At 30.8% G+C, this 72,089-nt stretch overlaps 1 protein-coding gene across 1 annotated transcript; it reads left to right on the forward strand.

Moving 5' to 3' along the window:
• Nucleotides 1-2,231: 2,231 nt before the first annotated feature.
• Nucleotides 2,232-40,080, forward strand: LOC116766913 (lachesin-like). The gene is made up of 10 exons (XM_032657057.2): nt 2,232-2,445; nt 26,316-26,413; nt 26,917-27,121; nt 28,832-28,990; nt 31,006-31,134; nt 32,049-32,186; nt 33,764-33,913; nt 34,234-34,323; nt 38,009-38,107; nt 38,886-40,080. Exons 1-10 carry the CDS (start codon nt 2,376-2,378, stop codon nt 38,903-38,905), a joined length of 1,158 nt encoding a protein of 385 aa, XP_032512948.2. The 5' UTR covers nt 2,232-2,375; the 3' UTR covers nt 38,906-40,080.
• The last annotated feature ends 32,009 nt before the right edge of the window (nt 40,081-72,089 follow it).

Below are 72,089 nucleotides of genomic sequence, written 5' to 3' on the forward strand. Positions count from 1 at the left end.
AAAAAGTCACATCATATCGAGAATAATAAATTTTCCAAATGAATGATATTAGCTCGATGGATATTGTATGAATAAAAGGTTAAATTAAAAAAGTTTTAATTTACCCTTTAATTTTAAATGAGATTTATAATGGTTTATTAATTTCCTATGTGGAAAGAAGGAAGAAGTCTATTTATACTCTATGAGCTTATTTTTTTTATAACTTTACGATGTTTAATTGAGAAACTTTTATAACTGCTTTTTCTATGATATCATAAAATATTAAGTTATAAAGTTGCATGGAAATGTGCTTTAAATTTAAATAAATTATTAATTTAAATGTTATAATGAAACAAAACTTCATTTTGAAATGGAAAATGAAATTTGATTTCGTCAATGTCTATTCATTCAGCAACTTTATTACTCAAACTGCTTCAGTATAAGTGATTTTTTTATCAAAACTTAACTTACCTATTTTTAAGGATAATTTATTATTTTCCCCACATGCAAAATCAATATTTCAATTGGTCCACAAGATACCGAAAGGAATCAACCGCGACTGTTCTATTACAAAAAGATTTATAAACTAATTACCTTAGTATTTCTAATTTACCTTCTTCTCTAACTAATATAGACTAAAATAAACACCGAAACGGACTGATAATTACTGTTGCCCGGCTACAAGATAGATATAGCTTTCAGTAAATACAGCAACTCTCATCCCATACCGTACAATTTTTATTTAATATAATCAACACTTAAAGACAAATATGTTGTTTCACAAAATTGTTATCTCAAAAAAAAAAAATGGAAAGACACTTAAAATAAAAAATAGACCCGAGAATAAGAACTTATATTGACATTTACAATTATAAGATAAAGGTGTTGTCTCTGTAGGACACGTGTGCGTAGATAGAGATTAAACTATAACATTAACTTCGTCAGCAAGCAAAACACCATCAATCACATCGTGTGCAGTGAACCATAATTTAATAACCTCGTCTCTAGTGTCACCTTTATTGCTATACACATAGGAGTTATTTTAAAAGTCAGAAACAAATCTAGGTGTGCCAGGGTACGGTAAACAGCGATCAGTTCCCGAGGAAGACTGTAGTACGGTCGAGTTGGCAATCGTTAAGCTAATGCGTGCAAGTAACTTGACGATTCATTACTTTTGACTGAAACGAAATGGTTTTGATATTTACAGCTTCTAAGTTATTTCAGATGATACAGATTAATATCGTTGTCAGGTAAATATTTTTACATTTCCACATTACGATAGATTAAAATCTATTGGTATTAAGAATATTTTATATTTACATATGACCTTATGCTCTACCTTAAATTGTTTCGCAGACCTGTCAGGACACATAATTTCAGATTTCTATAAGCGGCATACACTGGTGGCAAGACTATGATTTTCATTTTTATAACATTTTTTTGTTGCAGTACCTTTTGAGATTATTGCGACCATATAAATGTGTCCGAGGATTTTATTTTATAATATGTAGTAATAATAATCAATAAAAAAATATACATACAGAAAAAATTTAACATATTATCAAAGAATGCTATTACGTATCTTATGTTGTCTTCCGATTTAAAAATTTAAGATCAGCTCCGATGATAATGTCTGCTCGCTTGCATACATAAATAATGTTTCAATAATATTTTGGCGGCGTAATGTTTTAGAAAATAAAATAAAACTAAAAAATTGTTTAGAAGTAAAAAAAAAACACTATAAATGATAGAATATACTAAATTTTCACACAGCAAAAGAAATATATCAACAATATATACGTACTTTACAAGGATCTTCTGTGCGGGGAGTGTTTTCCTTGAAGCTATTCCTAATATCAGTACAATTCCTTATCTACACGCTAGTTCCCATAAGTTTCCAGTGGACTTCAGCAGTAATCTAGCCCGCTGTCGTGGGACCAATTTGATTTAAACGCAGACGATTTTCCTCTACGTATACACATTACCTGTAAGTTGATGTAACCATTTTCAAAAGCAAACATAATTGTATAATTTATTTTTTTCAATTTAGGGAAATTAAATTGTAATGAAAAATGTTGATTTTATATTATTATAAAAATAATCTCATTTATTTTAATAATCACCAAAGAAAATCTTTGAAGTAAATTCCGTCGCATATTATATTACAAGATCCTAAGCACGCATGCGCGTAGGACTCGCTCCTTGTGCTAAAACTTACCCCAACAGTTGCGAATGAAACGCTCGCGGAGGATATTACTCTGCCATTTTGAATTTTCTGATCGCTAAATGTCGTGAATTACGAAAGTGTATTATAGGGATATTAAGTTTTTATTATGTTAATGATTATTTTGGTGATTTGCACGTTTAGTGAGGAGTGATTTTTTTTTTTTGTGAACATGTTGTCACATTTGTTTATATTGTTACTTTTGGGAATTACAGTGCTGTTTCGTTGTACGGATTCTGTCGGTAAGTTTTTTAGAAAACTTAAGTAAGATTTAGGATGTAATATTATTAATATGTATTTTTCTATTATTATAAAAAAAAACTCTTTTATAAAATAATTAAATATGTAAGGCACTTTTATGAATTTTTGTTGAATTCATTATTAACAAAATTTAAATAATTAGTTATGTTATTTAGTATTATTACTATTTTGTAAATATTTTAAACATTTTGATTTTTTTTAAATGAAATATGTTATATAAATTAAAAATGAAATATGTTATATACAACCGAAAAATATCAAAAATGCAAAGAGCACGACCGACGTCCGTTTGTAAAATTATGTAACAATCATATTACAAGGGCCCTCCAGAGATGACTGTTTGGGACGAGTCACGGGATCCATTCCAAAGGAGTTGAGGATAAAGTTTTTCTTGCAGCTTTTATATGTAATTGAATCAGTTTAAGAAAACTTGAAAATCACTTAACCCAACGCAACATTTTGATCTGTAACATATTATTTTATTATATATTTATTATAAAAATATTATTTTTTAGAAAAAGGTTATTCGAATTTTTATTAAAATTTCTTCCCGTTTATAAAACTTATTGAGTGGTCGATTTAACTTCACTTTTTTGTTTAGTGCTTGTTTCAATTAATCCCTTTAATAGGCAACTGTCACTACTTCACATTAGACCGTCTGCTTAATGTTTCATTAAAAAAATAATATTGCTAACGGAAGCCGTCAGAGATCATTCGGAATATGCTTTTATATTTTAAACCTTCATGTTTTATTGTTGCTGTTGAAATTTTTTTACTTTTGTTATACATAAAGAACAAGAAATATTTATTCTAAAACTTAATATTGCTTTAAATGTTTATTATCAGTTCTTTAAAAATGACTGTTGCCTTTATCCATATTAATCTCAAAGTTCGAAAATTAAACTTAAATTTTTATTTCAATTAACAGCAGTAAAAACAATATTTTATTGAATAAGTAATTATTCTCCCTATTAACTCGTCGACAATTCACTCCATTTTATAGACGGACTTGATATATTTTAGAGAGATGAGTAATTAAAGTTTGAATTGTTCTTCTCCCGAAAGTCTCATTATCAGGATCGTAAAAGAGTTCCCGAGACGGCGACAAACCTTCCTCGTAAAATCAAACTTAAGGGCAGTTTGAAGTGGTCGTCAGAACTCATCCTTATTTCTCACGTCATTCTCGTTATGAAACTTATTTTTGGTGAAATCAGAACTTTTTTGTTTAGTAAACTCATAATTGATAAATAAAATCTAAAACGTTAAAAATTCGGTAAACATCTATAAAATTAGAATGATTCCTTGAAAACCAATGTTACAAAAAAAACAGAATTATTTTTTTGTACCTACCAGTTATGAGGGATTTACATTCCTATATTTAGAAATTTCATTTCTAGTAAGACATATCGATTAGTTCGATGTTGCCATTTTCATTAGACAATGAGATCAGAAACTATTCAGGGTTTGGATGCTAAGATTAAAATTAGAAAGGATAAAATTAAATCCGGATCTACCTATGTTAAAACTATTTTAATATTCAACAATTTTAACAATAGACTGATAAGTCTTTTAAATTTATTTCCGAATATTGACAAAACTAACGGCTAAACAAAAAAGATACAACAAAAGGTAATAGGTATTGAAATAAAGAAAAGGTGGTTTTCATGGCTACGGATTTCTTTTCCGCAATTTGTAGAGAGCTTTATATATGCACGTACTATCATACTGCGGCGCTTATCGAAGTGTAAGTGTACATATTAATATATATGTATAAATTTGTTACAAATAGATTTTTAATATTAGTTTCCACTATTTGACGAATTTCAAATTATATTCCGAATCAAATTAAGACAAATGTCATTTCATACCAGTATAATTTAAATGTTCCGTTGAATAAAAACAAATTTTACGCGATAATCTTAATAATTCATTTATTAAAACTATGTATTATGTTTACTACTTAAATAACGAACAGTTGAATTTAAAGTCAGCCATAATATTTTATTTTTCTTTTATGTTAAATTAATTATAACTAAACTAAACTATTTCTTTCCAAATTAAAAAAGACTACAACAAAAACTTCTCAGCATTACATGAATTCACCGTGAGGGTGCGGGTCTATCACTTTGCAGGGAGAGGAGCTTTACCAGAGCCTGGGACCTGCAACTCAAGTGCAGGTTTAAGGGGGCCCTATTTAACGCACGTTAAACGCTCAACTAAACCTTTCAAACTCCTCTCCCTATCAAATAAAATTTAAAACGAAACTACTAAGGCTGCCTGGAATTGATGTAAGTTCTGGACAGGCCCAAGATTTTAGTAGGTTTTAGAGAGATTTAGCTGTTACACATATTCTTAGTGAAATCATTTGTGAGGTGGTGATAATTGTTGGCCTCGATGGCATGGTCTTTGGGGATGTTGGTTTCCCAAGGAACCAAAAATTCTCTTTACACAACTTGCTTTAAAATTCGTAACTACATAAATATGTCTGGTCTGGACGTCGACGCACAGATATATTATCAAAAAATATTAGTTTTATGAAAGAATATAATTTATAATAGTTTATTGATTAGTATTTTTTTCGACTATTATAAAATTCAAGTATCTTGTGTGAATATTTGTTTAAATAAAACCTTTCACATTTGAAATAATGAAATAAGTTTCTACTTAGAAAAGAAGAAAGGTTACATAATATAGGAAAACTGCAATAAATTGTTTACTATCAGAACTGATGTTATTGATACCGAGTGACATTTCTCAAACTATCACATCGTTAATCCGTCTTCTAATTTAATGGAATATCTGAAATGCCTCTATGCAATATCCCGACTGAACCAGATCTTGTCTAATATGCATAATTAAGCGCCTACCGTTAACTATTCCTCGATTAATATCCGTTCCGGATGCAAGCAGAGCTTTATTGGCTATCATAAGACATACGCTTGGGAAATAAAAATATGATGTAAACTTAGGACATTCTAAGAAATAATAATTTTACGACTTTATGTGGACTGAAATGAAGACGATATTCCAATTATTTTTTGTTAATTGAAATAACTTTGTAATATTCCTATTTTAGTGGTCTATTATATTAATATATATGCTTATAATAAAAATATATTAAACTTTCATGATAATAGCCGCTATGTTTAGTTGATAAAAAATTTTATATTCATGAAATTTTGTTTAAATTTCGAAGTAGATTTATATTATGTAGTGTAAAATAATTTTCACATTGGACTAAATTTGAGAAACTATACTGAAGTAACAAGTCAGTGGTTGGAGATATCGTTAGGGAACTCTATTGATGCGTTATTGTAACTAACCGTTTGTTCTTCCAATTACCTTATAATGTTGACTCAAATGGATAACATACCAGAAGATTCTGTTATATTCTAAAAGTTAAAAATATTAAATATAGGGATCGTAAATTATTATATGCAGCTTTTTATTGATTTATTGAGAGCGATGATACAACATATTACAACTTTATTAAAAGGCGGCCACGTAGACAAATAATTTATAAGTTTTCTAAATCAAGAAATAAAATATATTTTGCATATTCATAATATTTAAAGTATAAAAAAAATAAAATATGTCATCTCATGATTCGCTAAACCGGCAAGCATTTCTGCACCAAATGTCCTAATAATTTAGTTGAGTATATTATATAATGGCCAAATCAAAAATTGGTAGTCAATAATCTTTGGTTGAAACAATATCTTACAAGGCCCGAAATAACGGGCAATTTAACTACAAAGTTTATTTGCGAGATACCAGCTAAAATAGAAGGCAAAGTTAAAAATAATAAACCAGATAGGATATATGTTACGAGATAAAGAAAAGCGTACATAAGAGAACGTTTATTTTTTATTATTACAACTTTTCATTAAAAAAAGTTACAAGACTGTGAACATTTACCAACAGAACTAATATTGACAGTAGTTACAAGCACAAAAAATAAACTGATGCAAATACAACTTAGATGCCAATATTTAAGGTCCGTAATGTACATTATATAGTAGAAATACTTACTAAACGAATAGGGAGATATTAATTGCAAGTAAGTATCCTGCTGCTGCCTCTTGATGATTTCAGAGGGTCAGTATATGAGAATAATCTAATTCTAGTCCAGTAAAAAGAATATATCGAAAGAAAAGTGGTTTACATTTTATGAGAAGACTTCGAAGATATTCGATCAATCTTGTTTTCGCAAAATTAAGATAAATATTAAAGTCGGGGGATTTTTTAATTCATTTTATCCACACGCACAAAACAGAAGTCCAAAGTATGTTATTATTAAGTCTAAAAACTTTTAACTCTAACTTAATGAGTTTGTGTAACTTTGTAAATATTTTCCTAACTACTGAACAGATTTCTTCCTGACGTAGAACGGTTGTATATCTGCATAATATACAGGATTTTTTTTATAATTTTATTTTTTTGAAACTAAAGCAGGTGAATCTCTATTACTCCGCTTATATTTTTACTAATTAAAACCGCATCCACCAATAAAGGCATGAAATTCCTATTTAAATTCCAATAGATAAATTTAATTTTTCCATCATTTAAAATAAATTAGCATAAGTCAGATATATGAAGTGATTTTGTAAGCACTTTTATCTTATAATTGCGTTAAGATAGCAAAAAGAACTTGCATTCAGATAAGAAAGTATTGAAACAACATTTACCTTAATAGATATCTAACTTAACCCAAAAAACGGATTTTAATTTTTAATAGATGATACGATTTGGTGTGGTCTAAATGATTGAAACATAATTATTCAAGAAAAATTGGTCTCATAAAAAATAATGTGAATTGTCAAACAAAATTTTAAAATTTTTCCACTCGGTCCGAGAGAAAAAGTCATTTAGTCTAACTTGTTATATATCATATTAGGACTTGTGAAACTTGAACTATTGACAAATTTTTGTTGTTGTTGTAAAAAAAAAAATTAAATATAAAAAAGCTTAAAAAGTTATGAGAGATTAGTTCAAGAATTAAAAAGTTTAAAAGATTTTAGATGCAATATCACGTGTATCAGAGTTTCATTATCTACAATATAATTTAGATAAGTGCCCAGAAAATATTAAGGAAAACGTTTAGTCAGAATTTAAAAATTATCCACATATCAAACTTGTTACTATGAACATTACTATTGCAGTATTACATGACAATGCTTTAAGGATCCTTATTTTTACACAAATATAATACAAGCTGTGAAACTTGGCAACATAAATGTCCCATCAACAAAAAAAAAAATGTTTAAATGTTGAACATATGACTAAATATCATAAAAAGCAGTATCTAATTCAGTGACATAAATTAAACACTCAAATAGGAATAATAAAATTATATTAACCCATAAAGAAATCATGTCAGTTCAAAAGAAATAAAACTTAACTGTTCTTGATAAAAGTCACGTGTAACGAAATCACTGCCAATTATTATAATAACCATAACAGCTTACAAATAAAAGAAACGGCAGTAATAAAGGCAGATCTGAATGAAGGGTCCGTGATGTAATCATACCGTCGCGTGACCGAAGTTATAGAAAACATGGACAATGGACCAAATTGTACCTTCTCTTTGACCCAAAAGGAAATTCAAAATCTTATTTGTGTAAACGTTGCTTATACAAAAATAGATAAGGTTTTTGGGTACGTCTGTAAATAATTGGAGATACTGAGCCTTGTATTAAAGTAATAAAGTAGCCGAATTTATTGAAACTTCACAATTTTCCTTTTATTTAACGAAAAATAAAAATAAAACAGAAATGATGTAAAAGTACCTATTGTTCCGTACAAAGTATTAATCTCGTTTAATTAAATAAAAAACAAGGATACACAAAGTAATTATTAAATTCATGCTTTAAATTTTCATTAAAATTAACAGAAATATTATATATATATTAATTATTAATATAATTCAATTCAAATACGCGTTAACACATAAAAACCGCACAAAATAATTAAATTAATTTTGTTAATTTACAAATGAAAATTACATAATATATTGTCATAGAAAATCGTTGTACTGTAATCGAACATACTTGTATCCAATATCCTGTCCAAATAACCACATCAATTGTTCACTTTGGCGCTTCGTTAAACAAATTATACCTAATTGCTCGTTCATACATCCTCTATTTGAATCTCCAATTTGTTAGTCAACTATATGAGTCTTACCCACTCTCTGGTCTATTTCACGGAAATAGTACGTTCGTTAATTAAACTCATGGCCAATATTTGTTATGCTTATGGAGCCTCAGGTCCATTAAACACAACAAGGTTAATAGGAGCAAAAGATTGATTAAATAATGCTTTATATGAAACGTACACGTATTAGATTAAAATGTTGATAGAAAATTGTTATTTTAAGACTCTACATTTACATCTCCATATATTTTGTCCCATTTACTTCTTTGACTCAATTTTGATTTATATTTATTATGTTAATAAAAACACCGACATTAAATATTAAGGCAAAACCATAATCAGAATAATAGGTAGATAAGAGCCATTATCATCGGTTTCCAAAGGAGTCAGGATGAAGCGACATCAAAGGAACGCGTTCAATGATCTGTAACATGTAAGACGTTCTGATATCTTCGCTTTCGTTCCCCAAAAAATAAAGAAACACTTACACAGTGAACATCTTACTCGGATATCTTAAGAGTATTCCTAAAATATTTGAGTACATGTGACCGCTAAAAAGTTTGTGAAAGTATGGAATACCATATTCAATTTTAGTTACACCATTTCGAAACATTTGAAGACCATAAATACCTTTATCACATAAATCCCCTATAGTAAACAAAATGTACGCTCACTATAGTCCAAATTAATTTTTATGCGTTACGATAGGCATGAGAATGAAGAAATCGTATTGCTTTGTCAGAATGCAAGGAGGTTCTACAATTAAAAGTTGAAGGCTCGTCACTCGCGTGGTGGTACGATGGTAACACTCACAAAAGTGTATTTCGGTGTATAAATTACTGAGAAGTTGGCGACTTGACACCTGGCCTGATGCCTGATTAGACAAGTTCAATCCAAATATGCGGACGCAAATAAGACTTAAGCATGAAAAGAAATGAAAATAAAACCTTGTAATTTACTTCTGCAATGTGCCGACTCTTGTTATCTTGTAAAACAGCTCTTAAATATTTGGCTTACAAATTTAGCATCAGCACTACATCTGTTTCCATCGCTAGTTACTATCTATAGAAATAACTATTGTATTCAAACTCGAAAGTTAAATGCTAACAATAGTACAATACAAAATTGGTGGCGAAATTATTATAAAGCTTACTCTGCTGTCTATTTTAGCAGGAAAACGTTTGTAGTCATTTTAAATATCTTTTCTATTATTCAATGAGATCAAGGAATCCAATTCTACTTATATTCTGAAAATAAAAGGTAGGTAAAGAGTGAAACTATATTATTTCATGTCATTATTGAACGTCAACTCAACAGCCTAAGCCTAACTAATGCTTGTATTATTAAGCCATGAAAACTAAACTTCTTGCTTTTATCATAAGATAAACGACAGTGAAACCCACTAGGAAATGGATGACGGAACGGGAGAAATATATTTTTTCCAGAATAAAAAAGTACACTCGAGGTATTTTGAAGAAACGGGAGGCCACTTCGTATATTTCTACCTCATTAACATTCTACTAATATTATAATTATGAAACTTACATTTGTGGTTTATTGGTAAATCACACAAAGAAATCAATAAAATATTAATATAAGTAGATAGTAAAAAGCTGCAGAAAATTTTATGAAGTTCTCTAAAAGATGTTCATGCATAAACGTAAATAGTGTGTATGACTCTCATACATCTGTATGTAGTTTTAGTTCTTATTGCTGACAACAATTGTTTTAGTGGCAATAATTATCGTTCAAAAAGGAACAACTAATTTACAATAATATAATACGTAATACAATAATAAATGTAATGACGGAATATTTGATTTATGAAGTTAGAATATTCAAAGCTACCAATCAATACATTATCATTATTTCCAGGGCTGTCTGGATGTAAATTACTAATGCGATAATATAATACTCTTTATTATAATAACCATTATTTAAATAAGAGTAATTATTTCTAACAACATTTTCGAATACACCAACTATAATGAGAATAATTAATGAAAAAGTTCCCATTGAAGATCCACTAAGCGGGACGTCGTTGACAATGAGAGCTTTTTTACCGGCCTATTGTTACTAGATTCTATTATTGTGTTCATCGAAGCTAACAATGACACTGTTTAAACCAATAATTACATTAATGTAGCGCCATCTACGAGTTTCAAACTAAAATATATTTATTGCATTTAGAAGTAATTGTAAATTATGGAGGAATGGATGATCCATAAGTGGATGGATAAATAGTCGGATATCTACATAAGATTCTAAAGACTTTCGGTAAGGAATAAATCTTTTCAGTGTGGGAATTTAGCTTAAAATCATTTTTTTGAAAAGTGAAATCAGAATTATATTATTTACAAATATAATTACGTACTCATGCTAACAATTTAATCGACACTATAGCGATATTATAACATATTAAAATTAAATGTTAGTATCTATAGTTAAGCTGTTGGTTTAAGAGTTATTATTAATTTTAATTAAGCTTTAATCTCGTCGTGGCCACGCATCTGTAAATCAAGAGAGCATTAGCGTCCTGGACTGTTATATAGGCATCCTAGTTTTTTAGGTCAATAATTTTTGGTCTTACAGAAGAAGGGGTTACTGAGCAAATATCTCTTTTCATATTTTTTTTTAAACTTTCAAAACAAATTGTGTATTGATGAGAGAAAAGAGAAGATAGTTTATTAATAATTTGTTGGGATATCATCGAATAGAAAGCAAAAATCTAACTCCTAATCCTTATAGGGAAGTAGAAGATGATAACTTTGGATTGATAATGAACATATCAGTAAACAAGGGAAATATTGTCTAATTTATTAACGTTTCCTGACGTTTTTCATCAAGTACATTTATTTATTCTATACTCGCCACTTTCTCTACCTCCTATAGTATAATTTTTACTGATTCAGTAGTATATGATAATGTTGGAAATTAAATTAAAATCTAACAGTCTAGGTGTAAAATTCTTAGTTGGCCATAATTTCTTCTTCTGTAAGGTTATTGCATCTCTCGTGAAAAGACGATCGTCTGAATGTCTATAAAGGTAAAATAATAATTTTCGTATTTTTAACAAATTAGGCGAACTTACTAAAATTTACTACAAATCAAAGTTAGATATTTATTATTTTTTTATTAATAGAGATATGTTATTTATCAATTAAAATAACATAACTTGTCAGCTTACTCAGTATTTAATATAAAAAACTTTTCTCTCAGGTTCATTTCCAAATGGGCTTAAATAATAAGAAATCTGTTTTAATAGCTGATCTATTTGGAACAGTTTTGGAAAAGCTTATAAGCTTTTAATTATATATAATTCGCGTAGTATTTACATCATGTATGTGAACATTTTTACAAAAAACAAACGATATCGAGAACTGTCCTGGTCTGCTTTCAGACGCTACATTCACATTTTTCAAACCCTTGGTCCATAGTGCTCCAGGACTCCTGTACTATGTTTACCTTAAAGAGTCTTCCACTCGAATACATTTCGGCTCCGTCGATCGTTTGTTGTCTGGATATGTAAAAGGTCTATATCCGGTTCGGTATATTAATTCTGGAACTTGATCTGGTAAAGAAGCTCCGAGCACTGAACTCTCCATAGCTCACTCAGTGATCTAAAATTTGGGGACCAGTCATTTGGAAACATAGGTGAAGACTTCTAGGACTCAGTGGCTAAAAGGCCTGTAAATTAGTGGAAATGTCGACTGAAAAATATGAATTTGCTGCCGGAACGCTGCTAGGCTGAACGTATTCTGAAGACTTCCTATTCAAAGTTTTGCCGTCATAACTGAATTATGTCATCTAGATAGATGATTGCTTACACAAATTTAACAGAAGCGGCTTTCACGTCCACTGGTTTCGAGAATATTTAACGACCACTATACCGTATTGAATATAGATATACCAAATAGATCAGCTATTAAAACAGATTCTTTATTATTTAAACCCATTTGGAAATGAACCTGAGAGAAAAGTTTTTTATATTAAATACTGAGTAAGCTGACAAGTTATGTAATTTTTAATTGATAAATTGCATATCTCTATTATTAAAAACAACGTATTAAATATCTAACATTGATTTGAAGTCCATTTTAGTTAGTTCGCCTATTTTGTTAAAAAATACGAAAATTATTATTCTTATTTCGATATATATATCGAAATTTAAGAATGTACACAAATTTCCTTACAAGGGTAATCTCTACATAGCAGTGCCAAAATTTATAAGAAAACATTTCCTAACATAAAGAACGTAAATCGTGTAAATCTGGTAAGAACGTTGACCGTAAAGTTCCGTAAATACCACATTTTTAAGTAGGGTGTTTTATATTTTGCCGTTGTAGGTTAATAATTATGACGCTAGGTAAAAATATTAATAATTCCAACCAAGGGTAAATTCGATTGCCGCATGTGTTTAATTGATTTTATGTTATTGCTTATATCATTATTACATTTTTCTCTTGGAAGATATATTAAGATAGTGGCAATTTTTATTAAATATAAAATATTAGTTTAATTAAGTAATAATAACAATAAATTGAAATTAATAATTTAAATGGTTTTGGTACAAATTGTACTTTTATATTGTACATGTTTAAATCACATAAATTATCGAAATTAGTTATTAAACAAATAACTAGCATGAATTTTATTTGTATTTTTAAAAAAGTTTCGCATATTTTTCAACATAAATTATTAACATATTTTGTATACGAAATACAATATCTCATTAAATCGCACATTTAAAAATAATGCAGCTTAGACAAAATAACCTTCACACTGACCTTACTTAAAATATATCGAGATAATAAATAAACTTCATACATGATATAAAATTATGCTGAAATTAAATAAATATTCATTTATTTATTAAGAAAGTTGAGATTCAAAGCTAATTAATCTGTAAAACAAACTGTGTGGTTTCAACTGAAACTGAAGATGATAAAGATCACAGTTTTGTTCGGTATCTTATTAAATAGTGAATGAAATTTTATTAATTAATAAAATTCAATTAATATTAAATATCAAATATGAACTTTCAAAAGAAAAGTTTATTTGCATCCATTAATTAATCCCGAGGATAAATTTTCAATTTTTGTAACTAATATGTGTATCTTCATTAAAATTTATATATTTTTTTTCATTAACATCTATCAGGACTTTTTGTTGTTATTATAATGAAACGACTTTACAATATACGATGTTACAATAACATATCAAACAAATTCCATACAAACAAATAAATCTATTCATATTTTAAAAAATGTTTTTTTTTAGTCTTACTAGGATGTTTTTGAAAATTCATAATTAATGTAACAACTTCCAGTTTTAATTATAAATTTAGAAATAGCCTAGGAATAGTTTAGACGTTGGTTTTGATTGTACTTGGAATCTGTCGACAGACTGGACTTAAATGATTTGTCTAATTCAGAAAAACAAATTATATTTATGTGTTAAGTGAATGTACCATTCACTCAAAAGCGAATTAGCAATCGGGCCAGGGAATGAGAGTGATTGCCTGTCGTAGGACCAGCTAACGGTCGTTTCGGTCTAAGCGAATTGATTGCTGCCATTTTGCAATTGATGCCCGCTTGGTGTACCACTGCTTTATAATTCCTTCGGTTCAGGAATATATTTCGCGATTCAGGTTGTTCTAATATTGATGATATTGATAGAAAATGATTTGCTTGAAATCAAATAAATGTAAATAGTTTGATGATTGTTAGTTAAAGACCGTTACTACATTTCACTATATCAATATTTATTGAGTACGACTTTACTATTTGTATAATATCCATAATAGTTCATTTTCTATATTATACAATAATAGCATTTATTTATCATCAAACATATATCAGACAATGGTTTGTGTTTGTAAAATAATTGCTCTATAAAAACAAAATGTAAATATTAAAAACAAACCATTACATCCGAGTTATTCAGCCAGTCAAATAAAATAATAAATTTGGGGAACTGTATTGCTAAATGTACTTATGTAAATAGCGTATGAGATAATTTTTCTCACAAATGCTTCCATTTTTGAACGTCACAGCGAAAGATGAAGTCAGTGGCCAAATAAACAGGATGATATTTATCAAATAAATCCCGTCGTTATTGTGACTTGTGGAATGACGTGGGTCAGTGTCAAAGTGTTGGTACCGTATGTTATTAAAAGACATTGTTCTATGAATATCATATTAAAATTATTATAACGTCGAGTTTTAATATAAAAACAATAAATTTAAGAAAGAAATTAAATTAATAAAAAAAGTATTATTGAAATTCTTAAAATATAAGTATGTTTAAAGCTCAAAACTTCTCATGTTAATTTAAGCCCTATATTGAAGTGACACAAGTTATAATTGAAATAATTTGTGCTATTTAGAAATAGTTGAATTTTAATTTGCTTTTCTAAACACAATGACTTAGGACGGCATAGAGCTACAAATCCTGATTGTACCCACTCAGCTTATCCTTTTCAAAGTGTCTTACATTTTAAATCACCTGACATTTAGAAAGAGAATGCTCTTTGAGGATGACCCCTTTATTTCGGAGCACCAAATTGTAATGTCTTGTATTTTCCTGGTTAACCCTCAAATGCCTCTATCAAACAGTCGTGACCCTTTCTGTTCGCTAAATCGCAAGTCGTTCCGACGGTTTATGGAAAATTCTCCGTCTTTCGAATGCTGAATAGTTCGGGACGTGACAATCGAACTATTACATTGGCAGAACAATGGCAGAATGCCTACTGGGATTTGAATTTTTACATGAACGTATTGTGTTAACGTATGTATATCTTTATAGTTTTGTTTGGTTTTTACGTTCAAATTGAAAAACTGCCAACGTACACTAACTGGCGGCTAAGGGAATCAATACTGTCAAATAAAAACATAGTTTCATTGTTCAATATGTATCAATGAAGAGTAAATAAAACAATTGTGATCAATTTCATATAAAAGATTTTACGTTTTTGTTAAATGTTAACCACTCAATTAAAATTTAAAAAATATAATAATAATAAAAATGGACGAGATTTAAGATTCGCTTAGGATTTTCAACGTAAATATCAGCTACAAAAGGCTATACGTAGGTTGTATATTTTTATTCTTTAGCTAAAAAAAACCTAAAATAGCGAAGGTAATAAACAAAAAACGTATTCAGTGGAAGGCCATTCAAATTGGCGAAACGGCTTCAAAAACCAGCCGGCTTTTTTCAGATTCTGTAGGTAAATTTTATTTCGTCTGGGTTTCAATTAATGCTTTAATTAAAATGGCCTTGAAAAGAATGTTTTATACGAATTCATTGAACTTGATGTTTATATGTATGTACACAAGAGTACTTGTGCGATTGGCATTACTTTCTGAACCGTTATTTAATTTATAACGTCCCACTTTGTTAAACGAAATAAATTTATAGCCTTACCTTTTTATTTCATAAAACAAAATGAACAGAAAATATTTCAAAAGCTTCAAATAAACATATAACAGAGTTTCTAATAGGTCAAACTAGAGATGCACATAGTAAAAGTATTTTTAGTAAAACAAAGGTATTATTTAAAATAAGAAACTCAATAACAACCAATGCACACCACAACATTTATACAATAGAACTTTACCGTGTCTCGATACAATGAGTAAGAATTCCATTAGGAAGTTCACCCGTAAATTCATTCGTTCGTTCAGACGTTCACGCGTTCAATGATTCGTGAACGCTATTGCTGTTCTACGTCAACTTAAAAGATTAAAGATATTTGACCAATAATTCAATTAATTAATTACTATATAAAAAGTATAATAATGCATATTAATAATTATAGAACAATATTGTTTATTGCAGTGGACGTCTTACGAATTGGCATATAATTTATCAAATTAAACTTGTAAGTACCTTTCTAAACTTTAAATATGAATGCCAGTCAGGAATCGAGATGCAATTGCTTCTGGGTTTCAATTGAAATTGCGTTGTCTGGGATTCGAATAGCATCTTTTGAGACTCTGCAATCAAACAGACCAAGTATCTTCTGATTAAAGGAAAGAAACCGAGTTTTGTTTCAAATTAGTTCACAGACGAATTTACCGCTTTGAAAGCCGCAATTTTCCAACCATTATAAATTTTAAACTGAAATGTTATAAGTTTAACACTCAAGGAGTTTTAATATTTGATATTCCAATGTCTGAGGCTTTACTTTATAGAAAAGGAATAGTTTTTATGACAAAATATAAGTGATAAGTTTTCTGAAATGATTTTTATCATTCCGCTCTGCTCTGTTTCCCCTGAGGTAAGTACGTGCTTATTTATATAAATTTGTTGAAGTCCTGTACTTTTAGAAAGTTTTATCATTAGGGAGCATAGTTAACACTTATGCCAATATCTGGGGACCGAAACTTTATTTGATCTAAACAATAAGTCGAGTTATCAGTTTTTATTGTAAGAAATTTGTTATTATAAGAACAATCTGGATTTCCCTTACACTTTTATATAAATGTTATGGCATGAGTAAAAATAATTTTATATAATATTATTATTCTAGATTCATTTTGTGTAAAATCAAATTTAGATTATTATCGGTGTAGTAAAACGTCCTGGAGTATAATGCAATCTTCCTTTGTAGGCGATGTAACGGGAAATAATAAACTTAGTAAGCCTTTGTAATAAAAGCAACAAAGTACCGAAAATATAACAAAAGGCGTATTATTAAGACGGCTCTGAAGTGCCTAAGCTTATGATGGTGACTTTAGAATGTAGACCACGGGTCTTCATAAATTTTGAATTTATACAGAATAATTCAGATGTGATGCATTTTAATTATTAATGGCAGATAATTAGTTTTGTACTACCTATACTGTGGTTTGTTGAAGTGTTTAATTGTAAAATATATTATCAAAATATTAATTTTTGAATGCCAATACAGCTTATACAGTTTACATGCAAACGATAATTATTCTAACAATCCAACACTTTAATATAATCCTTAACAAAAAAGATAATAAATGTAAATTCATAATTTTCGTGTTAACCGTAAAATGTAATGGCAACAATTGGATATTAATAATATATTTCATGGTTTGATTTATTTTCAAACAAGGAGATCTGACAGACGTTGTCCTGTCATGTCAAAGATATCACTTAGACCATGGAGTTAGGTTAGAGATATAGTTTCTTTTTAATACCATAGACCGTGGATTGTAATAATATAGTCTTTACTTCCGACTAAAATAACTCTAATTAAAGCAAAAAAATATATACAATGTTACCTACAAATTACGATATGTTCGTAAACGGTATTGAAGGTGTTCATTCTGTTTGAACACCTGTCAAACATCTGACAGTTACGTATTTAAAATATACCTGCCAAGAATTATATTATAAAAAGTTTATCTTAAAAAACGACGAACCAAAGTGTTACGTTAGGTTTTGAAATTCCTCTTTTCGGCTTAAAACTGAACATGTATTATTTAAAATTTTTAATTTCTTACAAATTACCTAACGTTGTATAAGAAAGAACACTAATTTGATATCTAAAACTCAGCAATTATTTGTATGCAATGCAATAAGCAAGCAAAACCTTTGTAACTTTTCTTGTTTTGTCCGTCAATCGCATGTCGCAGTACATCCTGTCTACAGTAGGAACTGAGTGAGTAAAGGTTGACAGAACTCAGCTGACTCTTTACAATTAATATTCTACTGTTTAAATAAACATTATCTCTGGTTTTTGACATGTCTTCATAATTATAATGATTGGATGTTAAAATTCGGAACTCTAATACGCAGATGGAAATTATTATTTATTTTGTCCAATTTTTGTTTCCCCTCATAAGTACAACTTTTCAAATACGTAGTTCAATTAAAAAAGCGATTTTAATACAATTAATTCTTTGCGGCTTTACTACGCTCATTCATTCTCATCCCGTCTTCCCGTGATCACGGTTGCTACAAAGAAACCGAAACGTCGTGAGTAGGTAAGTAGTTTAAATAATTAAAATTGCGTAGTAAATCCTGAAAATATTATTTTAATTTCAATGAATACTCGCGAAAGTCTTAGATCTCAGTATGATTTTAATAATTTTAATTAGTTAACTACCTAATCACATTAATCATTTAATATCATAAAAAGAGAATTTAAGAGGTATATTTCTTTTTATGTTGTCTCGGACTTGATTATACTACCTCTTGCAAACCGTTGGGGAAGGGTGGTATTACATGTGTGCCTAATTAAAAAAATAATAGTCCTGAAAACCCTCATACCCCTTTCCTTTGTGTCCATATCGGATAGTTTTTGTAGTTATAAGTACAATAACAAAACAATCCTTTTAATGTGGCTATGTGGCTATGTGGTAACCCGGGATGGAGTGGTCTTGGCCGTGTTGCTCGACATCGCCAACGTTTTTAACACTTTGCCCTGGAGTACCATACGAGAGGCGCTGCGGTATCACGCGGTGCCGCGCTACCTACAACGCATTGTCGAGGCCTATTTGTTAGAAAGGTCTGTGGTGTACCCGGGTGGAGAAGAATGGGGTCTGCGAGAGACGTCGTGCGGCGTTCCGCAGGGTTCGGTGTTGGGGCCGCTACTGTGAAATGTAGGGTACGACTGGGCTCTATGCGGTGCCTTTCTCCACGGTGTCAGAGTCGTTTGTTATGCCAACGATGCACTAGTTACAGCGCGTGGAAAGTCGTACTGTGAAGCGGCCATACGCGCGACTGCTGATGTCGCGCATGTCGTGGGTAGAATACGGCGGCTGGACTTAGAGGTGGCATTGCACAAGTCTGAGGCCCTGTGTTTTCATGGGCCAAGGATGAAGCCGCCTTCGAGGTCCAGTATCACAGTAGGAGGGGTCTTCATCACTGTCGAGTCGACGATGACGTACCTTGGACTAATCCTCGACAGTCGGTGAAACTTCGGGCCGCACTTTACACGGCTTGCCCCCAGGTTGTTGGTCACCGCTTCTACACTCTCACGCTTGCTGCCCAACCTGGGGGGGCCCGACTACTCTTGCCGGAGACTCTACATGGGAGTCTTACGGTCGATGGCGCTATACGCCGCACCAGTATAGACAGAGGCGAAGGTCGCAGCGCGTGATGTTTATTAGGGTCATAAGAGGGTACCGTACAACCTCCTATGAGGCAGCGAGCCTCCTAGCCGGATCCTCTCCCTGGGACCTCGAAGCAAAGCTCCTCGCGTCGCTCTATTGGTGGCGGTTGAGCGAGGCGAACGCCTGATGCCTCGACAGATTGAAGCACGGAGGGCGGAGCTCCGCCAGGTCCTAGTGGCGGAGAGGCAGACGCGCTTAGCGCAACCCACGGTGGGACACGCCATTGTAGCGGCGGTAAGACACGTTCTAGAGGAGTGGCTCAATAGGAGCCACGGCACCCTCAGATTCCAGCTAACGCAGCTACCGGACACGGATCTTTCGGAAGTACCATTGTCACATAGGCCGGGAGCAGACGTCCCATTGCCACCATTGTGGTGACGGCCGCAACGATACGGCGCTGCATACGTCGGCGGAGTGCCCAGCTTGGGCCGAGCAGCGCCGTGACTTGGTCATGGCCGTAGGTGATGCGGGAAATCTCTCGCTTCCGGCTGTAGTGTGTGCTATGGTAGCGAGCGAGTCAGGGTGGTGTGCCGTCGCCACCTTTTGCGAGGCTGTGATGCTCGCAAAGGAGTTGGCGGAAAGGGAGAGAGAGGCTGCCTTATATCTTCCCTCCCGCAGCATACGCATTGGGCGCCGAAGGGTGGCCGAATTCCGGCCACCGTAGAGCGCGGCCTGTGGACGGCAGATTCGGGGCATCATATCGTCCAAAAACAGCTGTAGGCTTCGAGGCGGCGGCGTGTGTTCCACCTGACCCTCGGTGGGTCAATACCTGTCGGGGGTAGCCACGAATGCTTCGGCGATACCGGCCCCTCTGACACATGGGTACATGAGGAACACGGGTTGGTTTTTAGTCAGTAAGAGTCTGACAGTCTCCTTCGCCCTTCCTCCATGGCGGTGGGGCTTCATGAGGATTTTACAACCCGACAACAAAAAAAAAATAACAATAAAAATTTAAAATCAAACGCCTTTATACAAATTGTCAATTAAATACCAAGCAAAAACATCCTTTGTTGTTTGAATGAAATCTTTAATAAATATGCTCTCCCAGTTTATTTAAATTAGATATACTCTAGTTAACTGATGCGTCATTTAGAAATAAGCCTTAATTTTAATTTAAAAACAATTATGAACTTCACTGACGCATTTAAATTTCAATCTACTTTAAATTCTCGGGTAATTTTACAAATTAAACTGAATGGTTTTTGAAAACTCTGTGTGTAATTGGTAAATCAAACCAACCTAAGCTTTTGCTCAAACTGTCAAAGGACTGATGAATTCGAAGGTAAATTAATGGGTCGAGCGGTTTCAAAATCATAGTGATTCGGTCACGTTAGGATTAGGATGTACCCAAGAGTTGATATTGAAAACTTAAATTAAATTTTACTTAATGAAATGGTTTGATATTTTCTTACTTGTGAAGAAAAGAAGAAATGTACTAGATATTTACAACCTTCCTTTAATTTTTTTTATTTTTTCATTAAAATTTTATATACGTTTTACAAATGAAAACTTTTATATAATATGTAAATTTTCTAGATAAAGAACTATCTTAAGTCGTATTTTATCTTTTAAAGTTGTAGTAAAATTTCATCATTTTAAAGCAATGTATTTTGAGAAAGGAAATTTAATAATGATATTTTTGCTTTGATAAAACCACCACAAAGGAGGCAAAGTTCCAAGAATTTATTAAAAGTCACTGATACTGGATAAGAAACCTTACACAATGACATACAATACTATATTCTATATTGAGATTATGAAGAATAAAGAGACTTATAGTTGTGTTAAAATAATGTTGGAGGAAAATTTGTTAATTTAATTTTACAAAAATTTATATGTTTCTTTTTAAATGAAAAAGGGACAGTTATGAAATTCTTAACGAGATAATTATTAATTCTAGTAGCGTTAAAATCATGCATAATATAAGAGATTTCATTATTTTGATTAAAATGAATATTAATTAGACGAGTCAAACTATTTTATTATAATATATTGAGAAAAACAGAAAGGAAACCATTAAAGTTAGTTTTTGGGTTTCATGGATTATTAATGTTCACAAAAATCTCCGCTTTGTAATATATTAAACAATAGAAGTAAATTTGCAGTAGACTCTGGCATCACAAATAAATAAAATTTCGTTGTATTCAGAGCGAAGGGCTCTAAACAAATTAATTACGATCTCCTTTAATAAAAATCCTACTGTAATTTTGAACTGTGTGCAAAATGATACTAATTAATTTTCATCAAAGATTCTAACTGTATGTGGTAAAACATCGGGGTGCAGTTAGTTTATTATAACAAGAAGCAATTTAAACAAGATAATTTAATATACAAAAAAAAATTATACATTATTGAAGGATAATTACATACACTATATTACAATAGATTTGAATCGAAATATGTCACAATATAGTGATAATGTTACTTACTTTACGCCCCAAAGGGAAAGTCCAACCGTTGTCAAATTATTTAAGCTAAATCCTTTTTGATTACGCGTTTTGGTGTACATTACATATTTAGTGCGACAGGTGAATAATGTTGGACGTAAACCTTTGTATTCTATTTTAACACGGTATAGACCGCAGAATGAATAAAGAGTCCGTAATGAGAATAAGTTTTGACAGATACAAGTAGATAACAATCTTTTCGTTACGAGCAAGGTTATTGCAATCATCGAGAAGAAGAAGTTCTTATAATCACAGGATAAATCATACTGTTATTTTATGTCGAGTTGTTGTAATCGTTAGGACAGCACTCGCGACCCGCGACCAAAGTTTTAAATTTGATTTCATTTGAATTGTCTTAACAAAAACAATTAATAGTGAAACCTATTTTGATCTAATTATTACCCCAGAATAAAACAAAAGGCCTTCCTTTATGAAATAGTTAGAGCATAATTAGTTTTTGGTTTCTTATATGTACAACATTTTAAATTCATATTACAATAAAAATTGCTTGTGTAATAAGAAACTTTATAGCTGACGATATATTCGGAACTTGTATCTCGTCCGTCACGAAATGGGACGTAAAAGTTTTGTCTCCAATAAAAATATTTTACGAGCTGATTGTTTTGCAACGTTGTGGGAATGTGCCACGGGACAACACTGAATAACATATTTTAGTGTTTGTCATAAAACAAAAAAAAATGAAATTAATATTAGGATATACTCAGATATATTATATAAGTAGTTCAAATATTTTTTACTTTTCATAACATTTTACAATGTAATATATCAACAGTTTACTATTGGTAATATAAATAAGTGTATCATATCTTGAATGTGGAACTTTCTTTTGTTCAATCAAATTATGTGTTTGTATAAAAAAAATATTTTTGTTTTAAAATATTTAATAATATCATGATTAGTGTTACATGCCTGCGAAAATTATTCTTTATATTTGAAAATAAATGTAATAAGTTGATAATACTATCATTAAAACATAAAATTAAAAAATTTGTTTATTTTTAGATTATTGAATCAACAAATCTAAATAATTTTTCAAATCATTGAGAAATATTTAAGGTACTTTCAAATTTAATGAAATCAGAATTATATTAATTTGAAAATTTCTTGACGGAAGTCACGTTTTGCGACCTCTAAATCCTTACATATACAAAGAACCTATACGTAGATATACATACATACCTACACTTTGTATAAGCGTCACAAAATCCCGTGCATTCTGTGTTATCGCGGCCCAATAATCTAAACACTATAATCATCCTACTGAGATGGAGGATAAGAACAATATGAAATAAAATGAAGCACTTTAACTCTGAAGAAATAAATATTTACAAACTCGTTCAACAGAGTGACAGCTTAAATGATAAAGTGACTGGAGATCGATACTCAGGAAAGCGAGAGCTTAAAATCTATTCGTGATGCTATTTGTTCCATGATTTATAATTTATTGATAGAAATTATAGAAATATGGAACTTCATTAGCATTATCATATCATAACTATTACATATTTGTCAACTTCTCCAAAAGTTATTGCAAAATAAAGTTTTGCTAAAATCGATCATGATACAAATTTAGTTTTCTTTTAAAACTCCAACATATATCAACGCTTCTTTATATTTCAATCAATATAATTCAACGCTGAATGTTATAAATAAAGGCTTCAGTAATCCTGACACTAATTGCATGCTGTTATAATTTACGTCAAATAATACGAGTTCTCCAGTTTGTAATGTGGTTTCCATTGAATCGTTTTAACTGAGATAAATTATTTAAACGTATCTAACTTGTTAAAGTTGATTGGCAAACACAAATTGAAGCATATCAAAGAGCTTATCGAATGGAACAGTTTTAATGAAGATTGTTTATACAATTTGTTCAAGATTTACATTTGTGTTAATATATTCCACATTTTGTAAGGCACAAAACGTAAAGCTTCAAGACTATTTTTTTTATTTCGAATAACATCCACTTACCGCTGTTTACATATTAAAATATATAAAGGGAGTTGAAAAAAATACTGAAAAAAAAAATTAACATTGTATTTTTTTCTATTTATAGCTATAACTGTAATAAAAACATTAAAATCTTATTATTAACTACAAAATTGCGAAACCTACAGAGAATAATAATTTATTCGTTCGGGCTTTAAATGATAACTCATCGGTCTCTCATGACTGAAAAATAATTATTTCCAATAATCTGCAGAATCACTACTCATTATATTGTTGCTTACTGAGTTAATTTCATTATTGTGTACGTCAGGTTCGTGGAGCTTGTTGCTTATAAATCATTCACACTAATATATCGGAAACTATTTCACCCACTAATTGTACATAACATCTGAAACTATGGAATCTTCGGTTTTGTTAAGAGTTCATCTCTTCCATTCCATTGGTAATAATTGCTATATAAAAATACTTTAAGATGTAACAAAAACGTAGGACAGGAGTTTTATATTCTTAAACAAGTGCTACTAAATACTCGCAAAAAGCTGTCAAATTCGCTAAAATTATATTACAAATAAACTGTAAAATGTAGGCTATAGAGTCGAATATTTACATTATACTTCCTCAAGATTCTCGTTTATCGAGGGAGCGATTGTCGTTTCGGCCTCCTCACAAAGTATCTGTTCCCAGAAAATATTGTTTGCCATCTCTTGGGAATTTTTTTGGCAAGTAAAGAATGGTATATCATTGTAAGGGAAAACTCTGAGGTCTATTTAGGTAAATTATTGTGTGGGTTCGGTCAGGTAAGGTTTTAGTACCTTAGCGTTACTGGAATTTTCAGCAAAATTAGTTAACTATTAGTTTTTCTAATATGTCGTAATATTTAACTGAGAGGGAAAATAATAATCGGAATTAACAAATTATTCTTGAATAATTTAAATTCAGCTTTACATTAAATTTTCTTACTTGTAAGAAAAATTCTTAGTTTTTCCATACAATGCAATGTGATCTTAATCATCTTTCGATATATATATTATAAAAACATCCGAAACTTTTCAATTAAATTATTTTTAGTATTAAACTTAATATTGCTTAAACATAGCATAACATGGACATGAATTCATAATCACTGACACGGGAATAATAAATCTCTACTTTTGAAAGTCTTCCTAATAATTTATATATACGTCACAATTTAGAACAAAACTTTTTCTATATTTTATGCGCAGGCACGTGTCCTCGTTATTTATGTACGTTTTTAATGAAATATTTGAAAATTATTTGGATTTTTATTTCAATGAACTTATAAAAACTTAAGAGCATTAAACTCTTAAGGGATTTGTGTCAGGCAATACGAGAATAGATATGGTACATATGATATGCTTAATATAATATGTTCATTGATATCATAAAAGTGCTGTCATCAATCAATATATCCATTTCATATTGACATTTCGTTATTGACATAACCAAGAAAATATATAGTTTTACATATTATTATGACACATTATACTTAAGTAATGGAAGGAGGCTATTCATGTTTGTATGTTTACTATTAAACCTATTATTAGAATGAACGGAAACTTAACTTACGAAACCTGCTTTTTCATTTAGATGTGTGAAAAATTTTACAAATTTTAACATACAAGTTGGTAACGAAAATATTATTTATGATATTATGTAATACACACATACATACATACACAATATAAGAATTAATACCATTGTTCTTCTATGATGATTGACTTTAGGTTAGATATTTTTTTTATACTTTTAAACAAATTAGTTATAAAATATATTTTTATTTTTTTTTAAACCTTCCAAAGTAACTGGACATAATAAAATTATATCTATCGTCAAAAATATTTTATAATATTTAAATTTTTTATAATGACATTATTTTCAAAATAAAACAATTCATAATCTTATGTAAATATTATATCTATCACGATATATATTTTAGTTCATTTTCTAAGTAAATTGTCATTACATTAAATGAATTGGGTTTTAGAATTCAAATTATGAAAATAGATGTCAACAAAATTAATATTTTTTTAGAAATATTGTGAAATGTTTACAATTTAGTTTTTCCCGCACTGATTATTTGACAGGAATAATCTAAAGCTATTAATTAAGAAAATAATACCAAACTATGAGTTGAATTAAAATTATATATTTTCGTTGTTCCAGATCTTCCACGTTTTGTTGGACCAGGGTCTAATGTCACTGTGGCTGTCGGCAGAGATGCTGCACTTACTTGCAGAGTTGATAACTTACAATCGTTTAAGGTGATTTAAACAAAATTTTAACGATTTCATTGTCTGTCACTGCCTGTGTTTAATAATAGTATAAAATAAAATTGACATTTGTAAGAGAACAACAAAAGACTTCGCGACCCTAACAAAAATCTTGAAACACAACATTTATCAAAAGCGACTGAATAAACATGATCGTTGAGAAATTAAAAAAACGTCCCTTAATAACTTGTCCATTAATCAACAGACGAACAATCGTACATAATTTATAAGGAAAATTGACCTTTGTGGAATATGAAGTGTTATTTAACTTTGTTAAGGCATGTTTTATGGCTAACGATATTTTGGTTGTCAGTTATGACGGAATATTTTTTCGTGGGTTGTATTAGCTAGAACTCAAACCAAAGATTATAAATAAGTAATGATCACTTTTTCATAATATCTTCAGATTATCATTTAGTTATAGTATTGTGGTATCAAAATTTTCTATTTTTTTTCTTGAGAATCATTACAAAAAATTTATTATTTTTCACTAGGTGGCATGGTTACGAGTGGATACGCAGACGATTCTAACGATAGCTGGTCACGTAATTACTAAGAATCACCGCATAAGTGTCCAGCATGGAGACGGAGCCTGGACCTTGGGGTTGAGAGACGTCAGCCCGACGGACGGAGGGCGGTATATGTGTCAAGTGAACACTGAGCCTATGATGAGTCAGACTCATTTACTACAGGTTGTGGGTTAGTAAATCTCACTTTACCTGAAGGTGTCTACACTACGCTCAAGCCTTAATATTAATAAATTTTAAGATATTTTCAACTTTCTTTCAAAGAAATGGATACAATATATGATTTGTTTTGTTTTTTGGAAATAAGCATTTATTTAATAAATATACTTGCAAATAGAAAAAAAGTAAAAATGAATAATGAAAAGAATTTCAAAATTTATCTTGAATACTTTGCAAGTCAAATACAGCTGAACGGGCTAAAAAAGCCGATTTAAACTTTAAAAAGATAAAAAGCTTTTATGTAATCGAAATTCATGGCAATAGAAGAGAAAAGCTTTCCTGAACTTTCAGTTCAAACTTATGATGTCGATGATAAACATTTTGGAAACTATCCTCAAGAAACTACTAAGAGCGGGTCGAGTCAACGGAAATAAACTTAGCGAAACTCTTCCGAACTACTCGTTCCAGTTTATTTGATTAAATACCAAAAGTCCTTTACTCGTTCAGACTACATAAGTGTAGAAATTCAATATAGATACCGAAGTCATTACCAAAAAAAATACTTTTCCATGTTGTTACCAGCGAGTAAATGATCAAACAAAATTCTATAAATGTTTTGAATTCTTGTTTGATTAAGTGAAAACAAATTTTTCATTTAATTGTATTTTAGAAAATTAAGACAAATAAATAATATTGTAACTACTCGTCATCATGAGTATTTGATATTAAATATTTACTTAAAATGTTTTATTATTTCTTAGCATCATTGATTGACGCCACTTATTAATAAACGCAGAAACTGTTATTTCACATCAAAGACTAGGAAATTGAAAGGAATTATATGACAAAAGATATCAAATTTTGACTGTTGACTAAGTAGAAAAATCAAGACAGGTTACTTATTGACTTTATTAGTTCATAACAATTACGTTTAACTAACTGACGAAACCTTAATTAGAAAGCAATGAGAAGAATTCTGTTCGATCTTTTTTTTTGTTACTAGTTTTCACCTTTGCACTGGTTAAAATTGTTTAAAATAGATAAAAAATGCTGACGATTCTGATTTCAATCTCATGATAAGTTAAGTCACGAAGGAAGTAATGTTTTTCTTTAAACACATATCATAATAATTTAATACATTGTCATCATAAAACACTCGAGTTTCATTTAATGCGCTGCTTATGACCCATACTGTTTAGAAAAGCTAGTTTTATTAGTTTCACTTACTACTGTTGAGCCGACCGAGAAAAGCATATTTTGTCCATTTAACTTTCTCAATTTCTTATTATTTCGGCGACGAACTAACTTGAGTGTGAAGTCAAGCATGATCAGAGACCAAAGAAAAAATCACAGAACACAATATAAAAATCGGGAAATCATTTGCAAACAGTATTCAATGTTTCTCACAAAGGACATTTTTCAAACGGCAGTCCCTATCATTTTGTTACACGCCCATCGATTCTTCTCAATTGCTGTCAATTTATACGATTCACTCAGCCTTTGTAAGCACTCGAGTTTTTATGTTGAAATATGTATATAAAAGGTGTAATCTGATAGAATATTTTTCATAATTGACTGAGTGTATTGGAATATAATTTACATCATATAGTGAGATCTACTGCCTATCTTTAGCGTAAGAAGTTAGACTTTTATATTAAACGGTTTTAATGAATTAAAATTAAATTTGGATCATAACCAGTTCAATTTGAATTACTTGTTGCAGTACCGCCTGATATTGACGATGACGTCAGTAGCAGCGAGGTTATAGTCAAGGAAGCAGATAACGCGGCCCTGCGATGTGTTGCCTCTGGAGTTCCCCCTCCAACAGTGACTTGGAGAAGGGAAGATTCTAGACATTTCAAAATTGATAACCACACTTTAAGTAAGTTCTAATAACCAGCTGTTTGTTACCTTCTATAAGAATGTACGGAAAGCGATCCACTATTACAGATTTTTTTTTGTTATCACTTAAATTCAATAAATTATATAGTAGTTTCATTCAGTGTTCTGTTAATTTTATTCTATTTTTAACTAACGATAGTTCATATCAATTAATAAACACAATTAATTAAAACTCTATATTATAACCAAAATACTTCCTATGGAGTAAGTTAGTTAAAATTTGTTAATACATTCAGATCAGAAAATTTATTTTGAGAAACATACAATTGTTCAGTTTTAATGAAATAACAAAATGATGCGGTAAAAAACCAGATAGGTGTATCAATAAAGTTTCCTTGCAAATCCTAGTTATCTACGTTAGCGACGGTTTTTATGTTCAATGTAAATTAACTTCTATTTGTACGTAACTAAGGCTGTTGTTTGCATAAAGATATTTATGCTTAGATAATGTGGTGCTCCGCAAAAACAATCCCATTGTGCGTATAGGTAGAGACAGAACTAACGGTTACTGTTGCTAAACAAAGCAAAAGTTCCTCGCCTGTGGTTGCAAATTGAATGTAAACACAACTAATTTGCATTTCGAGTTTAAATAAACTTTTGCAAGTTGGAGTATTGTCACGCTAAAAGTTTTCTTTGCATAACCTGTTTATTTTTCACAATAGATTTATTCCACCTTTTGAGTCTTCCATTCTCGATTTGTTAGAAAAAGTAAGTAAGTACGTCTACTTATACTCTTTCTATTGAAAAATACCTACATGGTAAATATAAAACACCACCTCGATATTTATAGCATGCGTTTATAATTTATTTAAGCTTTTAAACGTGGAGAAATATAAGAAATTTTATTTATAGTCTTAAGTCATCTGTCACCGACTTGAATATTAAATCTTTACCCGACGAAAAAGGTAACAAAAACTCAATTAACTTACGAGCAGTTCGTTTTGTAATCTTAATTAATTTTAAACAAAAATTATTTTGTGCAAGTAATATGCTCAAAATGTTCTTAGCAATTACAATATTACCGTACAGGAACTTTCTCAGCTACCAACTAACAACGAACACTGAACTTCTTCAGAGCAGTTTAATCAATCAATATTCATCAAGTTTGTCTATTTGAGTTAACAATTGAAAATCATTTGTAGTTTGTCGTTGACTTCAATAGAAACGTGCTTCTAGTTTATTATATTCAGAGTCATTTTCAAACATAACAGCATATCACAATAGTAAAACAATATGAAACGTAAATAAATTTGATAAATCAGAATTTATTATTTTGAATATATTTTTAATATTTTGTAGTGACTTGTTAAATCTTATTATTTTACACGGATATATGTCGGAATATTTATTATACCGACGGAATATATATAATATTAAAAATATATTAAATACAAAAATATATTAATTTTGTTATGTATTTTACTGATACATATTTTAAAAACAAATTTATTTCTCTAAAACGAAAATACACTTCCGACTATTTAAAACACATGACAATTTAAAAGTAACCGTCTCATATATTTCTCTATTTTCTTAAAGACTCACTTGAAACGTTAAAACTGTGCCAACACATCGTTCAGAATACATCTCGCCTCGTTTTCTTAATGGCTACAAATAAAGACAGGTTTTTGTTTTTCATTCCCTTTGCAAAACTGACTATGTTGTGACGGAAAGTATTGTTGTAAATAACCGTTATCTCAATTCTTACTTTGATGAATGTATATAAAAAAAAAACGTAATACGTTTTATATACGAGATTCTTTTGTCAAGAGACATGTCGTTTTCTCTGAGTGACACTATTCAATTCCACGTCTCTTATCCCCATAATCGATTTCAGTGAAATAAACATTCCGCGATACGAAATTGTATTGTATGTGACCACAATATATCCTTTAGTATTATTACTAAAAGGTAACTTATAAGTGAAGAATATTTCTTAGTATGAAAATATCAAATATTTTATACAGAAAACTAAAACTTAAAATCTTGTTTCAGTATCAAAACACAGCGGTGAATGGCTAAATTTGACTGGAGTTGAACGAGTTACATCCGGCTCGTATCTCTGTATAGCCACAAACGGTATTCCTCCGTCAGTGAGCAAGAGGATACAAATAAACGTCATGTGTGAGTCCAATCAATAGCCGCGTCCCGAAATTAAATTGTGTGACTTAACTCCAGCTGATATAGAAAGGCATTCCCCTAAATGAAATTGCCACTGACAAGTTGGAAATGACGCGCTCTGTTGGTGCGGACACGTCGGATGAACGGGTGGCTAACGTTAAACTAACGAAACATGGTCGCCAATGTTTGTAGATATTATTCTGCCTGCGATCTGTTAGTAGAGGTTAAGTTCGCAAAATGAAAAAGTAATGTCTATAGATTTACACTTTACTACATCTTCTAATTACTCTACCATACATTGGTTGACATTTTGATTGTAAACGATCGATTCAATTACTTTGCAAGTGTTTTTTACAGAAATGTGTTACGTTTTTTATTCCCAATTTGATATTTATTGTCAAACACAATGTAATATATATATCGAAGTCAGTAGTGTGTGGAGATGGCTATCATAACATTACCGGTGGTCTTCACAAGAGAGAATATTAAAAATATACATTTACATACACAACTAACAACTCACTAATATCATCAGCTCTAAAATCTAAGTAGCTGTTTAAAATGAAAATATTATAAAAAATTTAAATATAATTAAATTTTACTTGGAAAAAACTGTCAAATAATTTTATGGTCTGTTTACTTCTAACTATATTTAAATTTAAACTTGTTTACTCTGTATGTGAATAAAATACAGACGATTTTGAGATAGAAGATATACGATTTTAACATCATTCAAAGAGATTGACAAATAGAGTTAAGGATAGATTACAGGACTATGTTATATAAACTCTACTATCCCACCGCCAACTAATAAACTAAATAAATTTCGATCATTAACAAAGATCCTAGAAAAACTAATATACTATAGACACTTTAATTGTTGGGTAAAAGACATAATAATATAAGTATCTCAACAGTCGCTCCTTCCGTGTGGGCTGGCCGGGTGGCTATACGAGCGTTGGCTCACAGTGCGGCGACGCTCTCTTGCACTTCGGAAGCATTTCCTACACCAAATGTATACTGGATGCTTAACGGAGAACAGAGGCTTGTTAACGGTGAGATAGATAAATATTGTTATAAATCAATATGTATAACATTTTATTACTTCAAGATATTTGACCCAAAAAAATCTCCGTGGCAGTATATCGGAATCTATTATTTAAAAAATACATATTTGTAATTCAATATAATTGATAGAAATAGTTGGAACACAATATTGTGAGTTAGATTGGTTGGAATATCGGTTTTCGGATTCATATTGTTCTGTTATGTCTTTTTATCGGAAGCGGTTTTGATCCCACTCGCTTGCAATAAATGTAATACGTACAAAAGCTACTGCAGAAATAATTTGTAAGCGTTCTGTTAATACACAAAAAGAATATTTGAAAGTGTTATTCAACAGTCAAAGGTGCGTTCGCATAAATATATATAAATATGTCAGAATAGGAAATCCTTAAGAGGAACATTACAAGGCGTTTTAACAATTTTCCGTTATATTTTAAAAAGTCTTTATCCGTATAATCACGATGCTCATTTATCATTTCACTGGTTGTCATGTTTAAGTCTCTGGCCATTCGCCAATGTGTCCAGGAGCTTCTTGCTATGATTGATTTCACTAGTGGAGCCAACTCGTTATTTACACATTTTTGAATGAAACCCTCATTTGTATGAATTTGTCTGCCAAAATTCGTACAATAGATGATCCGATAATTTTCTATCTCACAAAATGGCACATGAATTATTTTACAAATAATGATTAATTCAATTAAATTGAAAACAAAAACCTTCCTTAGTTTATTTGGTGTTAAGTTTTAAAATAATAATTTAGTCTTTTCTTCACCAAACTGTAGTTTAGGGTCGTTTTTGAGTCATTTTTTAATTTTTGTATGAATAAAGTAAACTTAATTTATGGTTGCAATGTAACTATTAGTTAAGTCATAAATTTAGCGGGTGATTTTGAAGACAACAAATCATTATCCTTATAATTTATTATCTCCATATTTGTAAATAAAATATAGGTTTTATTTGCCTGCATTGATAAACATTAATCCTACAAAAATCTAATTTTAATTTCAATTTCATTGTAATATCTCCCTCGATATTGTTACACCTCATAACATGAGTTTCTACAATTTACACACATATTGCCCTAATGAAATACAATCCCTCACAAGACTGTACTACTTGGCATCTGGTGTTATATTCTATCTGAAACAATGGATATTAGAGGTTGGCCAGACAAAGGACGTGCAAATAGTTCGCAATGCGAGAAGTTGTACCAAATTTCACCCATTACATTTTAATAGAGCCAGCTTTTGGCATACTAATTTAGTCTTGAATAGAGCACTTTTTACTTACGCCAAAATATGAAGCCTTTAATTTAAGCTTCCTGCGTATTTTGAAACGTTCTTCATTCTTTATATTTAGGCTTTATTATGAACCTTTTCATTGAAGTCATATTACAGAGATACTACATTTTAAGTGTGTAAAATTATTTATTTAATTAAAGAACAAAATTTTGCATGCTCAATAAACGTATAATATTATTCGCCAAGACACTGTAATATATTTTAAACTTGAGGTCCGAAGACGGCTCAGTGTGCTATTTTAAAATTCTTATTGTGACATCCAGGTTCAAAGTATAAAATAAGCAAAATAAGCCGAGGCTACCGTCATACCCTGACGCTGCAAGTGAGCGAGATGACAAGAGATGATGCTGGAGCTTACCGCTGTCATGTTGAAAACAATATGGGGAAAGCACAAGCCGAGATGTTTCTACATTGTGAGTTTAGTTTAAATTAACGGACCCTAAGTTGTCCGTACAATGACTTCGGTTGCTCGGTCTATTATAAATGTTGTTTGTTTTTGTATAAAGAAACTTTAGTAAATTTCCTTAAAATATCACGATGAACCTTCCAATTAATATGATTACATAACAATGTTTTAATTTTCCAGCACAAGTTTTAACTATAAAATTATTACCTTTAGCCTTGCGAATACAATAACGGTAAACCAAATAATTTCATGGACGTGTTGCGTATTTTATATCAATAAAATTTCGTTTGATGAAAATTAATGTTAACAGCCACAACATTATTTCAGTATTGACCACAACCACAACGACTACCACCACTACGACGCCGCCTCCAACCACGACCACACCACCTCCGACCACCACTACTATGTCAACATGTGAGTATATCATTAAAATAATATTACTACAACTTTTCTAAATACCTATTAAAAATTCTTGTATTTGAACATTCAGCCTTAACTTTTGAAATTTAGAATAAATTAAAGAGCATTATATCATTCAATTAAAATAAATTTCCAAAAATATATAGCTACGTATATAGGCGATATGTATGAAATATGCGGATGTTATAGTTTGTGCATGTTATTATGTTACATGCGTGCCTAATATTAGCATGGGAAGCCCTACCACTAACATTACATTAGTTTATTATTGTCTGTCAATGATCCTTTTACTTGAGTATGTATTCATAAGTTTTTGAACATTACATAGTTTGTAACTTGTCTAGTGTAATATTTTTTCTTATCTCTTATTCTATTAAAAAAAAATCAATTAATGTTTAAAATAATTTTATATGGGCAAAGAGGTTTTGCTATAATTTCTTAATAAACTAAGCTTACAAACAATACTTTATACAAAATAGTTGAAATATTTTCTTTAGCGACATTTATTTTTATCAATTTATTTATTAATAAATATTTCATGATTTTCGCAATACAATAATATTATCATTCAGACGAAAACGAAACGTTGTAGAGAAGAAAATACAATTCTTATTTACAAAAAACGCAAAACTGTGATATTTTTGACCATTACAATCACATTATTTCTCTCAAAATAATAAATAGAATAGAAAAATAAGACAATTCATGAGAATTTTTTTTTATTTCGAGGTCTTAATGTTACTTACATTGAATTGAATTATTTTTTATTTAAAAACAGAAATATAAATCAGGAGCTCCATAGGGTCCTAGCATGTTTTATGGTCCCCAGAGAAAATCTTTTTCTTATGAAATAATGGTACATTGTCAAGTTAATGGAACGATGGATATCTTTTGCTTCGCTTTTATTTTATCCTTTGGTCAAGGTTTTATAGTTAGTAACATAAAGTGGAGTAAAGACAACATCTTTTAAAGAAAATGTGGCAAAAATATCTCTATATCTCAATCGAATACATAATTTACATATTCATAAATTGTTTTTTTTATTAATATTGGGTTTCATTAGTGTAAATAAATATTTGTGTTAATAAAAAGTTTCATGGCTTGAAAATATTATTTATTTGTTTATCTGAAACTTCGGTACAATTTGAAAAAATTGTTTTATTTTAAACTATGGGACTATAACTATAAAATCCTACTCAGAATTTTCAAAGTGAACTCTACAACGTTTAAAAATATATTAAATGTTTAATAAAATAGTTTCAATTAAGTATTGATTACTTCGTTGCCAATTAAATTAAGACACGATATACTGGATGCCACTCGCGACGACGAAGTTTCCTTTTTATAACAACAATATTTAAAGGTACAATATATTAATTTATATTTTTCTTTTTTTATATTTTTTTCATGGCCGCGAATATGATAACAATTTTGTTAAATTTCTGTATATTTTCTTTACAATATAATGTTATACAAACGTAGTAATTGTGATATTAGCCATCTATCTTATTTTAATTTTCCTTTAAATTACTTTTGAAAATATTACACTTGTGTGGCCTCACCCGCTTCCAATAGTTTATTTTATATTGGCATTGGTTGACTGGACATACTTTCGTATATCAACTTCAAAACATGAGATGGAATTGATTTTTATATGAATGTTATAAAAAATATCAATTTAATTTTCATTTCACCAACTTCTAACTCCTTCTTACTGAGCGTTACGCAAAGACATTCTTATATACTATAGCCTTACTCTTATGTATATTCCAACTAACAAAATAACTAAGTATACTTCCTCATATCTCATATATATGTCATAATGTATTGACTTTACGTGTGTCGTTCTTCAAAAGACAAAAAAAAATTCTCTAAAATTTATAGTAATTTTATTCAGAGCATGAAACTGACTCACAAATTTATAACCATTAATTCTATAAATTATTGCTTAAATATTCAATAAAAATAAAAATAAAATCTATAGCTTTTTGTATACATTAGATACATTCTGCGATATAATAAAAATATTTTAGTATTTTCTCAAGATAGAAAAAAATATTCTATTTAAAACAAAGGACTGAAATAAAAAAACACGCTTATTAATATGATGACGATGTAGCTCGTTTACAATAAAAACGGTATTTTCACCTTCTCTACATATTTTCATTCGGTATCATTTTACAAAAACCTAGAAACGTAGTCATTAAGTTTGTAAAAACTTATATTCTAATATATACTCGTAGTTCATAGCACATACAGTTATAAAGTTTACATTCATATTTCAAGAGCGTTCTTTTAAATCAATGCCTTTTTATGAAACAAAAAGATTTTAAGTCTTGTTTTACTGTGTTAAAACTCTTTGCATGCGACCTTTAAAGCAGGGTTTTATATCTCACGTTAAAAATATGTTTATCTTACAGTATGTGTATTAGACTCATATTTTCATACTTTGTAAATTATAATTACATTTAAAATCATTACTTACATGAATTTTAAAATTACGTTTTTTAATCTACTGAGATCTAAGACTTTCGCGAGTATTCATTGAAATAAAACTAATATTTTTCGGATTTACTAAGCATTTATAATTATTTTTGTCAACATACTCCCAACGTTTCGATTACTTTGCAGGAACCGTATTAAGGGCAGACGAGATGTGAATGTCTGTCAGTTGGTCTTGTTATTTATCATATATCGCAAACGATTTCTATGTTTTTTGGCGTTCCGCTCTGAATGCCCACAGTTTTGCGGTCTGGTCTCGGACATGGGATTTTATATTTTTAAGAAGGGGGTCCCAGGTGTTAAATAGGTTCCAGTCATTTTCTCTATTGAAATTGGGACGTTTTTTAATTTCAATAGCCTCACGGATTAGTCAATATATTTAGAACAAATGCTTAATTTTTTTTTTTATTAAAATAATAAACATATTCAAGTACATAATTGGACAAATTACATTTAATTTTTTGTCACAAATAGCGGTAACGAACATAATTAATTGATAAAGTTTAAAACAGTAGCCACTGTCTATTTAATGTTATTAAAGCTATACATTAATAGTTCTTCAAAGTCAACAACTAAGAGACTAGAAATAAATGTTGCGAATTATGGTATCTTATGTACTTTTTAATATTCAATATTTCTCTACAAACCGTACGTCAAAAACTTATGAATAATTTCTAGATTTAATAAACAAAGGCGTTAATGCACCGTTCCATATAACAATATTTTAAGCCGCAAACTCATTCGGGCATTATGTATAAGTATTTATTATACTCTCACTTGTAGTGATGCATTACGCGGTGACCTACTTACTTAAGAGCAACCGACAGTTTCCCTTCGCAAAAGTCAAAATGACGTACCGTAGATTTACGGTCTTAGGTATATGACGCGTGGAAATTTTACATGACATAATAGTAATGTCCCATGCGCTCTCAACGTTTTCTCAAAACAGATTCTAATAGATTCTGTTCATAAAGGTCAAGAACAGTTAGAATGATACACCCGCCTTTGTTTATTTTAACTTATTTTAAGTAAACACTGACAGCTTTCTTGTTTTCATTCACGTTCGCGTCCTAAAGTTAGTTACAAACATTTTATTGCGCAAATATACAAACACACTCAGATTGAATAGTTTACAGCCGTAGGTACTGACAATTATAATCAATTTTTCATGATACAGATGATGTCGGTCAGTTGGAACAGCTTCATCGAGGGGTGATGGAAGACCCTCGCGAAGACACGTACGTCGTCCTCAGTCAACACCAGATGCAGAACCTTGGTGAATATAACACTCCTCACGGCGTGTACTGTGTTGTATTTATTTATTGCAGATGAAAAGTCACCATAATTCAACTTTTGCTCTCTCAGATCTATATTGATACATTTTTTGTTCCCATGATAATATACATGTTCACAAAGTAAAACAAAATGAAGTGTAAACATTAACGAACAAGGTCTTTATATATTTACAAACGTTCCTTTATGAATAGTAACATTAAGGCCGATATCGGAAAAATTCATGTTCGTTATCTCCAAAAATATCACAATAAAATTAACGTTGGCGGAATGAGAGTTATAATTAAGTTGATTTTATTATTTATTCTTTCCTGTTTTCTGAAACTGAGAAAAGGTAAACATCTATTTCTGTAATATAGAAGAAATACTTATATAAAAGAAAAATTTTTTTGAATGATCTTTTCACTCGTGTAATTAATTATTAGAACAAAAAGTGAAAAGCAGGTTGATTAATATAAATTCTAAACTTTTCCGAACTAAAATGAGTTTTCTAACCAAACTTGAAGTGTATTAATTATCTGTCTTCCTGCCAGGAAGTCGATTTACTTGGCTGGCCACTTAAGTCTATAATTACACTTGACTTAAACTGAACTTTTCTGACTACGAAATGTCAATATATTGTAAACGTTTAAACTGAAGAAATTTTATAATTTTTATTGCTGATTCTTGTTCTTGTAATTATGCCTTGATAACATTGTTATAGCGGGTCCTCTGTACCCAAATAAGTGTGTATTTTATCTTAATTTTTGTCATTATATCAGAAATGGTAACAACGATATGACCGGAGGCTCGCGGCGAGTGGGGCGCGGCGTGGCCCGCTTTGCCATCCGCCGCGTGCGCCTCACACTCCGCGTACACACTCTCAACCCTCGCCCTGATACTTCTGTGCTATGCTGTGATGCGTTAGGTCAGTGACTTAAGATGGTGATAGTGACGTCAATGTATTGTTATTCGATCGTAATGTTAGCTTGGAATAAAATTCAAACAAAATATTTAAGGTGAAACATTCAAAGCATATTTCAGTTTAATGTGGGGAAGATGTAGATACGATCACTGCTAGTATCTTTGAATATTTCATTGTTTATTATTTGTTTAATTATTTCACCCAAATATCTCGACATTTGATAAATGTTAAAAACATTTTGATATTAGTTAACATTTGTTATGTAATGTATCAGATTGTGGAATTTAGTAGGAGAATAGATAATATTTAATTTGGATGACTGTACGTGTAATGCGATCCACAACGACTGCTATTAAATTGATATGTATTATATAGTTAAAAATAACATAATATCCTTGATTTAAGTAAACGCTGTAAATAATAATCACAAACTAGTCACATCAGACTAAAAAGAAAACACGCCATATTATGAAAGATGTATAAATGTCGGTTATGACAGAGTTTAATTCGCTTCTGGTTGTCTTTGTATACGTTTTATGTTTCTAATGATTAAGTACTTTTTCGTAAAATTTATTTCCTTTGTCGTCATTTTAAGCCAATAAATTGTCTATCCACTTTATCAGCCAAACGGCTGGTGATTGTTTTTTTTTTTTGGTAATTAAAATTGAAATATAACATTTGTATCAATTGTGGCTTTAACAATAAAAATAATAATGTATATACTATGTAATGAAAATACCTATAGAAATTAAATAAATTGTATTTTCTTCTCTAGTATAACATTTAAAATGAAGACATCTGCCATGTCTATGAAAAATATAAAAACTAAATTAATTTATTGAAACATGCAAAGTAAAATTGTGTTATTAGCAATAAAACACAGCACGCAGGACAAACGTTTTAGTTTTAAGAGAAAACATTTATTAAGAATATCAAATGTTTGCATTTTTATTTCTGAACACAAGAAAAAACTTATTCACTTCGGTTTAAATATTGTCTCATTTTAAAAGGTCTCTTCTAATATTTTGTCGTTTCTAACTGAAACAATAATATTGTCTGTGTATTTTAATGTATTTATTTACATATAAAACTCTTAAAATGTAATGTAAATTATTAGCATGTAAAGATTGTATGAATTCGTTGTGAAATATAAGTTTTGGAAATAAAATTTGTCTTCTTCCTTATCAGGGTTTACTGAAATTGAAATCTAAGGGACCCTTGTCAATCGCTTGTTCAAAATCCCTGATATATTCTCAACTTGTCCTAAATACATGACATTAAATAAAAAAGAAGAGAGAACGAAAAAGCAATATTATTTTCGGGTGTAACTATTCTGGTCTTTATTTGTTTACCTCAGCTTTGATAGAAAGAACAAAAGTTTGTAATTGTCTCAGTGTTACTGACGAATAAAATTTAATGGCAAGACTCCATATTTAATTTTGATATCATTACTAAAGCCAGTACCTAATTAATAGCATTTTATGGTAGTTACGTTAAGAAAAAGTGGTTTAAATAAATATTTTGTTAATATAAACAACATAAAAGAATTAAAAAAAAAATCTAGTAAGGATAGAAATAAAAACATTATTATAATACATTAATCTTTCAATAGACATTTATTTTAATTGCAATAAAGTGAGGGGGTCATTAAATTTTAGTAATAATATGAAATCGATAGATTGGTTAGTGACTATAATACGAGCATATAAACCTAAAATAATAGATCCTGATAAAATATCATATATCATGTAAGAGACCGACCTAAATTTCCCCTTCGACCTGTATAAGCCAGTATTAAATCCAGTTGGCTTTTACAGGAGGAATCTCATAAAAAATAATATCTTCATGTGATATAACAACAAACTAAATCAAACCAGTAAATGTGATGATTACTTTGGTAGGTGAGTTTTTGCCTGATAATCGACATGTCTTAATAATGTTTTGCAAATATAAGCCTATCGTTGATGCTGACTACATACCCGATGTTCATGTTGGCTAAGATGTTAAACTTCCGAGTACGTGTTTCTGTGTCAGAACGTGAGCTTCCTTTGTAAAGTGTTTTGGGAAGATTGGATTAAATAAACCTGTGAAGGGCGTTTGGTAAAGTCATTTGGTGTATCATTTTCACTATAGATATTAAATAACGAGGAATAACCAACCACGTGTATTGAATGGATATATAAATTACTAGTAGACCCAAATAATATTGTATTTACATAGATATCTTTCATTTGATGTTTATGTATAACCATATATACGTAGGATTAGTACTTTTTAAATAATGGCAGCACTTTCCTTAATGTCGCTCTGGTGCATAAATACTTATTTCAGTGTTTTCATGAGTTTATTAATTGATTAGGTCTCAGTTAAAAAGAGGTAATCTTTTTAAGTAAAATAGTTCACTTGCAAATATGGTATATTTCATAAAATATTATATAAAAAAATCATGGCCGTAAAAAATAAACTGCAGTAATCTGCATCTATTGAGACCGCTCGGTGAGAGTAATTAATCTTAAACGGCGTGCATTTTCTCCCAGCGGCGAGCTATGGTGGCGCATAAAATTACAATAAAACAGAATTATCTCGAGCTAATGGCGCAAGGTGCTTATTTATAGCACCTGAGTTATAAATTCAAATGTTTTGGCTATTTGGATATCGTAGGCCAGACTCATTTGAAAGTTATAATACGGCAGACAGTTTCAATGAGCTCGTCTCTTTTACTTTGATATTTGCTTTCTAGTCTTTAAATTTTTATATCTGTCCGGTTATAAATATACTTGTTGTCGGTTAAAAAGATATTGCTTATATCAAGACAAGGCAAGCGGATAAATTACTGCTGTAACTGGAACCTTTTTATTTTGACTTTGCTACCAATCATCAGGATAGTATGTGGCCATCCTTTTTGTGGATATATCTCTTTGAATTGGTCACAAGATACTCGTATTTTAATATTCTGACAACAAACAGGTGAAGTTAATGGTAAGGTTCTAAGGTGATAATGACCCTCTTTACGTTCCATCCGATATAAAGACATATCTTGAATTCATAATTAAGTAAAATCCGTTAAATACCTTGAAGCTTAACTTTCACAACATTATTGAATTGCAACAAATCTATATGTGTGTGATTTGCACGCGAACTGTGACTGTAGTTGCGATTCATATCAAAGAATATTATATCAAACAAAATAAAAAGTAAAGAAAATCTTTTTATTTTTTTTTTTAAGTTCAATTTAAAATAATGTTTTTAAGCATCCCGGCACCTGGCACTTTACTGAGAAATTACTAAAATGTTCTATAATATATCAAAGCCGTCCATGTATAAATATTCTGAGTAATATACAAATGTACTCAATAGTTTGCTTATTAGCCTGTTACAAAAAAGGTGAGTTGAAGAAATAAAGCTATTCATATTTTTTTATAGAAAGATAAGAAAACTATGATATCTAGGGTATAAATAAAATCCAATTACCCAATCACAGATTTTTTTGTTTTGCAAATACAATAAAACGAAGAAGACATGATCACTGTCGCCAACACAAACAAAGAAAATCGGCAAACAACGCGTCCACCTCAAAACAATATCTCTAAAGCCAAGTTTATTTAATAAAATCTATCAAAAGAGATGGCTATCAAAACGCTCCCCTACAATTTGTTCGGAATCACGTTCAATGCCGGGGTTATCCTGAATACAGAGGATTTATGTTCAAAATATTTACCGACGATTTGAACCGGATTTAGGTTTAAATAGCTGATGTTTACATTTTCTATATATATACAATCGTTGTTACTTCCCAGTCAATTATAAAATACTTATTTTAAAACAAACAGCATGGGATTTTTAATAAAAAGGTTTTATTTAATCGAAACATAAAAGCAACTTTATAAGCATCATATGCATATTCAGAATGTTACATATAAAAACGATTTCATCCGACCGTGATTCAAAATAAACCATAACCGAACTAGTGATTCACGAAACGAATTGTTTATTAAAGGAGAGAATAAAGTGGAAATGATAAGTTAAAAAAAGAATTTTCATTGCAATTAATTAAAAGCAACATGTTGGTTTAAAAAAACATTATAACGTTACATCTCCCTTCAAATATACGATTTTTATATATATATAAAATTTAATGGTATAAACTATTCTTTGCTATAAATCGGGACCACTTATCACAAAATAATAATAATCACCCGTGTAAATTACCATTCCAAGAGCTATTGTTTACAAGAACTTAGAATTACCTAACACTTGCTGCAAGCGACACCATTAGAATAATTTAACCTTGAAATAAAGATTAGTAAGAAGTTTCTAAAAGCTACAGCAACAAAAAGACAGCTTCAAAAACCGTGCTTGTTTTATACTCGTACAGTAATTTTATCATCTAAATATGAACATATTTTGTATCGCCATCAGTTTTATTTTAATTTTTATTCGTCTTATTTTATTTAATTCAATTTAGTTATGAGTACTTGTCATTAACTTTACAGACATTAATATAGAATGCCTTGTCAAAATACTTAGGTAACACAGAAATGTTTAGAAAATGAAAAACGGCTTAATGTGGAAAGTTGCCAATATTTTCATTATTTTTCGAAGTAATCTCCATTCCTCTCTATACATCGTCGCATTCGGTGGAACCACTGGGAAAAGCAGTGGGCACATTCTTCCCGAGGGATCACTTCTATGGCATTTTCGTACGCATTCATCGCATCTTCAGGGCTCGTAAAGCGAATACCTATAATTTCATCTTTAGTTCTTGGGAATAAATAAAAGTCGCAAGGCGCCAGGCCAGGTCTGTATGGCGTTTTGCGGAGTGCACTGCAGCATTGTCATGGTGAAGGAGGATTCTGCTTGAAGAGCTCTGCCGTTGATTCTTTTCCAACACAACAGGCAAACTGCGATTGACATACCAATCTACAGTAACTATCCTTCTATCTTCTAGTACAACTGTCGTGAAATAACCTTTCCGACCAAAGAATGAGGCAATCATCTTTTTACCTTGACTTCTTCTTTTCTTTACCTAAGTTGACCGATCCTCGAAAGGAAACACAAACTGATCTGATTGTTTTTTGATTTCGAGTTCGTAGCAATATATCCAGCTATCATCACCTGTGATTCAAAGAAATAACAAATGCATGCAATATACTACTTTAGGTTACCAAAGAGTTCTGAATATGAAATTCAAAAAAAGTTTTTATTAGCAATGTTTCTAACTGACCCGTTCTAAAAATTTTCAGTGTTACCCACATCTACTATTTGTGAAAAATTTACTTTCAATCGCTTAGACGTTATGAATATGATTTAATAATTTTTAGAAGATTGTTACACATTTTGTCTTTTTAAAACAAATATTAATCAATCTAAACTTTATCATAAAAAATGATTACTAAAAAATTAAATTCAAAATGTGATACTAACCAAAAAACAATAATATATATACATATATATATTAGGTTACTTTTGTAAAATAAGATAAAAATAAAGTTTATTACACGTTCCGCGCATGAAATTTTTATGTTTTAACACAGCAAACGACCAGAGGACCCACCTCATAAAATATTTACCGTCGCCTTACAAATTTTCGATATGTTTGTTTATTTTCAAAATGTCATGAAACTATGAAAACGGAAACAAAACATTTCAAAGCTTATATGATCATCAAATTTTGTGAAACAAGGTTTCAACCTTTTGTGACAAAGTTTGTCAGAAAGAAATCAATTTTAATCAATGTTACTAAATTAAAATCAAATTATTAATTCTCTTCAAAATCTATACAAATACAAATCCAAAGTCATTTTACAATGAAGCATTCGAGGAGCAATCTTCGTAATAATCAAAAACAAAGGGCTACGTTATTGGGAGGAGATGAATAAATTGAATCAGAATTGGTCCCTTCGACTCGATGAATTGAACGTTTTCAACTAAACTGATTTTTGGCTTGATACAGATTCAAATACTTACTTTTTAATTGAGTTGTAAAGAATTAAAGTAAATAATTTACAATTAAATTGCTGAATAGAATTCGTTTTCTACATTTATACCCAGGCTTAGAAATTTACACAAAAGGTTCTCCATTAAAGGGAATGATTCAGAATTTCTGTAAGAAGGGTTTCCTGTATTTATTAATTTTGTAAAGTACATTTAGCAACATCTGTTCAAATACTTTTATATTTTTTCCATAACTGTTGAATTGTAAATAATCCACACCAACTTTAGAAATGAAAAGGTTCCTCTCTTTAAAATGTTACATTTACTACCTATTTAGCTGATATACAGAAGGATTACATAAAAATTGTCTGTTAAAAAACAAAAACAGCTTATGTTTTAATCGCTATTCAACCAATGGATTGAAGAAGTTATATTAGTTTGTGTTACTATGTTTATATGAAGACACGATTTTTACAGCCTCATAACTTTATTATTGTTATCAATGTAATGTTAAATGATAATCGATTCTTAAACTAGCAACCCTTAAGCCACCTAGCAGCCATATAGTGCCATTAGTGACAATCGGATAATTTGTTCTCAACTATCGTCGAGTGCTGAAGCTCTGCCCTAATTTGTATTTGTATTATATATTGTAAATAGTGCTTAAAGCATGGAAATTGTGAAATTAGTCTCGGATATTAATAAGTCGTTCGTCGGCCGGTGAATTTTTTTTTTTAATCATAACGTGATATTCTTTTCTAAATTTGTTTCCCATAATTTATTTTTTTAATATGACATATAGATTTCGTATGTAACAAACAACATATTTAACATATCAGCAGTATAAACTCATAATAGAATTCAGTGCGATAAATAACCACGAAAATTATCAAAGTAGGTATCTTCAAATACGTGTCTAAACACGATTATATTATCTTAACTTTTACGTACAAAATACAATAGAAATAAGTCAGTTAATTATGAAATTAACTCGCCAAATTTAATTTAAAATCATGGTTATGATAACTGGACAACAGTTCTTGTCGTTGTATTTTATAGTGGTCTTCACATGACTTATTTTTTAACAAGTATATATATATATATATATTAAATAATATCAACAAATAACGATATGTTTCTTTCCGAAACTCACACAAATAAAATCAGGGACATAAACAAGACAATTCAAAGTATACTACCTACCAACCAGTGTTTTCTTAGAGCAATTGCAAATCACTTTAGAACTAATTCAATATCAGGACGGAGCTCGCATAATTCAACGCTGTTTTAATTTACATTCATTTTGAAATGGCGTATTGATCGACATTCTCTGGAATTGGTAATACGGATCTCTGAAACCCTACGATATTAGCCTTAATAATATTTACATATGTATAGAGACAAAAAGATATGTCGTATTTACGTCATATTGAATGTCACAAAGAAGCAATATATGAAAATGTACCTATTTGAAAATTCGTGTCATATCATAGTTTGTTTTACAATAATATAAAAGTACGAAATATATTTCTCATAAAATCTATTTGAGTATATCTAAAAAGTTTAAAAACAAATAAAAATTAATACCTAAGGTAAAAAAATATTATGTATTGGTTTATGTTATTAGTCAGCCCTCATAAAAATTAAAATGTGTAAAGTGATGTTAATAACGAGATGATGAATCTTATTATAATTGGAAAAACAAATTTATCTCATTCTATATTTTAATAAATCGCTTATTTCAATTAAACGATAAAAATCCAACTTAGTGTTATCGATTCATACTGATTTTCTGGAAATTGAAGCAGACATTAATAAGAAATTAGTTACTGGGATATTAAGTTATTGTACATCAATTGCAAAATAAACAAATTAGTTTGATTACAGGGAGCTCCTGTAACTAGCCAGGGTTTTTAATCAGCAGACACTTATTGTGATGGATGTACGGCGCGGTCACTAATTACGTCGAAAGCCAAATCCTCTGACTGGTTGCACGTTAAATTTAAAGCTGCGGCCACACTTAATGTTTAACTCGTTTAACAAGTTTTGTGATACGATGGATGAGTTTCGAATTAGTTTTCTAGTTTGATCTCATTGAATTTGGCTCTTTAGATGTGCTTTAGGATTAGTTAGAAGTGTATAGTAAACTGACATTTTAATACTAGTATTTATATTAATAATAATTTTATGTGCACATAATTATTTATATGTAGTTTTTAATCTTGACTATTTTGACATTAAATTATTTGATACGAAGTTATTGTGTATCAAACTTAAGTTTTGAAACTGAGTGGTCTATATTTTAATAAAAGCGCCGTTTATATCTACTGAGCGTCGCGACTCTCCCCTACTTTGAGATGAATAAATATTTAATGCCCATCAATGTCAAACTAAGACAAGCCATAATTTAAAGTGCCTTTTCTAATTAATTAAAAATGAGGAATTAACCTTATAGAAAGTAAGTTTGTGTATTCCATTTTAATTTTTTCACAGCGTTTTCAAAGTAAGTAAGTACTTCCGTCAAGCAAATTAAAATGTTTGTTTTTTTATACTACTCCAATTTTTTGAAGAGGATCGTCTCGTTACAAAAACAAATAATAAGCTAATACCGGTTTTACCTTTAGAACATGAAGGCTGAACGTTTCCCTAGCATTGTTATTTACTAGTTACAAAACTATTCCAAATGGTTATAACTAACAAATATGACATTAATATAATTAATCATATTTATGAATATAATACTTGATGAATTGAGTTTTTAAAAGAGTTTTTTATGATAAATGGATCGTATATAAGTTTTATAGCAAAACTTTTTTTCATTTAATATTTTGCGTAATAATCTAAGAGTTATTCTAAAGTAAAAATCAACTTTTGTTTCCACTACCGAAGACACCCCGAAAGCTCCCGAACAATCCAAGAGTACGTGTGACGTCATATTGTTAGTTTTCCGTCATTACGGTTGTTAAAAAAATAATAAAAACACAGTGTACTGTTATTAAATAACTATAAAATTATGAAGTCACAACTATGAAGACCGATATTGGCACATTTATAGTCACCTGATTTTTTTTTAAATTTCATCTATTTTTAATTCTTTATAATTAATTTTTTTTCTTGCTTTTACATATTTAATATCGACCTCAACTATAATAAAATTTTAAAATACATAATAAGTCATTTTTTTTAAACCAAATTGTTTTAATTAAATAATAAGTATATTATTTATTTTTATTTCATTGTTTTAGTTTATCAATTTCTTTGATTAAATCGTTGTTTTAAATATAAATAAAGATCATTTCTAACTAAGATTATGTTTACCGTGTTTATAATAAAATTTCATTAATTACTGTCTACACAGTTTTATAAAAATATGCTCTTGAGTAGTACATAGTTAAAATGTAACATACGTAGTATACATGGGCAGTATCAGATTATTTTAAAATATTTCAAGTCGAAACTAAAAACAATTCTATTAAGGTGAACCGCTCTAAAGACGTTTAAATTTGGTAATCTTTACCTAAATGAAGTATGACTTTTCGGTTAAGGTGAAGGATTCGCGTTCAAGGAAAATAAAAGGTTATTTTTTGCTGGTGTCAAGCATCTTACGTACATTACACAAAACATCAAGAAAGGTGACATTTACGATTAAATGTATCACACAAAGTTCTAAACCATTCTGAAGCAATATTTATTTTTGAAATTTTGTAACGTATTTTAATATGCCTATTGATAAATAAATTGCTAAACAGTATATATAGTTATAATATAGTTATTATTGCTAAATAGTATAGCTTTAAGTATTTAATATACTATGGTATATCAATGTTTTCAGCAGTTTTGATCATTAAATAAAAAACTTGACTTTTTTAATTAATAATTTTAGAGCGAAAAAAATACACAAGTTAACTTAACATTCAATTAAGTACATAAAAGTGAAATATCCATCGTGTGTAATTAAATAAATCTGTATACCGGATCTCCTGGTCCGGAAAAGCATGGTAATATGATTATGCTATAGTGTGGGGAAAAATACTATTTATAATAAAGGAGAACTGTATTTTGTTTATATGCAATAGACAGGAAACAAATAAAAAATAAATTTGGTATATAATACTCTTAGTGCTATTAATAATAAACAGTGTTAGTGGGTGGTGCGTTAGTGAAACTAAATCTTGAAGTTATGTCATGATATTCCAGGAATACGGGGTACATAAGAGTTTTTATAAGAATCCTCAACCTAGCATAGAAAGACTTTGTATGACGAAGTTTGTCTAATAATACGAGAACCTCTTAACAAAAAAGAACATTGGGCACTTAGTCGCTTCAAAAGAAACAAATTTGAGTGCGGTTTTATAATTTTAAAAAGTACCTTCGAGATCGTCTTGAACGAGCTAGTTACAATGTGAAATTGGAAATTCCTTTTGTTGAATGAGTTTTTGATAAGAGATTGGATTACAATACTCGAAGCTATGCTCACAAATTATTTTGTAGCACCTGAATTCTTATAGCACATACAATTTTGAATTCGAACAGCTTACAAACTAGGCCATTGTGCTAAATTTTATTTAAAGGTATACCGATAAGCAATGCAGAAAGTTAAAGAGATGCTTCTTTTTGTGATTGATCCAAAAACAAACTGAACATGACGATTATTTTTTGTCCTGTTCATGCTATCAATCTGAAATCATGCTGAAAAATTTTTTTCAGTGTCTATTGATAGGACGGTAACTGTCCAGTAGATTCGCGGATGAACCGAATATAAAGGTCAATAAGGATTATGAACTCATTAACTAACTCACTAGAAATAGGTTTGTCTTTGATTTGTACGAGTTATCAGTGGAAGCGACAGGTATAACAGCTAAAACTCTCTATAACCTACTAAAAGCCTTGGGCCTGTCTGTTTAACGTGCATTTGATAGGGGCCCCTTAAACCTACACCTGGGTCGCAAGTTATAGGTACTGTTGAAACTCCCCTTCCTGCAACGCGATGGACCCGGCACCCGTACATTGAATCCACCGAATGCTAAGAAGTTTTGTCTCATGTATCTTATAATTCTGACATCATTTTTGGCATTAATACGTGTTAAGAAAAACACTTTGTTTTTATTTAGGTTTAAATTGTTGTTATTATTATCTTTATGTCTGTTGCGTACGCGCCACATATTATAAAATAAATGAACATCCCCGGGGCAACATCATTGTATGGATAAAATATCATGTGACGCCGCTGATTCCGCGGAGCGAACACCAAGCCGTGTGAACCAGAAGATTCCTGATACCACACAAGCAATGGAATGGAATTGCTATCCTAACATCGGGGCAATCATGTAGTCTTAGGTATAGGTTACAAGTTTGAATAAGTAATTTTTATTATAATATACATATAACATAAGTTTCGTAGTTTTCCTGGAACCTCCGGTTGGCACCTTATATAATTTGTCTGTGGAGTAATTATGTTATTTATGGCTTGCCTTGTCATACTTTTATCTGTAAACTCTATGTTCTCGGTTTTTTAAAGAAAAGAAAAGAAAAGAATTTAAAATTGGAATTTTTTCCTGTAAAAATAATGGTAAAATTCTAGAAAAGAAGTATAAGATGGAAATAACGATAATTGTAAAGGAATAAACTTTAAAAGTAGTTTCTTTAGTTACAGGTAAATAGGCAATAAGGCAGATGAGTAAATTAGGTTATTTATGTAGTTTCTAACAAAAAAATGATTGATTACAGAGCAACGCGAGTTTATTTTCTTGAAATTAATCCTTAAAAGACAGAAATTGTTTTATATACGTTTGACTATTTCTGTTACTTCCTAGCGATATCACGATCACGTCTTTATTTTAAATATGACCCAAGTCATACAGTTGCTTTCCAGATTTTCAGTGTATCCTAGAGCCTACGTATTTGTTATTCTCATCGTTCAGTGCTGCTAAACGAGATTTAGCAGCGGCATTGTTTTTTATCAAAAGCCTTCTAATTTCCAGACGGGTATTTGTGTTTCTTATATAAATCACCGTGAACTCTCTTTGATTTTTTTTTTCGAGGGTTTATAAAATTTAAATGAAACTAATATATTTCGGATATACTACGCGTATTTTTTTTTTTTAACTACACAATTCGCTTACTTTGCAGGAACCGTGATCACGGGCAGACGAGATGTGAATGTCTGTCAGTTGGTCTTGTTATTTATCATCTACTGCCAACGATTTTGCCAGCCACATACCGAAGTTAATCCTAAAGGCTACTGAAATAAAAAAACATTTCAATTTCAATAAAGAAGATGGCTGGAATCTATCGAACATCTGGGACCCCCTCTTTTTATTGTATTAATTTATTTCAACTACAGTACAGATTTTAAATAAGATTAACATTCTCGTGGCTGAAATAATATAAAATAATGTTATTTTTAATAAAAAAGAAGGTTTGTGTTTTGAGGAACGCACGATTTATATTACATCAATTAAATGTCCGTCTTCAGGTAAAAAATGTTAATGCAACATTTTTAATAATTTGTACGACAAAGCATAAGTACAGCCTAATACTTTTAACTGTTATAAATACTCGTTTCCTAAGGAATTATTAACGTTTCAGGCTGGACTAAAATTATATTAGAGATCATAACTTCAAAAATTTTCATCCCAAATTTTAATCACATTAAAAATTTATTTAAAGGTAATATCAGCATTAAAAATGTAAGGAAAATTTAGTGATAAATAAATAGGTTTGGAAGTAGAAAACATTGGATATTAATGATTTTTCTAAAGCACAAAATATAATTTTTTTGCTAACTCTATATCAATTAAGAGTGTGTCTCCAGTTTGAATCTTTTTCTAACCCTAGTACAGAATGGTTGCAAAGCACGAAATATACTTCAATACTCGTTTATTTCTAAGTTTTCTGTAAAAAATCTTTATAATTGTTTTAAATATAAGTTAAAATACTTATTTTTTCCTATTTTTGTGTACACAGTTGATTACTCTATTATCGTTTAATATTTATATATTCATAGACAGTCGGTTGTTAACAGAATTGAAACTTTTACCCAGCACTTCTATAAACTGTTATTTGGCACAAATGTTTGAATAAATTCTTTTGGGCATTGTTTTATTCGAGCGGTTTGCTTTCAAATTGGAAACAATATGTCATTCGAACAATTTCACAAGTTTAAAATCTTATTGAATTGCTTTCATCACTAATATACTTTATCAAAACTGACGGACTAAAAAAACAACCAAAAACACACAATAATATCATGTAAAATTAATTTTTATTATGAATGGTTATAACTAACCAACCCTTATACTTTTCCAAGTGTAATAAATACGTGTCATTTGATGACTGAAGTTTTGAATGCTTTATTATCAAACCACCCGTGTCTCTGTCTAGAAGTTGACGTATGCAGCGATTTTATAAAATTCTGAATCTCTTTTGAGCATGCTTTCGTGGAGTAATAGTAGAGAGTATATAGAGATTTTGTGAAACAGCGCACCGTTGGTCGCACTTTAATTTGAGGCTCGGTTAGACCCGGGCAGCAATCTAACCGCAAACGAGAACAAATTAGTTGTTCAATGTGTAGGAGTATAAGACTTACACAGAATCCGGCCACTAACTGTTGATTTGATCAGTGTCTCATGTCAGGATACATAAAACTCGTTAAACAGATCTGAGTCAGTCTGACAGAAAATTAATTGTGCCAGTGACATCTTATGGTTTATACCTTTACCGAATATATACATACATATTTGTTACGATAATATAAATTGAAATTGAAAAAACATTAAAAGTGTTCACTTATAAAGGGCTTAAAAAGTTAAGTTCGGGAGAATTTTAATAAAATGGGCAAATTTTAATATTTTTAATAGAATAAAATTCTCAATATTTTCATTTTTATTACTACATTTTAAGTACTTAAAATATTATGATTTTTAAAAAAGAAAAGGAAATAGTAAAAAAACATAAATTAAAAGTAAATTATAATTGAATGAAATGTATACTTTACCAAGAACATTTTTCTTAGGCAGAGTTAAGCATTACTGTATCGTAAATGTTCTTAACCTTCCATTATTATATGAACAAAACGTTTTAATGTGTTATGTCTCTAATAATAGGAGAACAGCTGACACTGCGACCTCAGATATATTAAGCACATTCCATGCAATACCTATTAGGCAACCGCTGCCTCTGCTGAGACACCAGGTCATCGCTGCTATCAATCCCAAATAATACTTGGGTGCAACACTTTATAAAAAAATAAATACATATATATATCGGCGCAATTTTTATTGTTTCAATAAATAATAATTGATGGTAGTTGATATTATGAGGTGTCATCCCCATAACTACCTGCGGAGCCACCTGTGCAAGTGTAGTCACAACAACGTTGGTAGTAAGAGGTGAGAGTACTGATTACTGATATTCTGCCGGTATTGGAAGTGCATTTCATGCACAGGCCCAACAAAAAACCATTCGACATGGTTTAAGTTCTTTTGTCCCTTACCCCGGAAGGTAAGAAAATTTACAATTTAACATCCGTTTGTCCGATTATCCGATTATCGGGCTTGCAAATAGAGCCCCCACGTAACCATGGCGCTCCGTTGCAATGCCACTAATGTCAATTATATGGCCATTCGCAGAGGTTCTGCTACGCACGCCCGCGTTGCGTAAAGTACCTAGGCGACCACGTCACGTCCGACTGCAGCAGGGTCTCGCCGACGGAGGAGTCGCCTAGCTGTATCTAGTGCGGCCAGCAGGGTCATCCCGCGAACTTTCGCGGATGTCAGAAAGCGCCACACTGGGCGAAAGTTGGGCGGCACCCTTATAAAGCCCGGGAGTCGGCTCCCATCCCTGCTGCCCCCCCTGCAACTAACGCCTGGAAAACGCCTAGCGTTACAAGCGATGCGACAGCTGCTCAGGCACCCCAGGCCTCTAAGGCACCCCAGGCCTCTAAGGCACCCCAGGCCTCTAAGGCACCTCAGGCCTCTAAGGCCACACAGGCCCCTCAGGCACCCGTGCAAACACCGGCAATCGGCCTAGCAGCTGACTTGCTGCTAGTCTGTGACTTCGCGAGTCTCATAGATCCCGCGGAGGTGCAGAAATTCACCGCCAAGCTAAGGGCCTATGATGGCAATCCTCAGGCCCGCATGCTGGCAATGTGCCAGCACGCGGGCATGTTGAATGCCATGGGAGCGTTCAAATCCAATGGCAATTAGTAGTTTATATTAGGCGTGCGAGACACCCCTCCTAGACCCTAACAATAAACATATGACCGACAGTACAGACATAAATGTCCTCAAGACACACAAAGACAATATTTACACTAACACACCGACTTCCCCGGCAAAGAGGAGGTCCCGTTTCTTACAAGTCGCTCCGGCGTTCTGCCGTCGGGGGGCGTCATGCAATCCCATCTTCCGATGCCATCCTCCATTTAACGACGTCCTAAGCCGAGGTCCGGCCTCTTAGAGGCACCCTAGGGACGGGCGTACACCCTATCGGGCCCTTCGGGCCCAAATTAAACGGGTTGATCCCATCAGGCCACCCACCTCTCCCGGTGACGCTGTAACAGCCCATAGGGCTAACAGCAATAGACAAAACGAAACTAAAAAAAAATATTAGTCGTAGTCTCACTCGCGCCGTCGCAGGGATCGGACCTCTTCGAAGTAACGGATTCGTCTAACCGTCTACGAGGGTTACCTTCAAGAGTCCGAGATCCTAACGACATTCACGAATGAAGTCATTTGTGAAATCAGTTATGACGGCACTCTTTTAAAAAATCATGGTTTGGACTTTACTCCGACATATATAATCTTAGAAACAAAAACAGAATTGACTATTTTAAAAATAATATTCCATACAATTTCACTATTAATTTATTAAATTTACATAAAACTAAAAACAATTAAAAATTAATAACTTTCAACTACCTCGATTTTAAACTTATCGTGTAATGAAATCTGAATATAACACAAACAAAAGATTAGAACAGACTCCGAAAATTTAAGATCGATTAATCTATCACACCAACGCGCGTTACGAACAAAAGAGTCCTGACCTCCTCCTACAAGCGTAATGCAAATATTCAATACCAAGTTTTACACCTATTTTTATAATACCAATAATAGTATCGAATAAAATTTAAGACATATATCAAAAGTAAATTTGGTTTTGAAGGAAGATGAAACTGTACTTTCACATCAAAGAGACATTAATACCTTCAAAGTAGTGACTTAATCTTTGTATGTCTATAAACTCCTAAATCGGATTAAACAAACCGCAATTTATTACATGAACTTTCTAACAACAACTTGCTAAGTGGTAACGTGTGAGATTAGATTTATACATTTAAATGGAAAGGGTTTTAGAGGTGTTCGTGTAAATTAAACACTAATTATACTCAATAAATCTGATTAAAACTATATAAAACTTAAAACTAATACGTTTTTGGATTTACTACGTGATTTTTTTTATTATTTTAAACTACATAATCTCTACGTTTCGGTTACTTTTCAGCAACCGTGATCACGGTCAGCCGAGATGTGAACGTCATTCACATGTCACATGAAGATTGTTAGGTATCTTTTATCTAGAATCAACCTTAATCTTTGATGATTATTTAATATACAGCTTATCTACAGGTTATCGTTTTTCACCCTGCCTTCTGTTTAACTCCTCACGCAAAAAGGTGGTTGTTCTATGTTAGATTTAGTTAGATATTAAAAATTATGGCTCTAAGTGATTATAAGAATTCTTTCTGTATGATGCTCTTATTATGAAGAAGACATTCATTAAAATTGATAACATACTTCTTATTTCTTCATTTATCTTTAATTGTTTCACAAATATGTCATACATTACTGACATATGTAGGACATAGTTTTTGCCTTTCGCTAAATTCGTATTATACCAGGACTTATTTATTTATTTACTTTTTTGTAATATAAAAACAAAACCCAATATGTAGTTTTTCGATACAAGTTAAATAATTCTTAAAAATCGAAAATTTACTTCGAGTTTTCAAAAGACAATTATGTTTTTATAGGTTTAGGTAAACTTGACTTTAATGGTGTTATAAAAATTCCATATGGTATGATCAATTTACGTTATTTTATAGGATACTAAAAGTTTATAAGGTATCTCTACACCTCTAAGGTTCAGAGCATTCAGTATGATCTTACAAACAAATGTAAACTACTATCACAATATAATAATCGTGAGCAGACACAAGGTAAAGTTTATTCAACATTACATTTAATGTTAGTTACCTAAGAATAATACAAAAAATTGAAATGTCACTGCAACATTTAATTTTGATTGGATAGAGGTTATAACAGGAACAGACAAAAAAAATTAATCAATAACACTGAGTCAAAAAAACAATGCGACAAAAAAAATAAGACAAAACGGCAAACCGGACAGATATTTCTTTGTCTCTACAAATCCCTCTAGCATTCTAGTCCAAATAAGCTATAACATGAGAGTCCAGCTCTATTAATTTATATAACCTAAACAACACAACTTTCATTCAATCAAGCCCTTGTATATAGTTGAGAGCATGAAAAAACTAAACTATGAAAGAATATAATGAGATTTAAGATTTTCGCGAGTTTTATTCATTTAAATGAAACTAATATTTTTTCGATGCACTACGCGTGATTTATTTTTATAAAAAAACTACATACTCCCGACGTTTCGGTTACTTTTCAGCAACCGTGATCACGGGCAGACAAAATGTGAGTCGCTGTCAGTTGGTCCCGTTATTTATCATCTACCGCCATCGATTTCTTAATTTTCTGGCGTACCGCTCTGGATGCCGGCAGAACGCGCTTACGGTGTCTTGAGATCCTGCGGTGTGGTTACGAACATGGGATTTTATATTTTTAAGAAAGGTTTCCTAGGTGTTTGATAGATTCCCGATTCCCTATCCAGTTATCTACCGTTGGCAAATCTTTTTTACAGACAACCCAACACCTTTGTGATGCTGACCACATAGAGGCCGAGCTGCAGCATGTAAAACATGTTCGCACCGTCAATAACCTGCCCGTGCCTCGCCAGCATCGCAAGGACCACTTGAAGTTACCCACAGTTGAACGACAATCTGCGATATTAACATATGATAAGGGAGTTACCAACAGATTAGGCAACATTTTGGAGAAGGTTTCCATCAAGACTATTTACAAACCACACAAGAAAGTGAGCCAATTCTTGAGACCAATCAAGAGTACCATTCCTTTGAAACAAGCGGGTATATATAAACTCGATTGTGACTGTGTCCTGTCATACATTGGACAGACAAAGAGGAGCATCGGTACAAAGGTTAAAGAACACATCTCAGATATCAAAAATAGGCGCGCGTTGAAGTCAGCAGTGTGTGAACACACAATGGACAAACCAGGCTACTACATTCGGTTTGATAAACCACAAATCCTCGCTCGTGAAGAGAAGTATATACCGAGGTTAATTCGCGAGGCTATTGAAATTAAAAAAAACATCCCAATTTCAATAGAGAAGATGGCTGGAATCTATCAAACACCTGGGACCCCCTTCTTAAAAATATGAAATTCCATGTCCGTAACCACACCGCAGGACCTCAAGACACCGTAAGCGGATTCTTCCGGCACCTAGAGCGGTACGCCAAAAAATTAAGAAATCGATGGTGGTAGATGATAAATAACAGGACCAACTGACAGAGACTCACATTTTGTCTGCCCGTGATCACGGTTGCTGAAAAGTAACCGAAACGTCGGGAGTATGTAGTTTTTTACAAAAATAAATCACGGGTAGCTTATCCGAAAAATATTAGTTTCCTTTATATGAAAGAATATTATTTTTCTCATTAATTTATGAACTTGGCTAAAAAAAAATTAAATAGGACCTTTCATTAGTCGATATTATGATGTTTATAAAATTTTTCTTTCATTATCCGGGATTTCCTCGACAATAAACAATTTTCGCTCCTCATTTCATTTAATTCCTTATTCCTCTAATGATACTAATAATATAGAAAAGAAATTGTGTTAACATTATTACGAGTTTATTAAACATTTTTGACTGTAATAAAGATTAATTAATAATGTTTAAATATCCAGACCTTAAATATTTTACATAGTTTTAGTAGTTATTTAAGTCTTGGAATACTTTACACTTCTAAGCTCAACTTTATTTGCATTATACTTACTCTGTTATTGAATGGGTACTCTTATAATAGCAAACCAGCGCCATCTGTATTTTAGTTATGATAGTGTAAATTAATGTTTATTATAATTCCCTTTAACGAGTTAAATGTCTAATGATTAACAATTAGAACCATAACATGTTTAACATAATTTTGAATATTTTAATATTAATTATTGGAAACTTAGGAATGAAAACTAGCGCTGTCTATGATGTTGTAACTTATCTTCCCCTGAAATGTTAAATGTAATGATCATTTATCCTGGGTCGTTATTAAGGAAATCATGTACTCGCTTGAGATTAAAAACGAAAAAGGAAATTATTAAAGTTTAGATTTCGAGATGGCATTATGGACATTTGACTATTCAATAGTATGGGATTAACTTTTTAAGCATAATATGTATTCATATAGTTTTACTTTATTTTATTAGTTCTGAAGAAACAAAAACTTAGATAATCTTGTATGATAGAAAAAAGATGGTTTGGGTTTATTAGCCTTAGAAAACGCAATATTGCCTGTATATGAGACTTTAGTCTTATAATATAACAGTACATTTTCGCCATTGGTATAATAAAAAAGGTCATTAGAAGAGTACAAAAGTAAATTAGTGATCAATATTGTTACACGGCGATAAAAGGAGTTTTGAAATAGCGTTGTTTAATTAAATCTTTTCACGACGCGTATTGTTTAAGAGAATTTATTCTGAATTTGTAAGGATATACTATTTATTATACTTTTAGTCTTGTCGTAAATTATTATATAACACATGGAATAGTATAATTTATTGTTCAAAAATCTTTAATATGAGTATGATTCTAGGTTTATATTCAAATAACGTACTTCTATATTGTTGTATTTATATCAGTGAATTTTCATACATTTTTTGTAGCTTCGAACTGATTGTCAATAACATCATAAAGTAAACAAATCTAAAAAGTCAAATAAATTGCTTAAGGAATAAAATAGAACATATTTTTATGTAAAAGCAAGTAACGTTAAGTGTTTATCGGTCGCCAAGAGGCACTTGATGGTGCTACTCCCGGTTTGTTTCCCTTGGGACTATATGAATATGGAAAGAATTTATAGGCGTGAGCCAAAAGGAATAAAAGGAGACTTAAAAGTATAATTGTGTCCGGCTTTACAAAAAATATGTATGTCTTAAGAGTAAAGTATAATAATAATAAAACAAATTGTATAAAACTTAATTAAAAAGCAAAGCAAACAGCTCTTTAGTTTAGCTTAGTATTATATAATCAACATTTATTATGGCAAGAATTCAGGGAGCCTATATAATAGAGGTTTATTAATGTGGTCTATTAGTTAGATGAAATCTGTTTCGATTAATTTTGTCGATCTAAATATATCAAAGTCGTGACAAATAAACGATCATTCTAATTTGTCAGAACCTTCTGTTATTATCAACTGGATGATTCGTTAATTAGATAATATTTTATACATTGCCCCTAGGCTATTGGTTACTATGAAAAACAAAAAAATATATGTTACGCTGGGACTTTTTTAAGTAGTGAAGATTTTCTGCTATTGACCTTTTAACGAACGTTTTTATAAAGAGCGTTTTGGTACAGAAGTGTTTGAGCAAATCCTTTCGGGACGTGTCTTGTTTACGAGAATTCCCTTTGAAGTTGAAAACACATTAGACGACGAGATGTTTTCCCTGGCTTTTAGAAAAATATACTGGATAGTTATAACTTAAGGGTTGAACATCAGATGATATTATTAAAAAAAATACATAAATATTCTTCTTTATCCAATTTTTTTTTTGCAAATACATACAAATAGAAAAATATATTTATTAAAAATAGCACGAAATAATGACTTACTTGTACGGATAGTAAAAGAAAAAGTACTATTAACTTTTAAATTAATTTATTACATAACAGGTATTTTTTGATGCTTAAAATTTCAATATTTGTCGAGTTATTTTTCCATTATTTAGTGAAGACTTTATACTAATAGTAGTCTCATATTGTGTATATATGTATATACTATATATATATATATATACTATAAATGATCAATCATCCGATTTTATTGAACTCTACAGAAAAGTGACCTGTGACACCACGAACGTCAATTATTTAATAGAACAAAACATCACCTTTATAACTTATATAACCGATATTTTATTTAACATTAAACTTGAATTAACCGTACTTAAAAACCTCTCTTATATATCCAATGTCCACATACTGAGTTCAAGCTCTGCAAACGTCGAGACTTGCAATCTATACTTTCACACTTTGCTGGAAATTACCAAGATTAAAAGGATAAAGTAAAAATCTCTGAAATCTTTAAATATAACATTTATTTTAAAGGAAAAAATAATCTAGAATGTCATTTGGGTTTGGAAGATACGTAGCGACTATAGGATATAGAATCAGTGTATCCGTAAAAAGTAAGGCATATTAATGAGGCTTATTAGACTCTAAGAGGTTGAGGAATGTTAAGTGTTTGAGGTTAGTGAGCAGCACATTTCAAGAGACAAATTTAAATATTTTAAAAGAGAAGTCTACAAATTTGGCGGGGCAGCTCTTAATGGAAGACTAGTCCACTAATCGAACCCCTACGGACTGCGGGAGGCCAGCGGAGCACCCGTCTTTCCGATCCCGCTATGCTCCATTAGTTCAGACCCATCACTTATATGACTTCATCAGAAAGCATGCCGGAACCCCACAAGATTGTTGAAGGCATAAATTTGTCTCATGGGTGTTAGATATGCCGGCGGCCGATTTTATAGCTACCTACCAAGAAATAATTGAAACTAATAAAAATGCTTCATGTGTCCTAGGAACTAATTAACTGAATATTTATACCATTTGTTTTATATAACTACAAAAATTTATAGCCTTAAAATAAAACGCGTTAAAAATTTATGTTATTATAAAACTAAGTTAAAAAGAACACTTAACCTTAAACAGCGATGAAGAGGCTAATAAAGAAGCTCCAACGAGCGAAATCTAATATTAAAAAGAAATTTATTCATGAGAAAAATGATATCATATATTCAGAGAAAGTTCTTTTTTTGCTTCTATAGACATGATATGGTTTTTGACTGAAAATGTAACCGAAAAAAATTCTTTAGTGAAAATTATAATTTCAGAAAACTTTTTGGCTAGTTAAAAAATATGGTCTCTTTAATAGATTATTACTGCTTAACAATAACGTACACTAGATACTGCCTTTTTATACCCTTTAAATTATTTCTTGCAAATAATTATGTTCAAATTGTGTTCCTTTAAAGGAAACGTTAGTTTTTATTTTCTTTTACGGGTATTTCTTTTTTATTTTGAGTAGGTGGTAGCGCCTAGCTATGGTCAAGTTTCTGCAGCTCAAAGGTGGGCTGGCTGGATCGGGGAAGTACCTCTCAGAGAAGATCGGCGTGACTTAGTATTAATGGCTGCGTTTCTTCCGTTGTGGTTCTTTCCCTTTTCCCACTGCGATTCTTTCCCTTTTCCCTCCCTTTCCCACTTTTTCCTCCCCCTCTTCCCTAATCGAGGGTGGCAACACATCCGCAAATCTATGCTGCGAATGTCCATGGGCAACGGTACTACCTCCATCAGGTAGGCCGTCTGCTCGGTTGCCCCCTTTGGCTACAAAAAATAATAATTCACAGAATCATTTCACTATTTTTAATGGATAAAAAACATAGTAGAAAAGTAATACATGTAATAAAATACGTAATTCATTTTACTTCTTTTACTTGAAAGAAAATGATAAAAATTATAATTTTTACTTTTCAATTAAGTCATAAATCAGACCTAATGTACCTTAAAAAAGTGATGCTTTTATAATATTGACAAAAAAAAAACAATAATTTTCGTAGTTGCTTTGAATAGTTTAGTGAGTATAAAATAAAATCATTTTGAAGGATTTTTATCACTTTGAATAAGAAATACTATGAAATAAAATTTTAAATTTCTTGCGATGAAATAATATATTAAATCATGTTTAACTTTATTATGGGGACAATATAAACATAGTTTAAAAAAAATAAATTAAGATGATTATTCCAAAAGCAAGATTTTTTTAATGATATGAACCAAGTTTTATAAAAGCAATATAAATGATAAATGTAAGCAATCAAATTTTCTTTCAAAGAGATCTCTTCCAGGTATAAAGATCTAAGACTGCTTCAAAGGTACACTCATATTGTTTATATACTATTAAAACATTATATACACAATGTAAATATATATTTAACTACAAGAATATTACGTTATTATTTATATCCTAAAATAATATAAAGTAAATAATAAAAGTAAACTCATAGTTGAGATTGATAGACAAACTTTTATTTTTCTTTTTAATACAAAAAAATGGTATATCATCGGGTAAGGAACTCCACTAACACGCTACTCATATAAAAAGTGGATTGAGTTATAAAAAGGTACATGAAGAGACTTAGTTTACACACAGGGCGATTACTAGTTTGGGTAGGTAGGGAAAGTTATTTAAAAATAAGATTGCGATTAGTTTTCAAAATGTTTTAGTTAGTTTATGCAAATTTTCCGGCAGATGCAAATTGGAGCGACTTAATTTAAAGACGATAATTGAAATAATGTCACTCTTGCGCAGACCCAAGATGCAAAAATCTTAAGGTTATCTAATTTATTTAGTATCTTCTGTGTGGTAACAAAATAGCAAGTATCTGAGAGGCCGATAAAAGGTAAACAACAATAACAAGATATTCTGAATAAAATATTTAAAAAAAGTTTAAAGGCCCGCCTCTCATACGTGAGGGCGTGGGTTTGAAATCTGGCAAGTACCAATGTGATCTTCTCCGAGTCATATGTACTTTCTAAGAGTATTTAGACGCCACTGACGGACGGTGAAGGAAAACATCATGAGGAAACCTGGTCTTATAATTTCAAATTATAACATTAAAATCGCCAGCCCGTCTTAAGCAAGCATGGTGATTAATGCTCTAACCTTCTCCGATAGTCTGATGATGATGATGATTAATCACAATAAATTCTGAATAGGCTTCAGAAAATTAATACTCCGATGAAGTTGACTACTACTTTATGTTGCAAGAAAGATACTTATGAAATGCCAATCCCTAATTATTGATTATGATCATCGTAAACCGGTTTTGCAGAGTAAGCGGTTTTGCTTAGTACTCTAATTTTGATACTGAGATGATACTATATGAAAGATATAATATTTTATATAAAGCGACCGCCGCCAAATATATCATATTTCACATATAAATTAATCATAATAATATTGAGACCTATTCAAACTTTTTATGTGATATGTTTTTAACTTGACCAAATGACATATTCTAAACTGTGTAATAAAAAAAATATTAATTCTGCTATAAATACCTTCATCTCGATTTAACCCACATACCTAACCACCTAACGTTCATACTATTTTCAATCTATACTAGATAGGTCTTTTTATTTATAGTAGATTTTCTGTAAAAAATATTCTTTTAATAACCTGGTTAACATGAAAAAACATACTTTCCCTTCTTAAAAGTAAAACAAACAAGCAATCAGAAACAACAAAAGTCAATCGAAGCAATCGTAAGCTAAATTATGGTTTAATGATTCTTGAACAAAAAGATAAATTGAACCTTCTCCTATACAATTTACAAATAATATTTTGTTTATTTGGTAAACATTCGTCTTTTGTAAATGAAACTTTGAGTAACGCAAATACTTTTAAATCAATATTGGGACTGTGATGATAAACAACAAATTATACACTTCTTATAAAATTTTAATTATAATAATCGTTATATTTATAGTAATTACATTCATATTCAAAATATGCCTAGCTTTTTAATTATTATAAATATATAGACTGTTTGATTAAAATTTCGATAAAGATATAATTTTAATACTTTTTCTCAAATATCCTTAGCAAATAGCGGAGAAGCTAAATAGGTATGGTTGAATTTCTCCCAGGTTTGTACAAACATAAGTGAACCTGTTTAGAGGTTTTGTTATAATTGGAAAATGTTGATCTTTTAACAAATTATCCATCACAACTTGTGTTGTGCTGATCTCAGTATCACTGAAGATGTCCAAACAAAAATTTTTTTTTTGTTTTAACCGAACCAAGCAAACATTAAATTGATATATTGTAAAAATTTGGTGGACAAAATACATTTAACTTAAGGTTAATGAACTAAATAAATAAAGTATACTGTTATAAGAGTCGTTTCTTACTTAAAGAATTATTTATTTAAAAAAAGTCATATTAATTTTATTGAAAACAATTTGATATGCAAAGAGATCTGACATCTTCTTTTTATTGCAATCGAATGCGTCCATGACATGAAATTGAATAGGTTTTATTTCCAAGCGCTCCAATGTTTGAAGTAATAAAGTTTATTCCAACGATATTGAAGATATACTTTGTATACATGTCAATCTAAAAAAAAATTAAATAAATCAGCACAAAACTTCTTTTTTCACTTGTATTTTGAGTCATTTTTAACTTTGGCATATCAAATTTAAATTGGTAACAAACATTATTATGTATATTATTATCAATGTTTATAATAATAATAATTAAGAAAATTTATGGTTTTCAGTAAATTTTATTTAAATTTTTGTAACAGTCTATCTGTTTATCTTAGCTTGTCTCTGAGATGAAAAGACTTTGTCCTTGCAAACGAGGAGCAGTACTTCTCGATGGGATAGCTTCTTCGTTTATAAAAGCACATCTACTACTGCAACATCTTTACAGATGATGCCAAATATCACCTCGCTGACTTGGAATCAGTGGAGAGACGTGTAAAATTACTTATTGGCGCCCAAACCTCGGTTAAATCCAATCTAGTCAGCCTAGAGTACAGGCGAAAAGTAACCAACCTTTAGGTATTCTAAGAATCCAGTCTGGTACAGTAACTAAGTTGGAAAATGTTGAAGATTTCGGCACTATATCAGTCATTTAAGAAAGCACTGAAGATCACTAAAGTGGTCCCGTCATACAACAAGAGACAAAAAAGAACCAAACCTCTCGCTCCTACTTCTAGCACCTACAAATTTACAACGAACCTCTTCTTAGTGAGTTAGTTAGAGAATTCCTAATACTTGTTGATCTTGATGGCATGGTCTTTGCGGATGTTTATTTCCCAACGAACCCTTACCTCTATTAACACAACGCGCTTTAATATTCGCGAATATAAAAATATGTCTGGTCTGGACGTCGACGGACAAATATCCTCTGAGATTTTATATTGCTTCTCATACGTACTATCATTATAGTCCAAACTGCAGCCGCTTTAATAATAGAGTAAGGCTAGACTTTTGATTTTGTAGCCCTAGTGCCTTCTCTAATAAAACCAATTTATCGCTCATTTGTGGTTATTTCTTTCAGCGCTCTGGCCACCGAAAGACTAACTGCTTCGCGTATGATTTCTAAAACCCTATCGTGACGACGCGAGTATTAACCGCTATCGAGGAGTACCCTACATCCCACCAACAAGTGCTTAGCAGTTTCAATTGCCTCCCCGCAGATGAAGCAAGGTTTTTGGGTACCTTTACTCCATCATCCTAAATTACTCTGATCTAGGAGAGTAATCTGGAATGCATTCAGATAAAATTTTAGCAGTGACCAATCATGAATTTAAGTGCGCCATTTTAGTTCTAATGGGATGTAAATATCTCCTATATGTCTATATATATATATCTCTATTTCATAGATCTTATATCTAGAATTCTCGTCTTGACAAATAAAAGTCTTTAATATATCCGTATCTTTAATATATCCCTATCTTTAATATATCAGTATCTTTAATATGTCCGTATCCTACTTATCCTAACAGAGTAACTGTTACTATGTGCTCCTATCATAAACGGTTCATGGAATTGAAGTCTTGATTGTAGCTCTGGGCCATCTTTGTCTTTTGGGAGCGATGTAACAACTTCATCATGGGATTTCCCCAGGATATGTCTCTTGGAAACTCTTAGGTGTTTATAGATCTCCGATGGCCTTTTTAAATTCATCACAAAATTATTGCTATCCCTGAATAACGCTAACGAATCAGCCGCCAGCGCGAGCCCAAGCTGCAACTTCAACACCTTTATGACTCTTGACGCATTTTCTATTATAACGTTATGCTTGAAATTAGTTTAACTTTGTTTGAAGTACCTGTTACATGTATGAGCGCCTTTACGAGTAAAAAGTGATTTTATGAATTTACAAAATTTCGCTACATTCATATGTATGTACATTAGGGACATTAGCTTATCATCGACAAAGTACAGATTAGGTAATTATCTTTTTCATGGAATATCCGATACTTAGAACAGTTGTCTAAAATTATCAATAGTATGTTTCAATTAAGTTGTAACTTTGTTATATCATATAATAATGTAAGGTACATAAAATGTTTTAATTTAAATAATAAAGATATAAAATAAATCTCTAGGGAAAATATCTACCGTTTAAAGCAAATTGAATAAGAACATTCAAAACGACCCTGGTGATTTTAAAATGCACTTTTTTACCATTTCATAACTGAATCTATAAACGAGGTTAAGCTTTTGTGAGGTTCTATTTTGTCTTCTTTTGTACGTAATCCTTAAAACTACGTCTATCTTTGTGTTGGATACGTATAACAGTTTCCCTTATCTTATTGTTTTAAAAATTGAGGTTGTAAGTTGTTCAAAACGTTTAAAGAAATTCTTTTGTATTATTTCAACTTGTGTTATAATCAATGAACCACTACTCATATTTTTATCTGTTTTATCGAGCGCATGGTTACATTTACTTCGTTTTTTTTTGCAAATTGAGAAAATTGCTTTCTTTATTAATCCCATAAGAGTTAACATATATCCTTAAAGTAGTGTTATGTGAATATATATATATATATATGATATAATAATTAAGGCTGGCTAGTGTTTGACTAAAATTCTGTTAAACTATTACTCGTATAATCTTTATTAACAGGTTTCACGCTATGGTTTTAAGTATTGTGTTAGTAGTCAAATGCTAGGAAAAAATAATGTAAGTTTATACATTAAATTGGTTTCAAGCCATCCATTACAATTCATAATTTAAACATTAGTAAACACAATTTTAAGAAGTCAATATGTTAGAATTACATTTATAAGATGTGTAACTTTCCCATTCATTTTATGTAACATGTTTTTTTTTTAAGTGAACTTTAAAACTGTTGTTTTAACGATAGTTGTAATTTTACGATAGTTATAATAACTTTTAAGTTCTATCCAATCAATTCAAAAATATAAACCTCTGAAAATTTATGCAATAAACCATTGCCATTTAAGATGCAATTGAAACTGGAATAAATCCTGATGAAACTTCTTCAAACGCAAAATGCCATCCAAACTTCTCCAATAACGTAGATTAAAGTAGTTGGTCAACGGGTTTCGGTGTTACGTGACGTCGACCGTTCATAGTTGTGTAAGTTATAATGTGAATAGAAACATTCAAGAAATTGTTTTCTCCATATTTTTGTTTAATTTTTTAGTGATGTAAATATTTTTGCTATAAAATGATTTGATTTCAAGAAGATATTCATAATTATAATCTTTCTTTTTATTATTCCATTCATAAATTGCCAAAGAATTAATGTAAGAGTTTACATACAAGTCTGATTGTAAGCATTATTTCATAATTATTTTATGAAGTAATCTCTTTTAATATAATATGTTACTAGGGTAGTAGCGACGATGGACTCTTGATTTACAATATGTCCTGTACATTCAAAAGTTTAATTTTAATTGTTATCGCCCATTTGAAAATATCTTTATTATTTAATATAATATAATCACAGTTATTAGTAAAGTATCTTTTAAATGAAACTAGTATTGTTCGGATTTACTACGCGGATTTTATTATTTAAAAACTACATAATCCCGACGTTTCGGTTACTTTGCAGCAACCGTGATCACGGGCAGACGAGGTGTGAATGTCTGTCAGTTGGTCCTTGTTATTTATCATCTACCGCCATCGATTTCTTAATTTTCTGGCGTACCGCTCTGGATGCCGGCAGAATGCGCTCACGGTGTCTTGAGGTCCTGCGGTGTGGTTACGGACATGGGATTTTATATTTTTAAGAACGGGGTCCCAGGTGTTTGAAAGATTCCAGCCATCTTCTCTATTGAAATTGGGATGTTTTTTAATTTCAATAGCCTCGCGAATTAATCTCGGTATATACTTGTCTTCCCGAGCGAGGATTTGAGGTTTATCAAACCGAATGTAGTGGCCTGGTTTGTCCATTGTGTGTTCACACACTGCTGACTTCGACGCGCGCCTGTTTTTGATGTCCGAGATGTGTTCTTTAACCCTAGTACCGATGCTCCTCTTCGTCTGTCCAATGTATGACAAGCCACAGTCACAATCGAGTTTGTATACACCCGCTTGTTGCAAAGAAATGTTACTCTTGATTGGTCTCAAGAATTGGCTCACTTTCTTATGTGGTTTGTAAATAGTTTTAATGGAAACCTTCTTCAAGATGTTGCCTATTCTGTCAGTAACTCCCTTCACATATGGTAGTATCGCAGGTTGTCGTTCAACTGTGGGTGGCTTCAGGTGCTTCTTGCGATGCTGGCGAGGCACGGGCAGGTTGTTGATAGTGAGAGCATGTTTTACATGCTGCAGCTCGGCCTCTAGGTGGTCAGCATCACAAAGATGTTGGGCTCTCTGTAACAAAGATTGTACACAACAAGCGGGTGTATACAAACTCGATTGTGACTGTGGCTTGTCATACATTGGACAGACGAAGAGGAGCATCGGTACTAGGGTTAAAGAACACATCTCGGACATCAAAAACAGGCGCGCGTCGAAGTCAGCAGTGTGTGAACACACAATGGACAAACCAGGCCACTACATTCGGTTTGATAAACCTCAAATCCTCGCTCGGGAAGACAAGTATATACCGAGATTAATTCGCGAGGCTATTGAAATTAAAAAACATCCCAATTTCAATAGAGAAGATGGCTGGAATCTTTCAAACACCTGGGACCCCGTTCTTAAAAATATAAAATCCCATGTCCGTAACCACACCGCAGGACCTCAAGACACCGTGAGCGCATTCTGCCGGCATCCAGAGCGGTACGCCAGAAAATTAAGAAATCGATGGCGGTAGATGATAAATAACAAGGACCAACTGACAGACATTCACACCTCGTCTGCCCGTGATCACGGTTGCTGCAAAGTAACCGAAACGTCGGGATTATGTAGTTTTTAAATAATAAAATCCGCGTAGTAAATCCGAACAATACTAGTTTCATTTAAATGAATACTCGCGAAAATCTTAGATCTCAAGTATCTTTTATATTTTATCACATGAAAATCACGATTATCTATAAGGGCGCCTAACGATCGTACTAACTGATAAATTAATTAGTAACAATTTGTCCTTTTGCTTCCAGGTTTTTTTTTTAAGGAATAGCCACTACGCTATCGCCATTTTATAAAATAAAAATTAATTTGGGATAAAAAAGAATATTAAAAATATTGAACCAACTTAGGCAGTTTTAATGTAATATAATAGAAGATTGACTTATGCGCCTTAAATTGCCAAATGTAACTTAAGTCACCAGACGTGTTTAAAATAATTGAAATTTCTCGTTTTATTTATTTTAATACTACCACATGTGAAAGGTTTAAATTAATAAATCCTTTAATTCTTTAAGTAGCGCTCAAAAACAAAAAGGATGGTAGGATTAACAATTACAACATTTCTGTGTTGTTATAACTTTGTACGAAATAATCAAATAAAATAAAGGACAACTTGAAAAAAATGATTAATGATATCTAAGATTTTTGCGTACATTCATTTTAATAAAATTAAGAGTTTTGGATAAACTACCCGTACTTTATTATTTTAAAACAACATACTCATGATGTTACTTTTTTTTTGCAGCAACTAACTACAACAGCAAAATTTTTTGGCAGATGGAAATTTTTCATCTCGTCTCCCCGTGATCACGGTTTTGAAATAATACAAAAAACTCGTAGTATATCCGAAAATCTTTTTTCTTAATTACAAAAATAATTAAATTTTTGAAATAAAACATATATAAATGTATATCAGTTTATTTTTGTAAAAAAAATATTTTCTCACGTTTCATTCGTAAAAATGTACATCGAAACTATTATCAAGTTCAGACAATTTCTTAAACATCACTTGAGTATAAGTATTAACATTTGCAAAAAAAAAAAAAAAGAAACAAAGTTATAAAAAATATTATTAAGACTACGATATTTACATTTAAGAATACAAAAGAATAATTTGTATATTAATGTAGTGTACCGTAACAGCGCTTTTTACCTTATCTCTGTTCCTTACTGCCTTGTTTGTAGTCTCAGTAGTTAAATTTCTGCAACGCAATTCATGTGTTCTTACAGTTTGTCAATTACCCATATTAAAGAATAACTATTCAGGAAAATTCTATGGAGTAAAATATGCATGAAATCTAAAATTCTATGTATATATTCCATACATTAACACTTAGTTTGCATAGATATTGAATTAATATTCACAATTTTTGATACTGAAATTATAAAGAAAAAGCTCTAGAACACATACATTTAAAAAGTGACAAAAACTTAAAAAACTATAACGTTTTGGTATCACAACTTTATTTTGGACTTAATAAGTTTTAGTTTCAAATGTTATGTTGAATGTTATCCTCTCACTGGTAAGAATGCGCTATGAACGGTTTCAATTGCAAATGTAAAAAATATATATTTTTTTTGCAATAAAAAACTGTTATAGTATGCAGACTCTACAACTATCAAGAATTAATTAAGTCTCAAGAGGTTTCTGTCAGGTCTTTATGGAATCGTCGGCTGCAAAGCTCTGTGAAATACATTTTTGTGAAATTTATATTTTTTCCACCAATTCCTTCGATGGAATTCCAATAAAATTCCAATCAAACTTATTGTTTTTTTTTTGGGGGGAACCAGTAAATATTAAAAATAGTTGAATATTGTTGTGTTGTAATTTGAATAAATAAATTATTGTATTAGTTAAGTGACCTTGGTCTTACAAATTAATTGTAGTTTAAATGAGAATTTTAAGGAAGTCGAATATCTTCTTGTGCAATGTTTTACAACGCCTTTTAACATGTGGATATTAATTTATAATATTTTTATTCAAGTTTTATTGAAAATTTTATTACAAATGGCTCGGAATTATTCAAGTGAGAGCTCCAAGTGAAGCATATATTTAACATTCTCGATCTCGGTTTCTCGGACTTGAAGTGTAACATGGGGAATATACAAACAGGAGGTGATACACTAAAATTATGGTCAAAGCAATTCTCACAATAAACGCTACCCAAATCCAAAATAGTTCTTGGATCTATTTATTTAACAGGAAGCGAAAGCTATATATTTCTCTTCCTTTATTATTTTATATATGTTACATTGGACACTAAGAGATTTATAAGTAGCTCTTTAAGAACTTCGTATCAGATATAAGACTTAATAAAAATTAATGAATTCATGCAATAGAATAAAAATAATTAAACAATAAGATTATCAAACAAAAAAATGATAAATGAAATTCGCATTTCTCAATGCATTGAACTAAATGCTTTAACGGCAAAGTCAGTATGTTTTTAATTTTTATTATTATTATTTTAAATAAAAACATCACTTGAGAATTCTACCTGTAAATAAAAACAATAAGTTTGGAACCAAGCTATAAATCAAATCTTACCCTACGATTCCCATAAACATATTATATTGCCATCTCTGTATTATTACCACAAATAATTGACTAGTAGATTTCCTAACAGTATCATATTACAGACTTTAATAGCTTTGTGATATCTAAACTGTATTCGATATTGTGTTTCTAATCATAAGTGTGTCTTGTTTCCGATATAAATACATCAGCAATAGTTTTATGGCAGCACGAAACTTTGTTCTCATATAATTGTATTCTATTTAATATATAAATATAATTCATGGACATTGCTTTATAAATAAAAATATTAC

This window comes from Danaus plexippus, chromosome 10 (assembly GCF_018135715.1).
Source record: "Danaus plexippus chromosome 10, MEX_DaPlex, whole genome shotgun sequence".
NCBI lineage: Eukaryota > Metazoa > Arthropoda > Insecta > Lepidoptera > Nymphalidae > Danaus > Danaus plexippus.

Coding starts and splice junctions, on each gene's coding strand:
- LOC116766913 (XM_032657057.2), top strand. CDS start 2,376: ATGTTGTCACATTTGTTTATATTGTTACTTTTGGGAATTACAGTGCTG. Junction 27,122..28,831: donor TCATTTACTACAGGTTGTGG/GTTAGTAAATCT, acceptor TACTTGTTGCAG/TACCGCCTGATATTGACGAT. Junction 38,108..38,885: donor ACACCAGATGCAGAACCTTG/GTGAATATAACA, acceptor TCATTATATCAG/AAATGGTAACAACGATATGA.